Source organism: Urtica dioica, chromosome 4, assembly GCF_054948205.1.
Source record: "Urtica dioica subsp. dioica isolate 48M chromosome 4, U.dioica_male_clone48M_v1_H2, whole genome shotgun sequence".
NCBI classification, from domain to species: domain Eukaryota; kingdom Viridiplantae; phylum Streptophyta; class Magnoliopsida; order Rosales; family Urticaceae; genus Urtica; species Urtica dioica.
The window spans coordinates 9,855,349-9,908,968 of NC_142759.1; the positions used below are offsets into that span (position 1 = coordinate 9,855,349).

Consider the following 53,620-nt stretch of genomic DNA (forward strand, 5'->3'; position numbering starts at 1 on the left):
ACTATTCGGCTATAACATGTTTGGACACATGACTAATTAACTTGATCTAAACATGCAACGCCAGTCTTGTTTTAAATTATTTCAAGTCCATATTTTGTTTTTGAACCAATTCATTTCATTTGCATGTTCGAATTTGCAAAAAAAAAAAAAAAAGGCGAAATGAAATTTTATTGTTTGACGTTTTTTTTGTTACTTTTACATTGGAAGAATCAAAAGTTCACCGAATTGAAAATCCCAACGGAAGACGAAAAAGGAAAAAGATAGGAGGGGCTATATGAAGTTGCGTAGTTGTATTGTAATCCTATTTATCACCTGGCATTGCATCTATAGAATTATGAAGTGTGTAGAGAAGGACAATTGATAAAATAAAGCATCTATAATGATGAAACAACTTTATAGTATACGGAAATTTAGCAAAAAAGTCAAAATATAGAAATAGAAGTATCCTTGGCAATACGTAATGATGAGATTCTGAAATATTCAACTATAGTCAAGGCAGGCCTTGTTTCCCACAAAAATAAAATCCCCACCTTCTCCGAAATAAATAAAATATTTACATAAAACAACTCAAAAATAATAATGCTAATGAACAGAGAATTTAAAAGAAACCATTTTTATTTATAAAAATAAAAAATAAAGAAGCCATTTTACGAAGATTAAAAAAAAAAAAAAAAAAACTACCCAACTCCCAAGTTGACAAAAAACCAAAAAACATCTGTATTATTAATTTACCAACACTCCACAAAGTTTAAGAAGATAATTAAATAATATACGAGTACAGTTAAAATATTCCTAGCTTTGTTGGTCAATGGTTCTGAATATCCGATGGACCTCTCCAGCAATTTCATCTGCTGAGCCTAACTGACAGTCATCCTCTATCTGCCCAAAAAAATAATACACATATATACATATATATATAATCAGAAAAAGTTTATTTTTTCATGAAAACACGAAATTCAATGTTTACTTTGACTTTACCTTGAGATTGAAAGAGTAGAGAATGGTGTGATCGGAAGAAGAAGTGACATTAAGGTGCAAAACCGACAGCCTGAGCTCTTCCAAAGCAACAATGGCTTCCAAAAGCTGTCCTGGCCTTTTGCTGCACCGAACCTTCAAATTCACGTGGGTCTGAATCACCGTCGCTTCTATCTCCGACTTGTTCTCCGCTCTCGCTTCTCCACCACCGTCTCTAATGGAAGATCTCGAAGAAGAAGACGAGGACGAGGAAGTGGAAGAAGAAGAAGAATGGCTGAGCACCGAATTTGAACTGATTTCTTCTCTCGGCTTTCTCATCCTCTTTTGGGCCTCAAGGGATTGAAGAAGTTGCTCTAACTCCTTCACGAAATCTATCGCGCCTCCGACGATCGACGCTTGGTCGCCCTAAAATAATAAAAACAATATTATAACTATCTTTAGAAAGAAAGAAAAAAAAAATAGTTAAAAGACTCGATTACCCTTTGAATGTATGAGCTTGGCATGAGTGACCTGAGAACGTTGAGATGGTCGTTCATTTGGCGTCTCCGGTTTCTCTCGACGGCGATGTGGGTCATCCTTTGACTCTCAACCTCTTCTTTGTTCTTCACCGCCCTAGCTCTCTTCCTCTTTCTTCTCTCCTTGGTCAAAGTCAAACCCTGCGTTGCCTTTCCCATCACGTCCTGGCCGGTCAACTGATCAAGACCAGCTGCCTGGTCTTGTTGAGGAGCCGCCACGGCTTCAGACTTCGCCGGAGAACCGTCGTCCACGTAGCTCTGACCGGAATCCATGATGATTTCATGGTGATGATGAGAGAGGTCGAAATTGGTGTCGGATTCCCATAACGGGCTTTTCTTCGCGTGTTGTAGCTTCAACAGTGTTTGGAAGCTGGGCTCTCTCGAGCCCCAGCAGAAAGATGGGTTCGTTGTTGTTTGACTCTGGTCAACGCTTTGAAGCATCTGAAGGAATGGCATTTTGTCTTCTATTTCGTCCTCAAACTCAAACCTGCCTAGCCACTCTACTTGGTGGTCAAAATGCTCACCAAATAGCTGCTCATGAGAGTTGTTTAATAATTATTAGAAGGGAAAAGAAAAAGGGAAGTTAAAGCAGGGAATTTTTAAAGTGGGTCTCTAGTCTCTACAAAGGCTTTGGTTTCTTTTGTGGAAAAGGAAAATGTATAATAAATGAGAGAGTTGTGACCTGAACTGAGAGTTCAGTTTTGAAACAGAAAGCAAACATGAAAACGGAATGAGAAAGGAATTTTGAAAGAGAGAAGCAGAGATATTTCAGGTTTTTGGTTTTTCAAGTATAAAGGAAAGAAGAAATAAATACAGAAACACTAACACACACATTGCATTGAATGCTAAAGCACTATAGAGATTAGAGAAGTAGATAAAAAAAAAAATAATAATAATAAAAACCTTTCTTGAGTTGATGCTACGGTAAGCAGCTAGGGATAGGAAGCCACACTTTTTATATAAAGAAATAAACTTCAAATAAACAAATTTGAAAATTGAGAAGAAGAAGAAAAAGTAACATAAACATACATTTGAGTGATTTATGGGTCCTTGAAGTCTCTCCATTACTGCCGAGAGAGTGGAGAATTAATTGCTGCTGTTGTTGCTGTTGTTGAAGCGTGCCTGAATTAAATCCAATTCCTAAATAAAATAAAACAAAAAATATATATATAAATATATGTCTCACTCTCTCTTATACCAACAACAACATTCCATAGTGATGCTAACAGAAGAATAGTAATAAATGTAAGACCCAAGAAGCTGAGCTGAGAGACCCCATGTTCTTGTACACCAACAACCAACAATATATATAGAAAATATTTATATATGTATACACAAGTATAAATTCCTCTGCGTGCTCTCTGTTGGCAAGTTTTATGATATACAGCCCTTTAAATAGGAATATAATAATTGCTGGTGTATTCTCTTGCCTTAAACGAAGGGCTCATAACAACACCGTGAAGTGATATAGAGAGAGAGAGAGAGCGAGAAAGAGGAGAGATAAACAAGCAGTGCAGCTCTATCTATGATCACAAATATTAGTACAATATAATAACCATGTAGTATTTTTATTTCAGCAAAATAATATTTTGCTTTTTAAAAACTGAGTACTACTACTGGGATTTGTCTCTTCGGTTAGATGAAGGTTGACATACTTTTTAACAAGATATTGGTTTACTTTGTTAACTCTCATTGAGATTTGAGAGTTGGTGAGAGAGAGAGAGAGAGAGAGAGTTGTCTGGTTTACAAGGTCCCAAGCATTATTGACAATGGCAGTTTTGTCCGGCTGTGAGTACAGAGAGGCTCGTGGCTTGTGGGCCCTTTCTCTCTCATCTCTCGTCTGTGTATTTGGATTTTGGACTGCGAAAAAGAGAAAGAAAATGAAAAGAGAAGGAAATGTCAATTAAGAGCTTTGGAAAGTCCTATGGATTTGTGTCATATTACTGTATGGTGGTGTGATTGAAAAAATATGGATATTTTTCTTTTCCGTTTCCCACATACTATTTTCTAGAAACCATCTCCCAAATAAATATATTTAATTAAATAAAATATTAATTTATTTTGCATGTAACGCAACTCTTCTACTGAATTTCACTGCGCACATGGGTTGTGGCAGAAATTGATGTTTTTAACAGTGTGGTTATAAGAGCCTTGTACTTTGCAAAGTTCTAATTTTATACTACTACGACCAAAATTGTATATATTAAGCACATAAAGTGTTAAAAGAAAGTATTATTTAAGCACATATAATAAGCGATATTAAAAGCTAAAACATTCTTGATTTCCAAAAATCACGGTGATAATCTGTATATATTATTTAGAGAACTCCTACGGTGGGACCGCCGTCCGCGTCTGACCCTCGGAGTGTGGCTCTCAACGTGTCGCCGTTGTGCACGTCCGCGTCCGAGTTACCGCTCTCCGACCGTAGTGCGACCGCCGTCGGTGTGCGCCGCCGGGCTCTTGCTCTCCGATCGTTGTGCGACTGACGAAGGTTCGCAGATCTGGGTTGGTTGGATCTGAGAGGTGATAGTAGATTTGGATTTTTGTGGTTGGTTTACTGTTTCGGTGGCTGGTTTTTTGTTTTCCTTTTAGTTACAGGGTTCTTGGTTGTTGGAGTATGGATCCTTATTATGCTTGTTCTGTTTTGGTTTGTTTTGGACTCGGATTAGCCGTAGTCTCATCTCCCGTAGTGGATTTCCTGTTAGGTTTTTATCTATGCAGGTTGAAGAGCCACCATATTCGTGGTTATCGGACCGAGTTTGGTTGGATTTTTCCATCGCCAATTTTTGGGTTTTTTAACGAGCCTCTTGTGTGCTCTATTGGTGCTTGTAATTCTTCCCGTTGTCGGAAGTTAGCACATCTCGTACTTTTACCGGAATTTAGTGTTAGATTCACCTCGACTTAGGTCCTGGTAATCCATGTACTAAGGTGTTTTCTCCTGTATTGATGGGTTTTTTACCCAATTTTAATGGAAAATCCGTTCTATTAAAAAAAAAAAAAAAGAGACAGAGAGAAGGAAAGAGAAAAATAATAGAAACGTACTTTTTTCTTAAATCGGTGTATTTTCATAAACATTATTTAAAATAACAAGGCTAGCTAAAATTTGGTTTTAACAATGAGTTAATTAAAAGATATTTATTATATAACTTACTTAAACTTCATACATTAAAATTATTGGTGAATTATTTAAATATTAAAATAATATACATGCATCATATTATAAACTACGTAAGCATGAATTGAGTTATTTGTTTAATATTTGAATAATTACGCTATAATTTTAATAGATGATAATCGTTTGTCTAGTAATAATATATATTTTTTAATTAATGATCCTAAATTTACAAGCCAAAGGTGTTTACCATCACCAAATAATCGTTGTGTTTTAGACTACATTTAGTCCAGGTTTGGGTGAGCAAGCTTGAGGAATTAAAAGATGAGGGATATGGACAAAAACAATGCAAGCTGAGTTTGGAAATATATGGTTGTTTGAGATCAAAAGACCTTCCAAATGGCTTACTTCAATGGCGCAAGGCACATCGTGGAAAAAGGCTTCAATTAAATACCTGGTGTTGATTTTCCCAAAATGTATAGTCCAGTCATCAAATCGGTTTGGAAAGTCCATTTCATGTGAGTTATTTAATCCTCTATTCATTTCTACTTGATTTTCATTTACGACCGAATGGTCGAATTATATTATTATAGACTGTGTACATATTACTTATTAATTCTCTTATAATGGACATTCTTATTAACAAAATGGCCAAATTATATTCTTACTAATCCTCTTCTAATGTACTTTTATTATCTCATGATTTTCTAAACCTATATTGATCTATCTATATTCCAATACATTTACGGAAACCCCAACTACCAAATTAATTTAGTGAAATGCAGATTATGTTATTATTCATAAAAGAGAATGATGCAATGTTCTAAGTATACAAATAGGCATAACTTTTAATGATGCAATGTTGGAGTTTAATGTCGTGCACCAAACCAAAATCTTAAAAATTTGTAAGAAAATTTAACCATTACCACCATTTTTTACTTATAACAACTTGGTATCCACATAAAACTCTCAACATAAGTACTCTACTGAATCTAGTATTGCACCACCGCTTCAATTTTTGAAATAGTCTTTTGCATCGGACAAGACCGTTTGAGCAAATTAGAAGACATCAATGGAACAAATCAGCTAGAGACACCAATTAGAATTCAGATTATTTGTGTAAACCTGAAAAAAAAATCACAACCATGACTAACAATAGAAGAAAATCCATTTTATCCAGCAGTAAAAGAATGTTCTTTAATAAGGGCAAGTTACAAAAATCAAGACCACATACAGTGAAATTCACAAGGGAGAGTAAGAAAAAACCGAAAGAAGGACATTCTTCACTAAACAAGTACCACACTTTAGAGCCTGTACAAGTCCACACTTCATACGCTACTTGAAACTGATCAGCTTGTTTACTTACCTACAATTAAAATTAGCTCAAGTACAAAAAAAAAAAAAAAAAAAAAAACTAATAACACAAGATCAACATTGATGCACAATTAGAATCAATATTGCAGTGATATCATATTGGGGTATATGGTACAACAGGAGTGAAAAAGACTATAAACACATATCTCTTACATCTCACACGAATTCACATTCGATGCCTTTGAAATGCATCTTAGTCACAGTATGGACACGTCGACAGTTGGTCAACGACATGACCTCAACAGCACGAAGACCATTTAGAGCAAGATCGCACATCTTGAAAGTAGTTAATGTTGGGGTAGAAACCCAAGTCCCACCTCGAAAGAGTAGGCAAGAATTGCCATGGATATAAGAGTCACACCAGTTCCATTAGTATGAGACTTTTTGTGAAGGTACTCAAAGACAAAATTGTGCGGACTTGAGCCCAAAACGGACAATATCATACTAATGTGGAGTTATGATGGGGTGTCAGCCCAACACGGTGGAGAACGGGGTGCAGTGATTTTCTTCAGGCTAGGTGTGTTCTCAAATAACACCATTCCTTAAGCTTCTTCATCTTCCTCGAATAAATTTTTTAGAAGGCGTGAAGCCTGAAGAGTTACCGTTTTTTCATTGGGCCGTGGTGCTAGGACAACGACACCCTTTTTTTTTTCTTTTTTTTTTTCTTCAGGGTTGCATTAAACCAACCCCGATTTTAAAGCTACCTGAACACTCATCCCACTAATCAGATACCTCTTCGCTTCAATATTTACGCGGGCACTTCGGTAGCAAGTCTTTTTAAAAGGATAATCGTTTCTGTAAACTGTGACATACTGGACTTTCACTGTAAGTTTATAGCCAGTTTGTTGTCTTAACCTTTTCTATTGGCCTAAGGCCTAAGTTAGTACTGAAATGTCATGCTCATGCCTATTCTTTTGCACGAGAGAAGCAGAATCCAGAGCAATATTTTTGACTCTTGATACACCATTCATGAGCCTGGTCTCTTCAAGTTTAGAAGCGCCATTATACCATTCTGTTTGGTAATACATTTTTTTTAGGGCTGCATTAAACCAACTTCCGATTTTTAAAGCTAAGACAACCTTGTACGTTAAAAAATTACAATGGTGTAAATAATATTAAGAAACCATAGTTTTTTTTTTTTAAGTTAAAATGTATTTTGTTATTATATTTATACATTTCTGATTTAAATTAATTTTACAAAATATAATTAATGTGAGATTTTGTGATAAGTTTATAATGTATAATTATTTTTAATTAATTTAAATATAATTATAAAAGGCTTTTTTTTTTTTTGCCATTGCCCAAAGCTCCCAAATTCGTCGAGCCGTCTCTAGCTCTAGCTACATCTGCATCATACTGTACTGTAGGCTACCTTGGGATAAAGTGACAGGCTGGACAAGTTTTTTAAAACGTTGGTAAGTTAGGAGGTTAATGTAATTGTTAGATATATATATATATATATATATATATATATATATATATATATATATATATATATTATAAAATTTGTTCGAGACATTCAATTGTACAAATATCATACATCTATTAACTAAAAGGATAAAAAAGGGATACTTAAAATAGTTAATGTATACAAACATCATACATATTCACGTTCACGTTTGTTATATACCTTTAGTTAAAATTTAATATAAAATAGTATTTTTCTCTTTAATTCCCAAACACTTTACTTCTCAAACTTATCCCCAGTGATGTCCTCGAAATCCTTTATGAAAAACGAAGTAAGCATATGCATTACAAATGTATGAAAGATTTTCTAATTAATTTGATCGTTTCTCCAACTTTAAGCTAGACCGTTGAAATAAATCTTTTTTATTTTTTGTTTACTAGGTATATATATTTAGGAACAGAAACTTTCGTTTCAAAACAAACCAACAAATGTTTACATCAGGATGACCATTCCACGCAAGATAGGTTCAAAATAATTCTCACCCAAAGAAGAACTAAAAGCCCGCTCGCTACGCCACCGCATTAGCATAATTACGTGGGATCAATTTGAGAGATCATGCACTACGTACTCGCTTAGTACGTAGTGCTAGTGCCGATATATATATATATATATATATATATATATATATATATATATATATATATATCTATCCTCGACAAGGACTCCGATCGACTTTGTTCGTCCCAGCTTCGTTGTTGACCGCGTCGGGCTCTTGAAATAAATCAGTAACTGATCGATATGATCGAATTTTTTAGACAAGCATTTGATTGATGGATCGTAATACAAGTCCAAACAACAAGGCTGGTTAGAGAAATAGAGTTATGATTCTTAGAAAAAATGGGAAAAAGAGAATGGAATTAAAGTCTTTGTGGGGGTCCAACAGCTGTGGGACTGGGCATGATTGCATTGATTATGTCGGAAATTTTGGTTTTGTCTGGACTGAGAGTACATGATGGGCCTGAATCTTTAGATACAGAAAGTATGCTAGTTTCCAAATTCAATTTCCTCCATTCAAATTGTAACTATTTAAACATTAGCCAAAAGCAAACCATAGGAGTGTATATAATATATAACATCATATTGAAGTTAATATATATAACTACAACACCATATTGAAGTTAATATATATATATATATATATATATATATATATATACGTGTGTGTGGTTTACTAGCCAACTTCTTATATGGATTGTGTCACATGAAACCATTTCCAATAATAACCTATCGCAAGTGCAAGGGCATTAGAAAAATTAGTTGAGAGTAAGACAGGGCTAAGAAGTAAGAATTGAGTGACGAGAAAGTCTCAATGTAAAATTATTGAAGTGAGAAAGTCTCACATTGATTGTGTGTATAAATGAACATGTGTTTATACTTTATATATCAGTTGAACCTCTTTTCATTTCATTTAGTATCAATTGATTTTAAGATGAAATAATATTAAAAATATGACCAGGCTTTTATAATTTATTATAAGCCTAGATCATTCATTGTCCCATTAATTAAGGCGATAAGTTTTATTCGCTTTCCTTAGTTTTCAGGTAAGCTGCTATAGCTGACTTCCTCTCTTTCAGTATTTGTCATCTCAAATCACTATAATACTTCCAAATTCCAATAATATATACAATGAAATATGAATGTAGCAAAAAGGGTTTGTGAATTCGTGTGATATATTAATTGCAGCTTGACGTTAATGTACAGATGTCCTAGAGTAATTACATTATATTATGCTCGTTCAAGAAAGAAGACAAATACCATTATTATTGTTCTCTCTCTCTCTTTTTTTTTGGAGGGCTAGGTAGATAGAGAACTAGAGAGCATATAGATCTTATCCTAATTTTAGGTCAATTCGTATGGCATCCCTTTAGCCAAATTTTCCATATAGCTGTCGATAACATCCACAAGTCTCTTCATAGGGCATATCTTCTTGAGTAAGGTCTTTTGGACGCTAATAAGAAAACTCTCATCAAGTTTAGTGAACAAATTATATTTACGACTCTAGGCGATACTTTATTTTCTTCAAATTCTGTCGTGAATTGATTCAATTGACCAAACATACAACTAGACTCTTTTCTTCTAAATAAAACAGAGTTTTTTCTTGGATATTTATTTAGAATTTTTTGGATATTTAATCTATAATGTCCCTAAAAGGTCAGCAGGGAAGTCATTTGGATTGATAAGATAGATGGAAAAACCTCATACGTATACAATCCTTTTGGTTGGTAACAGTACTTTCTTATTAGAACCTCAACTTTGAATTAAAGTAATTATATTAAAAAAAAATACGACTCGTATATAATTATGGCGTCTATCGATGATATTATGATATCAAACAGTTCTAACATTTGATTAATTTCTTGGTTTACCTACGTGATTTTGTCCTCTGTGTGTGTACGTGTGACTCGTGAGAGAGAGAGAGAGGGAGAGCAAAGAGAGAGTACGTACTAAATTCTGAAATTTAAAGATCAAAGAACTAAACACGTTAACATGATGTTACATGGAAGATGTTAGAGAATATTTACGAGACAACACATACACATGCGCGCGAATATATGAAACTAATGACCATCTTTACGGAGATTAAAGACGATACGAAAACCCTATACTTATGTTACAAGTGTCAAGTTTCAGGTTTACTTCCTGTATTTCAAGATATTTTGAAACTACATCGGGTTATTATTTCATAAGCTGTTTCATTCAACTCACCAACTCCAGGAATGTTAAATATAAACGTAATGTAATATTCATAGAGAAGACAATATGTCAAATTTGGAGTGATGACAAAACAAGCCCCACATGACAATTATTTTTGACCTGGCTAGTTTTGCCAAAATAGCTATTTGAATTTTGAAGTTAATTAATTATTAAATTAACAAAAATTTAAGTTTTTAGTATAATAGCTAAAATTATAGTCTATTTTTTTTACGCTAATTATGAATTCTTGTATATAAGTAATTTATCGTTGTCAAAAATTTATTGACGGAATATAAGTAATTTATGGTTGACCTCTAACTCCTTTTTTTTTTTTTTTTTTTTTTTTTTTTTTTTTTTTTTTTTTTTTTCTGTAAGTCCATTAATGACGCCTGAAATAAGCGCACGCTTGTGTACGTAGTAATATTTTTTTTCTTCATACAATTAGTTTCTTAACCTATCTTGACTTTCCAATTTGAAACCTTAATAAATCATTTGTTGAAGATAGATACAAAAGCCTAGGGATGTCATTATTTGCACCAAAAATACATGGCTGTGATGGATTCTAGAAAGTGTCACGGCTTGAATAGTTGCAGTGGTAATACTGTCTATATGCATGGCGTTAAGCGTTGAGAATGTACGGAAAAACGCCAAATATGAGACCAGACTGGTCTCAGACGGCCAAAACACTTCCCTTGTCGCTTGGCAACTACTCGACCACTTTATAATTATATCTGAAACCTTTCAAGTCCTATAGACTTTGCTGCAATGTCAATCATGGCTTTCAAGTCCTACCGCTAAATCGAAAGTACCATGTATGAACTATATATGAATATTCAATCTTTGATTTTTTGGGATCGATTCCCAATGAAAAATAGTCAAGCCTAAAAGCAGTACAAAACCACGCTGTAGCGTTAAAAATAGTAATTATTAAAAGGCTAAACTAAACTACTGAAGCAATGCGAAGGGTAATATTGTTGTTGTTGTTGTTGGTTTTTTTTTTATTATGTCTGTTGGGTACCACAAGTTTCAACTGTAGCAAAGACAAATCGGCAAAGAAAATCGATCTCAGCCATGCACTTTCGATTTGATGATCAAATGATTTTATCTTTTTGAAGATTAGATAGATTCTCTGGATGTCACGTAACGATATGGAACCCACATATACACGTGCTTTTTTACTGCTTACAGTTGGGAGGGAATATGAATTTAGCCCCACACTGATTTTGAGAGATGGGGAAGAATGCCTCAAACAAATTTTCATTTTTTGCTCCTCACTTCTGAGAAGAAATTCGCTATAAATATCTACATGCTAAAAAAACATAAAATGATTTTTAAACCTTATTTCCCTAGCTAATCATGGATATCAGGTCAATTAATATAGGGAAACTTGATAAACCAAGCATTTTGTGAAACCACATTTAAAAATAAAGCCATGTTTTGGTACTCTTAGGAAAACCAAGCATTTTTGCTTATGAAAAGTCAAAAATGCCCTCACCTTCCTTCTTCTTTCCTCCTGCAGTAACAATTAAATGAGTTCAAGAAAATTGAAACAAAAACACAGAGCAAAACCCACGGGACCAAACCCACGAACGGCGAGAAAGGACGAAGCACGAACCGACGAAGCCCGAACCAGAGCGCCGACGCAAACCAGTCCTACTCGTCGCCGCCATTTCGCTCCTTCCTCTTCTTGTACAAAGCAGAGAAGAAATCGCCGACCCCTCGTCACCATCCCGACCACCATCATCCTCCACCGAGCAGAGCAGAGCGCCACCGCCGCGAGCTCGCCGTGGCCGCCGTGACACATCCTCCACCGCGCGCTTCAGGCCGAGGAAAAGAGACGTCGCCGGGAGTCGCGAGGACGCCGGAGCAAGAGCGACCACCGAGGAAGGAGTGAGTGGTTGCCGGAGAATCTAATTCCACGAAAATAAGGTGAGGAAGTCTCTTTCTCGGATGGATTTTCGAGCTAGGGTTTATAGCTCATAATTTGGGGATTTTGATTCCGGGATGATTTCTAAGCAATTGATTGTGTTTAGTTGATCTTTGGACCCGATTATTGATGTTGAGGACTTGAAATTGGTGATTGGTTTCGGATTTCTTGGTTGTGGTTTGAATTTGGCCGAATTTGTGAAAAAGAAAAACTGTTTGAACTGCCTCTGTAAATCGACGTGGACAGACCGATATGATCTGAGTTCTTATTTTTTGATATTTTTCATGGATAGTAGACTGTATGAGCTTTCTAAAATGACCAAGAACATGTAAATCCATTGAGTATTGAATGAGTTATGAATTTTCAAAGTTTGTGTTTCGCAGCAGTAAAACGGGATTTCCAGAATCGTAACAGTGAATTACGGGCTGTTTTTTATATAGCTATTCTTGTCGTATATATGCTTGTAATATCTCGTTAGAAAGCTACATGAGTCTACTTTCATTTGCCGCTAGAATCAATCGATTTCAAGTTTTGTAGCTCGAGTTATGATGGCTTAAGCGCTAGTGGGTCAGGCTGTCGGAAATTCTTTTGACTTGTTTATGTTTGTCGAGCGTTCGATTCTTGTGAGACCGACGCCGCAAAATCCGAGGAGGAAGAAGGAGTGAGGGTTCGATTCTTGTCGTATATAGTCAAGACTTTCAGGTGGATTTTATGTATATTTCAGACTTTTCAGTTATTTTATGTCGTGTATTTCAGACATTTCAGAAATTTTATGTAATGGATTTCATACTTTCCAGTTATTTATGTTTTGGATTTCATACATTTAAGTTATTTTATGTCTTTGATTTCAGACATTTCAGTTATTTTATGTCTTTGATTTCAAAACTTCCAGTTATTTATGTGTTGGATTTCAGACATTTAAGGTATTTTATGTAATGGATTTCAGACATTTCAGGTATTTTATGTAATGTATTTCAGACTTTTCAGTTATTTTATGTTGTGGATTTCAGACATTTCAGAAATTTTATGTAATGGATTCCATACTTTCCAATTATTTATGTGTTGGATTTCAGACTTTTCACTTATTTATAAATGAAAAGTCTGAAATCCAACACATAAATAATTGGAAAGTATGAAATCCATTACATAAAATTTCTGAAATGTCTGAAATCCACAACATAAAATAACTGAAGAGTCTGAAATACATTACATAAAATACCTGAAATGTCTGAAATCCATTACATAAAATACCTTAAATGTCTGAAATCCAACACATAAATAACTGGAAGTTTTGAAATCAAAGACATAAAATAACTGAAATGTCTGAAATCAAAGACATAAAATAACTTAAATGTATGAAATCCAACACATAAATAACTGGAAAGTATGAAATCCATTACATAAAATTTCTGAAATGTCTGAAATCCACGACATAAAATAACTGAAAAGTCTGAAATATACATAAAATCCACCTGAAAGTCTTGACTATATACGACAAGAATCGAACCCTCACTCCTTCTTCCTCCTCGGATTTTGCGGCGTCGGTCTCACAAGAATCGAACGCTCGACAAACATAAACAAGTCAAAAGAATTCCCGACAGCCTGACCCACTAGCGCTTAAGCCATCATAACTCGAGCTACAAAACTTGAAATCGATTGATTCTAGCGGCAAATGAAAGTAGACGCATGTAGCTTTCTAACGAGATATTACAAGCATATATACGACAAGAATAGCTATCTCAAAAACAGCCCGTAATTCACTGTTACAATTCTGGAAATCTCGTTTTACTGCTGCGAAACACAAACTTTGGAAATTCATAACTCATTCAATACTCAATGGATTTACATGTTCTTGGTCATTTTAGAAAGCTCATACAGTCTACTATCCATGAAAAATATCAAAAAATAAGAACTCAGATCATATCGGTCTGTCCACGTCGATTTACAGAGGCAGTTCAAACAGTTTTTCTTTTTCACAAATTCGGCCAAATTCAAACCACAACCAAGAAATCCGAAACCAATCACCAATTTCAAGTCCTCAACATCAATAATCGGGTCTAAAGATCAACTAAACACAATCAATTGCTTAGAAGTCATCCCGGAATCAAAATCCCCAAATTATGAGCTATAAACCCTAGCTCGAAAATCCATCCGAGAAAGAGACTTCCTCACCTTATTTTCGTGGAATTAGATTCTCCGGAAACCACTCACTCCTTCCTCGGTGGTCGCTCTTGCTCCGGCGTCCTCGCGACTCCCGGCGACGTCTCTTTTCCTCGGCCTGAAGCGCGCGGTGGAGGATGGGTCACGGCGGCCACGGCGAGCTCGCGGCGGTGGCGCTCTGCTCTGCTCGGTGGAGGATGATGGTGGTCGGGATGGTGACGAGGGGTCGGCGATTTCTTCTCTGCTTTGTACAAGAAGAGGAAGGAGCGAAATGGCGGCGACGGGGAGGACTGGTTTGCGTCGGCGCTCTGGTTCGGGCTTCGTCGGTTCGTGCTTCGTCCTTTCTCGCCGTTCGTGGGTTTAGTCCCGTGGGTTTTGCTCTGTGTTTTTGTTTCAATTTTCTTGAACTCATTTAATTGTTACTGCAGGAAGAAAGAAGAAGGAAGGTGAGGGCATTTTTGACTTTTCATAAGTAAAAATGTTTGGTTTTCCTAAGAGTATCAAAACATGGCTTTATTTTCAAATGTGGTTTCACAAAATGCTTGGTTTATCAAGTTTCCCTTAATATACGTGTCTTTTGCCAAAGATTAGGTTGGTGATTTTTTCTTTGGACTTGTTTATCCTACACTTTAGGAATATTGTTCATTGATACCTATATTCGAACATTGAGTGATAAACTAATTATTTCTATTTTTTTTTTCTTAAACTTAAAGTAAGATTACTGGCTCATTGTTTTTTTCTTTATTTTTTATTTTATTTTTTTTTTATATCTAACCATTTTAAGATTTTTTTTTTCCAATCAAATAAGATTACTCGTCGTCTTGCCACTCGTCGACTCGTCTATGTAGGATTCAACACATAAATCCGACTTAAAATATATATATATATATATATATATATATATATATATATAAAAAAAAACAGAATTTGCAAAGAACGAAATTAGCACACACAAATTTATAGTGGTTTAATTTCATGAAAGCTACGTACATTTTGTCGCTGCAGATTCTCACTAAAACTCAAATCGAGAGAAAATATGTTTACAACTCTCTTGCACTTTACAAAGAACAACGATCCGCAAATCATCGTCGAAAGTTCTTCAGTCGTCCCCTCGGCGGCGATTAGACTCCACACCTCTAACCACTCATTCGTCCACTTGTCATCTCGTCTCCTAGCCAAGACCCAAGACCGGATGGCCCTACTCGTCCACTCGCCTCCTGGGCCAAGACCAAGACCAGAAGGCCCAACTCGTCTTCTCGTTGACTTGTCCATTCCTCGTCTCACCTCTAGGCCAAGACATAAGACCGGAAGGCCCTAATTGTCCACTCGTCATGTCAAGGCTTAAGCAAGCCCAAGGACTCGATTTCGGATAGGACCCACTATTTCACCTCATGCACAAACCTCAAGATTTTGTAAATATCATCTCAATAGTCATCTTTGAGGTAACTCTAACTCTCTTTCAACTAAGGAAAAACTACGCTCATTTCTCTACTCACTTGATTTTCTTTACTCAAACACACTTGAGACTAAAAATGAGAATTGAGTTAAGTCCCCTCACCTCACATTACGTCGCCACTAATGTTGAGCTTCGGGAGAAAACCCTCCGCGTCCCGATAGTTCACTTTTCTCTCTTTTTCTAGTAAGCAACGACGAAGAGCTCACTTCCGGCGAGAAGTTATCGCGAGGAGCCACCGCATCTACTCTCAAGTGTTTCTCGAGAATCATTGACTACTCTCAAGTCTTTCCCTAGAATCATTGATTGAGAAGCATTTCCAGCTCACGACCCCAAATCACTCTTTCTTTCTCGACTTTAAGATTCCTTCCCTTGATTGTGATTCATAGGGTATCCCGAGAATCTCGGTTATTCGGTTTATATCCCAAAGAGCCCCTCGAAGTCCATGAAAACAACTCAAGGCAATCGAAACGGAACATGTGTCAATGTCAGCTCCCACCGCATGTCCTGCAAGCGTTATCCGAGAAATAGCATTGACATTAATGATTCATATAAACTAATAAATAAATATGAAGTTTTAAATAAAATTATATTTTTCTATCTAATTTTTCGACCTTCAAAATTTATAAATTAGTACCCTTTGATTTTTATTTATTATTTATTTTTACATATTGGCCTCACCTAATTTATATGGTTATTATGTCTGCATTTTCACTAGGGTGGTACTCCGTTTAAACCTTTAGCTTATAAATAAAAGGATAAAATCATACATAAAATGAATTTTATACACACAAATTGAAATTCATGAAGACAATTTTTTTTTTTTTTTTTGGATTTTGGGCTAGGATGTGCCCTTCAGTTTTTTAATTTTGGACCACCCTAAGCCCGCCAAAAGTTCAGGCCCACCAAGCCCAGCACGAAAATGCATGTGTGGCGAGCTAAATTGAAATCATCAATCAAAACGAAAAAAAAAAAAAAAAAATCGGCGTTTGCAAGTAGTGTACATATATATATATATACATATATATATACACACACACACACATATATATATATATATATATATATATATATATATATGATTGTGTGTGTGTGTGTGTGTGTGTGTGTGTTCTACTATGTAGAAAGAAACTCAAACGGAGTTAAGATTTTATAATACGGAGCAGGAAAGCCATACTGTTAAGCAGCTTTATATTGTTTGTTTAATTAAAAAAGGAAGAAGCATATTACCGCGTATGAATTCATTATCTTTAATAAGCTGATTTTTTTATTTTTTCTAATTTATTGATGGAGCTGAACTTTATCCATGAATCGGATTCCTTATACCACTAGACTCATTTTGGAATCACTAATAGGTTGGCGGACAGTTATAAGAATTAAGATGCGATGCCCATTTATTTTTCAAGTCTTTTTCAACGTACATCTAATGTTTTTTTTTTAAGGCGTGCCAAACCAAATTTTTATATCGTAGATATAATCTATACAAATTGCATTTACCGTAGTATTCAAACATAAGATATATATGATACAAATCACTGTAATAAGGGTTTGTAAATTTAGCGGTCATTGTTAATACTTCGAAAAGCTACTTGGTAAGGAACTTAATCTTTTGTGTTGATTTATCCGTAGCACATACTTCTATAGTGATGATTTATCCTAAAATTGTTTCCATCGCAAGAACAAAAAATATTAATAGTTACATAATCGCCTAAAGATACATCGCTACATTTATATATTGAAACTATTAAGAAAAACAGTAATACAATGTCCGGGAAGATTATTCATACAAATAATAATTATAATATAAAAAAAGTATTATAGGTGTCGCATAATATAAGCTTTATCAAATTTCTTGAAATCCACTCGTAGAGAAAACATGTATCGGCGAGACTTCCATCCATTCGCCACGTCGATTTCGCTTAAATATTTTTATTTTTTTACACAAAAAAGAAAAAGAAAAAAATGGTGTATGCATGGGAATAAGGCCAAGCGTCTTAGCTTGGCAGTCTCAAATAATGGAACTCGAACTGCAATGCGATGATGTTATTAAGAAGAATACGATAAAACAATACAAATTACCGAAGCGTAAATTAATACACTGACTGACTGACTGACACACATATGATATGATGTAATATAATATTAATATATAATATCAGATATCAACTTTACAAGGAGGAGATCGGAGGAGAGGGAGTTGTCCGACGACGCCCCGCCGGAGTCCCACCACGACGTCGCAGGTGACGTAGAAGCCGTAGTGGGCCGTCCGTACAGGCCCGGCCTTCCAGCGGAGGCGGCCCTGAAGCACGACGCGCATCCCCACGACGCCGTACGTCCCGGCGTCGGCCGCGAGCCCGACCGCCGCGGCGGCGGAGACCTGGACGGCCTCTCCGCCGCCCAGCACCGGCGACATGGCCACGGCGCCGCGGCGCGTCAGCACGAGCGGCGGGAGCGGCGCGGGACGCGTGAGGGGCTCGTCGCGGTAGGCCACGTGGGCGGAGAGGCGGTCGAGGAACGCGGTGGCGCGGCGGTTGGGGTTCCTTGCGACCACCGTGAACTGCAGCGCCGCCGTGACTTCTGGAGGCTGGGAGTCGGGAACGGCGGTGGCGGCGAGGGCGTAGGCGGCGGCGGCGACAACGTTGAAGTGCGGCTTCTCGGGTCGGTAAACGAGCCATAGGACCAGCGCGGTGGCCCCCGCCAGGAGGAGGAAGATCGAGAGGGCCGCAAAGATGGCCCGCCGCGCCGGGTGCCGGCCCGGGCCCACCCGCCGCGGCTTCTCGTGGTGGTCCTGACCTTCTGGCCCTCCTCCTTCTTGCTCTTGATGATGATCCTCAGCTGCCATATTTGTGTGTACAGTGAGAGAGAGAGAGAGAGAGAGATTGTGTTGTATTGAAAGAAATAAAGAGGGAAAGAGGAAGGATAATGGAATGGGATGCCAATTAATTAACTAGTGTTGTTGTGTTCTTCTTCTTTCTTCTTTATTACACTACTTTTTTTCTTTCAAGTCACTTGAAGCTTTGTTCTTTTCTTTTAGGAAAAATTATGATATTGTGAAAGGCGTGGAATTTGATTTATTCTGTGGTAATCTCGCTCTCCTCCTCGTCATCTTTTTTTCACTCTATTATTGTGTGATTAACTTCATACAATGGCATGACTGTTTAGGATTCACCACAGTTAGCACATTTTAAATTAGTTAAAAAAAAAGCTTGTTGTCTTGTAGAAATAGCCGACAAAAACCGAGTGACGTCAGACGGATAACTCTCTGCTTGTTATTGCGACAAAACTCTCGTACCTGGCACGAGATCGCAGTAAACTATTATTAGGCTTTGTTTTGTCGCCTTGTGTCACGTATCATCCTATATTACTAATAATATCTCACGTGTCATGTAAACAATATTTCCACGTCTAAATATAAGCACATGTAACATTTTGCATGCCTTTCCCGGTGTCTGACGTTTCAAGACATTGAGCATAAATGCTCCAAAGTCAAACAAGCAAGGAAAAAAATTAGATGAGCACAGAAAGAGAAAAAAAAAATCCCAAATGAAACCAAAACTCACTAACTGATCCAAGCAAGGACAACAAATCAAACTAATATAAACAAACCTTAAACGTGTACAAACAAACAAGTACTAATAAGCTGGTTTATCTGAGGTCTGAGAGCTAGCTAAGCGTATTCTAAATTCTAAGATATGTATTACCCACACACAAATATTTGCTTCCAAATACATACGGAGCAAGCTTAACTTTTCAAGCCAATAAACACTCACACTTGAGACACTGCACCAAGTCATATCACTAAAACCTACTCTTTTGTTACATACTACAAGAACGTCCTACACGTCAAAAATCTCAGACACTCATTGTTATGTGTTATGATTGTTTTTTTCTCTTACAGAAGTGATTACTTTTGTGGAACACTAGTGATTGGAGGGTCAGTTCGCGCTCTGACGCACGAACTGTCCTTTCACTCTTGGCCTCTGTTCGGCGAGCTTTTTTCGACTCTGATATCTCACCTGTGCAAATAAATAATGAACCAACGAAATGAGAATTTTTATATATTATAAATTCAGAAAAAGTATTCTCAAATAAGCAACCGATTGGTGCATTTGCTCTAGCCGTGTTCATAGTTTAGTTCAAAAGTTCACGGTTGAGCATTAATATTAACGGAAATGGAAAATGTATTTTTTTAGTACCTTTTTATGAAAACAACGATCTTTTCGCTTCATCCGGAACTTAGCCAAAGCAGCTTCTCTCTGAGTTATCCAAACAGAATCCATACCTCTGAACTTCTCAGGACCAAACTGTCCATTATTGAGGTCTCTCCTCAGGCTCTGAGCTGGAGCCAAGTTGGCCTTGCCATTTTCTTCGGGTGTTCTGATTGAAGTTGTACATTCTTCGCTCCTTCTATTGCGGGCGTAACCGACGTTGCTTTGATCAGCAGAAAGAGGGTCCAGTTTCGAGTCCTCGATGAGCTCTGAAGCATCGTGGTCTTTCCCGGCTTGTTCAGTGGACTTATAATAACTAGTTTCCTCTGACAGGTGATTCTCTCGGCCTTCACACTGGATTGACGTATCATTAGTGTCAAACAGTTCTTTCTCACTCCGGCTTTCTGAAACGGGACTCCACACGGGGGATAGATTTGACCGGACGTAATACAAAGACGGCAAAAACTGGCCATTTGGTCCAGTAGAAAGCTTCTCAAAGCGATGACCTGTTACTGGAATTGGTTCAAGCCGCTGTGGGCTTCGTGGCGATTCTTGGCTATCCCAGTATCGAGCAAAGCCCATAGGCTGTTCATGTTGCTGCTGAGAATCGTTGATTATATTTCCAAAGGATTGATTCAATGGTGTCGTTTCTTCAGATTCCTTCACAGCCTCCTTTGGTTTAGTGGGGCCATTAGGATGTGTGGTGAAAAGGGGCTGCAATGTAGGACTGTTGTTGTACCTGCAGATAGAAATTAGGAAAAAGGATCAACGAATTTCGCCTGAAATATTTTCATTGTAGTGAACAAATTATAGTAACTTTCACTTGTATCAAGTATCAGCGTGATTTCTTCGAAAGAAACAAAATGACAACTGATCTAAATACGATAAAGAACTAACCATGAAAATGCAGAGGCATTAGAATGAGTCATTTTAGGCTCTTCAATTGTAACTTGGCTATGTGAGCCTCGTGAAAGATTTCCTCCCAAAGAAAGTTCCATACTAAGAAGATGCTCAGACTTATCTGTGCCATCATTGACAGTAGAGTGACTATTATTGCATCTCACGAGCTTGCCAATGAAACCGTTCACACCAACTTCTCGTGGTTGCGTAAACATTTCATCATCACGACTGCTCTTAATCTCGTTGATAAGGTTAGCCAGGACACTTTCGTCTAGCTTCGCTCTTTTAGCAATAATGTGGTCTTCTTCCAATCTCAACACAATCGACTTATAAGCCCCATTGCAAGATACAACCTCTGGCTTGTAAAGGTTTGACTTCTCTGTGATGAAAAGTATAATCAGATGTTATAAGATCGAAAAGGGAAATTTTTTTTTATCAAATAAGTTCAGAGAGAGAGAGAGAGAGAGAGAGAGAGAGAGATATGGTATACCTCTAGTCTCGCACACATCTATGTCCAAACCTTCGTCCAGTTTTTCACCATCTTCTTTCTTCACGTTGGATTCTTTAAATTGATCACGGCTCCGCTTTAAAAGTTTCTCACTCTCAGCCTCCAAGTTTGGTGTTGTACAAGAGCTCTGCAAAAAGTGGAAGCAAAACATGCACTCTAATGTAAAACTTCATGATTTACTCAAAACAAAGCAGTCTCACTTTGATTTCAAAATGAGCTTGGCTAGTAGTATATCGTCTTGTAGACGGATCAGAATTATAGCTTTCATAGAGGAGCTTCTATTCATACCATTTTTCACTTTAAGTTACAAACACTTGGATTATAATCTAAGAAGTCAATATGCATTTACCAACTAAGGGAAACCAGAACATTCTTGGCACCTACTCCGAGCATGAGATTTAGCACAACAGTTTGTATTCAAGCAATTATAGCCGGAAAAACAAGACATTGTTTAGTGATTCACTCACTTGGGCGTCACTTCCTTTCTCACTCCGGTCCTTAGTGGTCGGAGAAGAAATCAAAGAGTCGCTCGAACGATCTCTGGGCAGCAAATGTTTCCCAGAAGCGGGATCCACTATCTGCTTTTTCTGCTGAGCCAAGTTATGAGGAACTTGTCTCTGAAACAACCGAAAAAACAAAAATCCCCAGTTAAATCATAACACGCCATGCACAGAGCACTAATATATATATATATATCCAACGATGCAATCAGAGGCTTAAAAAACGAGACAAACGGGTGTACCAAGTTCCTTCTCCAGACATGCCGCCAAAGGTTACTCAGCTCATTTCTCCTGAGAGGCTTAATCAGATAGTCAGCCGCGCCTTTCAACATACATTTGAAGACCATGCTAACTGAATCCTGTGTGGACATCACTGCGATTGAAAATAAAAAACAAAGTATTCTGTTAAGCTTCGTGTGTTTGACTAATTTCAACGAAAAAAAAAGTGCAGATGTCTCGGATTAACATACTTATGACAGGAATCTCTTTACAAACGTCGTGTTCCGTGACTAAAGAGAGAAGTGCAAATCCAGATATTAAGGGCAAATCCATTTCGGTCAATATGAGGTCTATGCTCTGAGCGCTCTCCTTCAGAGTCTCCCATGCTGTTAGCCCATCAGACACCGCAGAAACTAGCGGCCCAAACAACCAAGAGTTAGTTTTTTTTTTTTTTTTTTTCTTTTCAGATTTGGATTTGTCATCTCCAGATAGTGTTAAAAGACATCACAATTCCATCAAAACTGCTTAAGCTAACAAACGATGTCAAGTAGAAAATGAGAGCCTGAGCAATTAAAATATTTTCAGTCCAATCTTCCTATATATACTATGAGCTAATCGTGTAAAAAGATACCGAATTTATATTTAATTCCATAACAGATCAGACTTATAATAGAGCGTATAAACCAGTTAATACTTGATACTCGTAGATTTGGAATGAGAGAGAGAGAGAGATTATTGTCATAGTCTGACGAAGAAGAAAAAGTAAAGACAAGCAAAATTCCAAAAGCAAACAAACAAATTAAAAAGAAGAAGAAGACATTGGGAAAGAAAGATGATTGATTACCAGTGTAACCACATTTGCGAAGAAGAGCAGTGACAACCTGGCGCGTGGAATCATCAGCTTCAACCAGAAGGACTCTCAGAACCATCCTTGGAATTTCATTTTCCCACTTGGAAACGACATACCCTTCTTCTTTTTCTAGGTCTTGATCTTCATTTCTCTCGATCATTCTATGTTCAGACCTTTCTCCTTCTTCTACCATTTCAGACAAGACTACAAACAACAATCAGAACGAGATTCCTCAGAATTTCAAATACCCTAACTAATCAAATAATTTTTTTATCAAAGAGAAATCCGTACCTTATTCTAAATATTCAAATCAAGAAAAATATATGATCGCTGCTTGCTTCTAATGAGAGAGTTGTAGAGCTTAAAGATAATGCCTTGACTAAGCACGGAAACAAATAAACAGTAATCCCTCATTATTAATATTATTACTGTCATATTATAAGAAAAAATCTCTAAATCATAGCCGCGAAATTAGAGAGAGAAGAATAAAAAGATAGCTTGGCGCTCGGATGGATCAAAAGGTGGAACGTGATTGGCCCCGAATTGGTGCGTCCACGTGGCGCGTTATCAGCCACCGTCTATGATATTTCTTGGGGCCTTTGCGTGGCTGTGATTCCCCTCCGTCGCGCTCGCGGGACCCACAAGGAAACTTTAAATTTAATTGCTGGTGTGGAAGATTTTGAAAGAAGACGGGGGTTCTACTTCTAATATTTTATTTTGTTGAAAACTTGTGGTTGCCACGTCATCTCGCCCATCACACATCAGTTTATGATGGTCGGGAGTGAGACACGTGGACAGCCATCCCATAGAATCTTCTTTCGTTTCTCCTTCTTTTTGTTAAGAAAGAACTTTCTTTCCTTTTTTTTTTTTTTTTTTTTTTTTGAAAAACAACTTTCTTTCCTTTCGTTTGGTTTAGTTTCAGTGGGCGCCGAATTTTCATTTTGGTCCTCTTTTTTCCCTTGAATTTGATTAAATTTTGGGAAGGTACTATATTAATTTTATAGTTATACCTTAAAATTTAAAAAATTAGAGGATATATATTTTTCGGACCAAAATACTCTTAATCCTGAAACATAACTTTTTATAGTAAGCTCCAACTCCACGCAAAGCTTGTTTTATTTTTGTTTTTTTTTTATTTGCTAATTATGACAATGAGCTGAAAAAAAATCGTATTTTCTCAGCATAATTTAACAAATTAGCTTATATTTATAAAAAAAAAAAATTATGAAAAACAACTCGAAACATTTTCACAAAATCTCTCATCTGAAATTTGTAGTACTTGATAATTTTTTTGTGAGATACTTTGATTGGTGAGAAACAACGAAATTAACTAAAAAAAATAATATGATAAAGAATACATGTGTTAGTTATTAGTTGTTGGTTTAAATGATATTCCTGTCCAAAATACTAAAGATAGTTGTATGAACCTAATTTTTTAAAATCTTTACACACACACACACACACACACACACACACACACATATATATATATATATATATATATATATATATATATATATATATATATATATATATATATATATCATGAATCATGTTTTTTGAACGCCTTTATTACGCTTGTATATATACATCTACGATGAGATGTATTTAGAACTTTTCAAATATATTATTCTCATGATTCGGCACCATGGGACCTTCAAAATTCGCATATTGATCTAGTCAAATATGCATCGAGTGTAATGATAAATATATGATCAGAATTTTGTATGTGTAAATTAATATATATATATATATATATATATATATATATATAAATATATATAGCCGTGTTGCCCTTAGGCAACCCATTATTATGATGGGATTAAAAAATTAAGAACATTAATATTTTTCTCTATATCAAAAGAGTATCGATTATATCAGCGCAACTAATAATAATTATTTTCAATATCAAAATATCCATTTTTTCACGATTGTCACATTTTAACGCGGCGGCGTTAATTTTCTTTACTCTTAATTTCTAGGGAAAATAAAATATATATACTCTGTGTCGAAGTGAAATGTTGAGTTTAACTTTTGATTTTTAAAAATGTCGAGTTCATATCATCTGATTAACTAAAATGACGAAATTATATCTTGAAATGAATAACAATATCACAAATCTCTTTTTTATTTATATTAACTCTTATATAAGAAAAATTGAATTAAATCCAAACCAGTATCCTAATTTCCAAATTTTCAATTTTGAAATAAAAATAACCTTAAATTGAAATTAAATAATAAAACTCATATCTTCTAAGTGATGACTTCATTCCGTGTTCGAATTGCAACTATGAATTCTGGATTCTCTGTTCGAATATGTGATTTTGATTACTATCAACTGTCGATTTTTACCCCTTTACATATTTCTGTGTTCTTCATATTAAGAGACTGTTGTTTATTTTTTAATTTTTAAATAAATTATATATATGACATGAATAAATAAAGATAATTGAGGTTTACATATTGTTGTTGTATAAAAATAGATTCAACAATTGTCTCGACGATTGTATAACCTGTAACAAATTGAATACAAAGATCGGACTTTTCTGATACTAGACGAATCTCAATACAAGAAGTTCTACAATACGAATATGGTTTTTTGTATATAGAATGCAGTCTGTTCTTCTCCTTTGTCCTTCTTCCTCCTTTTATATCTTTTTCCTTAGGGTAGGTTGATCAGACCCACGTCCTGTCAGTTATTGTGTAACCGTGTAAAATAACTTTCCTTCAGTTATTTTGCGGTTTCTTTTGTGCCTACGTGGCCAAGTAAGCATTATTTTGACGTCTATTATTGTGCCGAGAAGCTTTTATTAGACTTAATCGGCATTGAAGCTTAACTTATGCTTCATTGCGTTTCTCATGTTAAAATACCTTTGGTCGATATTTTATTTAGTCTGTTCGGTGTTATTAATATTCCGATTATAACACATATAAATATCATAGACAACGTCAATGAAAAGTAAATAAAAATTTAATAAAAAGAAGATTTGTGATACTGTTGTCTATTTCATGGTATACTTTCGTCATTTTAGTTAAACAAAATGTATGAACTCAACATTTTTTAAAACAAAAGTTTGAAGTCAACATTTCACTAAAACACAAGGTATACATGTGTCATTTTCCTTAATTTTATGTACAAATTATCGTGTGTTTCTTATAAATAAATCCTATTGTAATTCATTTTTACCCTTGTAGTAAATCTCAGTGTTATAAGTACATAGATTTATCCATCAAAGCCACCCACTAACAATAACACTCCAAAAGGAAAATATACTAAAACGTGAGAGACAGAAACAAACAAATTATTAAACAAAGATAGCCAAAAGATATTACATAACTGAAATTAAAGAGAGTGCAATATTACTACAGTATCTACAGCAACTCTCTTAGTCATTTATCAAATGATATGTTGCTCTTAATTTATCTTCTTTCGATGTTTAACGGAGCGGTAAATAGGGTTATAATGCCATTACAGTAAATTTGGACTTATGGTAGGAAAAAAGGTTGGAAATCCCATCATTCTGGTTTTAAAAATCGAGTGGAAGGATTCCTTCCACGAGAGGATGCGTGAATGGAAGGATTTCCTTCCGTTGGACACGTGATAGAGCACGGATAAAAGTAAAAGTCCTTCTTTCCATGTGTTCCACTGATTATTTGACTTTTGATTTTAATATTTTTTATTTTAAAAAAACACTAGATCGTTGGATTTGTGACCTTTGTAAACCCAACGACCATAAATAAACCTGTATAAATGTAACTTTGGAGGCTGAATGATTTTTTTATTTAATTTTTAATCATTTTTTTCATTCTCCAATAAATATCTCCATATTTATTGTCATTTATTCACAGCTCACAATACAATCTTCTCATATCTCATAAAATCTTTTCATAAATTTATTTTTATTATAAAGTTTTTATATATAATTTTTTTATGTAGTCATCAAATATATTTTTAATATATAGTTTTAATTTTTTTAAAATGTATTCTTCTCATCGAAGCTCTTCTCGTCAAAATATATGAAATATATTTGTATTTGTAACTTTGGAATATATGAATAAAGGTAGTCTTTCTTCTACGAAAGCCATTTTCAATAAATTATTCTTCATTTTTTTACTTTTACATTTTAGTCATTCTTTGAAAAAAAAACTACATTTTAATCTTTTAGAAAATATTTATTTTAATTATTTTTTTAAAATGTATGGAAGTAGAAATTTCCACCAATGGAATAAAATTTTCCCTTCCATTCCATAGTGAGTGAAATTACGATCAACACTGAAAATAGTAATTATTTCTGGTCAAACTTGGATTTTTTGTCCAATAAAAGTGGATTTCCACTTCTTTCCACACGGTCAAATTTACATTACAACCGGAAATAGTGTCAATATTGAAAATTATGGGGTTCACATGATTGAGCAACGGACTACAAACAAAAAATATAAATAAAGAAAAAGGCATCTCATGTCATGTTTATCTTCATTCATAGCTTTTTTTTTTTTTTGGGGGGGGGGTGTATAGCCTATTTGTTCATACTTGCTTGCTTAAACAATATTTTAAGTCACAAAATAAGACATGATGACGATGATGTCGCTTATAAATTAACTTTTACATGAAATTAACGTGTAGATATGTAACTCAAGACAAAAATTATTACAAAATAAATCAGTTTTAAATACATGTATGTACAATATCTCACAAATTATCCTATTTTATTGAAGTAACGAAAAAAAAAACCCTTCAGACTTAAAGCGACATATTTTGTCATTTACGTTTGAGTCATCATTTTCCCTTTAGTGATAAGTAAAAAAAACAAATAAAAATGGATGTTGAAACTCGAAATTCGAATTTATTGATTAAAATACTTACAAATATATCTCATGTATTCTTTTATTATTATTACTGTTATTATCCCTCAATTTTTAGTCCTCAACTTTCCTCAAAAAAAAAAAAAAAAAAAAAAAAAATAGTCCTCAACCACAATCTCCCCCCCTCTTAAATATGTCTCCACTCTCCATTCGCTTAAAGAAAAAGCATTCGTCAATATTTAAAGCTCTCCACTATCAAGGTACGTTTACTAAAGTACCGTACCACATTCATCAATATTCTTAATTTATAAACCGTAAGTACTCAACTAACAGTTAAGTATTATAAAATATATTATAAAAAGTTTGTATAATATAAACGGTAACGTGCAATTCTGCAGGGGCTGAAGGTCGCGACGGCACTCTGTACCCGGAAGATTATTGTTCAATCCGACTGCCAGAGTATAATAAAACAACTCTAACGGCCTGAGCCACCAGCCACGGAAATCGGTCTTATACTCGAAGAAATCAAATGCCTTGGTGACAGCTTCGAAGAGATAAAGTTTTCGTATGTTAATCGTGAATGTAATAGAGCAGCACACAAGTTTGCTAGATATTCCCTTTGTTTTGATACTGATGTAATATGGGACGAAAGAGCCCCTCCTTGGTTGTATGATGACATTTTGGCTGATATGCCTTAATAATAATTATGCCTGTTACTTTAAAAAAAAAAAAAAAAACGGTAACCTGCTGTAAATATTCTCAATCTAATAGAATATGACCTTTTTCTCACTACCATGATCAATACATAAAATTAAAAAAAATAACCAACTTAAATATTTAACATTGCTAAATAATCAACATTTGGTAAATCTTAACTAAATAGCCGTAAATAATGACGTGACCTAATATATGGAGGTGACTATCTATCTAAGATTTACGTATGTAAATACATAAAAATAGCTATTTACGTAAGATTTACCAAACGTTAGTTATTAATAAGAGTATTCTTAAGGGCTATTTTGTTAACTAGTCAAATCAACCTATTAATATTAAGAGAATAGCCAAAGTTTCATTTAATTAAGGGAATAGCCAAACTAATCTAAACTATCTAAATTACCCTTTCACACAACTCTCTCTCTCTCTCTCTCTCTCTCTAGCTGTACACACAGACACGCTCGGGATCTCTCTAGCCGCAACGAACTCTCCGGCCGAATCCCAGACGAAGTGTCCGCATGCGAGAGGCTCGTGGGTCTCGACCTCAGCCACAACAGATTCACCGGAGAAATCCCCGAGAGCCTCGCGGAGATGCCAGTTCTCGGCCAGCTGGACTTGTCTGACAACGAGCTATCTGGAGAAATCCCGAGAGGCCTCGGCCGCATCGAGTCCGGCTCTTGATTCCGCCGCCGGATCTGCAAATCTCCGCCGGATCGGCGATGGAGGAGGTGGCGGTGGAGCTCGCGCGTGCGAGGGACGCGAAGGAGCGGATGGCCGGCATCGAGAGGCTCCGCCAAATGCTCGTGTCCCGGCACAGAAATCCGCTGAGTTCGCCGGAGGTCTCGGTGGTCGTCGGTTGCTGCCTGGATCTCCTCCGGGACGGTAGCGTCGTTGTTAGGGATTTTCTGGCCATGGTTGACTTGGTCTGCGTTGAAATTTCCAGGAACGAACCCTAGAACCCCCAAATTCGCGGTAAGTTAATTGAATTAACCTACTGGAGTGAGTTAGGTTAATTAATTAACTGATTCGTGAAAGATTTGAAATTCACAAAAAATTTACAAAAATCATAACTTAAGTCAATTGATATTCAAAGCATTCAATTAATTAACCTAATTCCGAATTCAATCATTTAGTAAATTAACTTTACTCACAAAAAAATCAGAACGTAAACTAATATTCAACCAATAAGTTAATTAATTAACCTAACTCACTCCAGTAGGTTAATTAAATTAACCTATTCGCGAATTTACCAAGGGCGTTATGGTCTGAGCCGAAAATATGGGCTATTTGCTTAATAAAATGAAACTTGGGCTATTCTCCCAATAAGAATGACAAACTTGACTAGTTACAACAAATTTCACTATTCTTAATCTAATAGAATATGACCTTTTTCTCACCACCATTATTAATAAGAGTTTTACCCTTAAAAAAACAAAATAATCAAAGTCTTACATCTAAACCAATAGACTAAAAATAATAGTAAATAAATAGTCTTTAAAAAATGTTGCTGAAAGAGTTTTTGTAGCAGTACAAATTATTAATTATCATATTCTTTTAGCATTAAAGACATTATTTAATAGTTCAAATCTAATATATTTAACATAAATATAATAGAATAGAGAAAGATGGGGTATATATTATATGTTTTTCTATTCTATTTATATATCAGCTCAATAATAAATATATTGTTCGTTTTATATATCCTTAAACTCATTGCTATTATTCTTATAATTGTTTCAAAGTATTTTAAAACAATATTACTTATTTTCAATAAACCCGCAGCAACGGCGGATCAGATAACTCGTAGTAACTAATTGTCACTCTGATGCTGCAAAAGAAAAAACTGAATTAGAATAGGGATTGGGTTGTGTTGTGTCATTGATAATAAGAGCGAATGAATTACCATCAAGAGAGTTCTATAACAGTAATGATAATAATAATAATAATAAACCATCGAGTCTTTATACCACTTACAGTTACAAGTTACAACAACAAACTATGACAAGTTGACAAAACCAAAAACTGATACTTTAAAAGAAAACCATGGCTCAATACGATAATTTGAAATGTTTGATAATTTGAAATGTCTAAGAAGTAGTCTTAGGGATCCAAGATCTGTCAAGACAAATTGGCCATTAACATTGTACATCATAAATCTCAAGCGAATATTTTTATTGAATTTTTTTTTATTGAATTAGTTTAAAGTGGCCTGCCTCCCTAATTCTCGTAACATAAATAATTTTTTTTTATATATAAAAGGCAAAGACTACTAAAAAAAATATATTGATAAATGTCAAATGCTTAGATTACAAAAATAGCGTAAAGAAAATTTAAAACTTCTATAGAAAGAAAATAAAAAGTGGATCACAAACAATAAAATATATATATATATATATATATATATATATATATATATTTGTATTACGTCGTCTATGTAAGAAATCAACCATTATCAAATCATTAAGAAATAATAAACATTGGGATTATGTTACGGGATAAAGTAGTCAGACACCGAGCAGGATAGTCGGACTCCCGAGCAGAGATAAGAATCCAGCACCGAGCTCAGGTTAAGTGAACCCAAGGGCCATCCATTGAAAAGGAACGAACCGTTCATAAGTTAAGAACGAAACCCACCGATCAGGACTTCGGAGAGAAGAGAAGAACGTGGGTCAAAGACTAGTCAAAACCAACAGAAAACATGTTTCAAACTCTAAAACGCACACCTTGACGGTTCAGGAACCATACGAAGAGTATTAACCGTCCACCTCAGCGAGAGGCGAAAGACAGTTACCCAAAACCGTCCAGAACGTGGGATTGATCACCCCACGTTCCTCAGAATAACCGTCAAAGACACGACCACGAAGCCACACCAGACGAGTATAAATAAAGGCCGCGGCACAGAACGAGACAGGAACTTTTTTACACACTTTCTTTCACTTGAAACCTCTAGAAAACACCGCTCTCACTACTACAAAATTGATTTTCTGATGCGCAAGACTATCAGATGCGACTAGTCGCACCTAAAAGTCGCATCTAAATGACTTTCAGGTGCGACTAGTCGCATCTGATAGTCTTTCAGAAGCCGAAAAAATTCGCTCAAATTGTCTTTTGATTTTGACAATCCGATGCGACTAGTCGCACCTGAAAATATGTTGAAACTTTCAGGTGCGACTATGTCGCATCAGATAGTTTGAAATTTTTGAGCGGGCCTCATCTCCCCCTCTTTTATTTCATTAGTCTGACGTGGCGAATGAAATTTTTATTTTTTATTTTTATAATCAGGTGCGACTAGTCGCACCTGATGACTCATCAGATGCGACTAGTCGCATCTGATAGTATTATCAGGTGCGATGCTGTCGCACCTGATTATTAGGGTTTTGTTTAAAAACCCAGGTCGCGATCCTTTCTTCTCCAGCCGCTCAAACTCTGTAAAAAAAAAAAACGCTCTCTCTCCCTGCGAACTTCTCTTCTTCTCCGGTTGTAAACTCATTAGCCCACATCCATCTCCTCCGTCCCTCTCTTCTCCGACTAATCCTTCGCCTAAGAACACTTCGCCGACCACCACCGGACCACCACACCGAGCTCTGCCGAGTCCCAGCCACACCGAGCTGCGCCGCCGAGTCTCAAGTTCCGCTGCCTCCGAGTCCCAGCCACACCGAGCTCCGCCGCTGTCGCTGCTCCATCTCCTCCGTCCCTCTCTTCTCGGCCTCTTCCTTCGCCGACCACCACGCCACGTACCCGTACCCGGCCACCGGACCTCCGCCTCATCCGGCCACCGGACCTCGCCAGTCACCACTGCCTCTCTCTCTCACTCGGTATTTCTCTCTCTCACTCCCTCTCTGCCTCGCTCCCTCTCTGCCTCGCTCTCTCACAGCTCGGTTTAAACTCACAGCCGTACGTCGTCTCGTGCCTCCGGACCTCGCCGTGCGCTCAGCCCCGGCCCCGCTGCCTCCGAGTCACCACCGACTCTCTCTCTCACTCGGTATTTCTCTCTCTCACTCCCTCTCTGCCTCGCTCCCTCTCTGCCTCGCTCTCTCTAACTCGGTTTACACTCACAGCCGTCGTCTCGTGCCTCCGGACCTCACCGTGCGCTCAGCCCCGACCCCGCTGCCTCCGAGTCCCAGCCACACCGAGCCTCTGTCCCCGAGTCCCAGCCTCCGAGCCGCTGTCCCCGAGTCCCCGGCCGGCCGTCCTAGGTTAGTGTATATATATATTAGTGTATATATTAGTTAGTTAGGTTAGTGTATATATATAATATGTTAGGTTAGTGTATATATATAATATGTTAGGTTAGTTAATTAATTTGAATTATGTAAGTTAATAATAATGTGTAACTTAATTAGTATTAATTTGATAATTAATTTAACATGTTTAGTAATTTGATAATTAATTTTGATAATTTATTGTAAATTAGTTAGTATTAATATGATATATGGTTAAAATAAGTTTGATTTTGATAATTAAGTTTAATAATGTGATTAGTTTATATTAGGTTAAAATTAAGTTTTAGTTGTTTTTTGACATGTTTTGAAATATAGTTTGTGACATTTTTAAATTTTTTGCTTTTAATTAATTTAGATTAATTGTAAGTAAATTATTACCTAGAAATTGTAATTAGTTTAATAATTACATTTATGTTGCTTAGTTTATAATAGTTAATTAATTTGTGATAAGTTTACGTAGTTGATTTAACATGTAATTAAATTGTAATTTAAATAAGAAAAATAGTTTTGTGACATGCTTTGATAGTTTGTGACATGTTTGATAGTTTGTGATATTTTGTTTATTTCGATTTTTCATTTATAAATGTTGTGATCGAACCACGGAGGTTCGGTTTAGGGCTGAGCTAATTTATAGGATAGTTCTGGATGGTTTGTGTATGTTTTTAAATAATTTTGCAGGTTTTTGGTTTGTCAGTATAATAGGGGAAACTCTGCCGAAATTTCGGTAGAGTTTCGAATTAATTAGTTTAAAACCTCCCAACTTATTCAATCCGAGCTCAAAATAACATAGAATTCATAATCTCTCTTTCATTTTGATCTCCGTCGTCCTTTATCAATAACTCTTCCAAACTTTCATTTCTCGCTCTCATTCAGCGAAATGTCCAATCCAAGTAGAGATTGGATCACGGAGAATAATCGGGTGACATTGCAGTACAAAACCGGTGTTAACGAGTTTATTCGCGCTGCAAGAAGATTCCCGAACGAAATTGGCAAATATCGGTGTCCTTGCAAACCTTGCAACAACGTGAGATGGCACGACATCGGGGTTGTCAGGAATCATTTGCTGAACAAGGGGTTTACCCCAGGCTACACAAAATGGTATCATCACGGCGAGCTCGAGCGTGTCGTACTTCATCATGAAGAAGATTCCATCGGAGGAACAGATCAGAGAGGAATAGGAGGATTGCACGGTGCTGTGGAGGATATCAGGGATCACGAGGATTTCGACGATGCTACGGAGCCGACCCAGAGCGAGGTGCGTGCAGAGGAGCAAGTGGAAGACCTCTTCGCCGAGTTGGAAGCAGAATTGTACCCTGGATGCAAAGAGTTTTCTTCTTTGTCGTTCTTGGTTTCGTTGATGCACCTCAAAGTCACGAACCATTGGACGAACAAGTCTTTTACAGAACTCTTGCAGCTCTTGAAGAAGTCTCATCCAGCTGGTAATCGAATTCCGGAGAAGCATTACGAGGCAAAGGCGAAGCTGAAGCGTTTTGGCATGGGATACGAGATGATCGATGCGTGTATTAACGATTGTGTCCTATTTCGAAAAGATCTCGCGGAAGTCGACGTGTGCCCAGTATGCAACGAGAGCAGATGGAAGCCAACTGGGAAAATGATACCGCAAAAGATTTTGCGATATTTTCCCCTGAAAGATCGATTGAAGCGGTTGTACGCGTCTCGACACACGTCGCTTTTGATGCAGTGGCACGAAAGAGATCGCGTCAGGGAAGTTGGTGTTCTACGACATCCTGCGGATGGTACGACGTGGAAAAACCTGGACGAGAGATACCCATGCTTTGCTGCAGAGCCTCGAAACGTGCGGCTTGGACTAGCTGCGGATGGATTCAATCCGTTCGGAGAAATGAGTTTATCGTACAGCATGTGGCCTGTGGTACTAACTGCGTACAACTTGCCGCCTTGGTTATGCATGAAGAAAGAGTACTTGATGCTGACGCTTTTGATCCCGGGGCCTCACTCACCAGGAAAGGACATGGACGTGTTTTTGCAGCCAATTGTCGAAGAGTTGAAAGAACTGTGGGAGACCGGATTCCGCGTTCGAGATGACGCCAACGATGAAGTGTTTCGATTGCGTGCCGCGCTACTTTGGACGATTAACGATTTTCCAGCTCGATCCTATTTATCGGGATGGAGTGACCAAGGGTATCTCGCTTGCCCGACGTGCAACCTTGACACGCCGTCTTTGAAAGTCAGAAACAGGATCGTCTACTACGACCATCGTCGATTCTTGCGTATGCGTCACCGATTGAGAAAAAGCACCGATCACTACAAGGATCGCCACGAGAAACGCAGTAAACCCGAGAAGTTGACTCCGCAAGACATACTCGCTCAGTTGGCTAGTGTCTCTTGCACGACAACTGGCAAACATGCTGGCTCTGTGGGCAGAAAACGAAAGCGAGCCGAGTGCGAACTAAATTGGGCCAAGAAAAACATCTTTTACGAGTTGCCGTACTGGTCAGATTTGGAGTTGAAGCATAACATGGACTTCATGCACAAAGAGAAGAACGTGTGCGAGAATCTTCTCGGAACCTTGCTCAGCTTAGAAAAGAAGAACTACGACACAGATAAGGCGAGGTTTGATTTGATGGACTTGGGCATCAAGACCGCTCTCCACTTGAAAAAACAAGGGGATTCGTGGTACAAACCGCGAGCATCTTACACCTTAACCCTTGTTCAGAGGCAGCGATTTACCGAGTTCCTCCAATCTGTCAAATTTCCAGATGGGGTTGCTGGGAATTTGAAGAAAAATGTGACTGCTGATGGAAAACTCACAGGTTTGAAGTCGCATGATTGCCACGTGATCTTGCAGAGGTTGTTGGCTGTTGGTATTCGTCCTTTTGTGCCAAAAGAAATACATCAGACGATCTCCGAGCTTTGCAACTTTTTCAAGCTGATAAGTTCGAGAACCTTGAGAGTAGAAGATCTTGAAAATGCTCAAGAGTCAATCATCGAGATCTTGTGTAAGCTTGAGATGATATTTCCACCAGCTTTTTTCACGATCATGATTCACGTGGCGATTCATCTACCAGATGAAGCGTTGTATGGCGGCCCGGTGCATATGCGGTGGATGTACCCATTTGAGAGATACCTTGGGACATTAAAACATTTTGTCAAAAATAGAGCTAGACCAGAAGGCTCTATTGCGGAAGCTTATGTTGTAGAAGAAGCTCTGACGTTCGTTGCAAGGTATCTTGAAGATAAAAAAAGTGTAGATGAAGTTCAAGTGCAAGAGCTCTCTGTTTTTCGATCCGAGATGTGTGTGCCTTATGGGATGATGAAACCGATAGTATTAGACGATGAACAGAAAGAGAACGCGGAGTGGTACATCTATACCAACTGTCCTGAAGTGGATCCATATTTGACGTAAGTTATCGTTGGGAATGTGTTTCAATTCATTCTTTTTTATATATTGCTATTGAAGTAATGTTTTTAATAACAGCGAGCATTTGGATCTCTTGAGCGAATCCGGAGTTCGCGATATTGAAGCGGAGCATAGAAAGAGGTTCAAAATTTGGTTTGAGAAGAAGGTAATAACACAATATCAATGCAATTTTTTGATAAACGCACAAGTGCTAATCAATGCTTTCTTTCGTAATCAGATTTTTGATATGAAAGCTAGTGGTTCTGACGTGTCTGACGAGCTCTATTCGCTTTCTATCGGTTCCCTTCAAGTCACCTATCAATATCCGAGCTGCTTTGTAAATGGCGTGAAGTTCATCACTCGTCGTCGCGATAATCAACGAGTCACTCAAAATAGCGGTGTATGTGTACTTGTGGATGATTTCACTTACTATGGTCGAATGGAAGACGTCATCGTCGTGAACTATAGGCATAACTGTAGTGTTGTATTGTTCAAATGCATTTGGTACGGTGACAAGTATCATGCAAACCGACTAGTGCACACCGATAAGACTACTGGAGAAACGAGTGCTTATACTGCGAAACAGTGGTTTAAAGAGGAGCCGTACGTACTCGCGACTCAAGTGAAACAAGTTTTTTACATCGAAGATCTTATTAAAGGCGGCGACTGGGAAATCGTCCAGGAATGCAATCATCGAGGGATTTGGGACATTCCTGAAGTTGACCCCTCCAACTCAGCCTCGATCCCATTGACTATAGAGTTGTCAAACATCGAGCGTTTGAATCATCGACACGAAATCGATGAAGCTGAGTTAGTGACTGTCGTTGACGATGATGAAGAAGACGATGATGAAAATGAGAGACATGTCGTTTTTGAGGGAGAAGATGTTGATGTCGATATAGAAGATGATATTAACATTATAGGCATAGATGATGATGAATGATTAATATCTTTTTTGTATGTTTTTTTACTATATAATGTAACCACGGTTTTCCTCCGCTATATGTGAGGTTTGTTAATAATAAAATCCGTGGTGCCGTCCACGTTTTTTTTAAACAGAAAACTAATATTTATTTACTAATATTGTTCACATCTTACAGGATGTCAGATGCAGGTGGAGCAGGTGGAGATGAGTCTCCGCTACACCGTTCAGGAGCAGGTGGAGATGAGTCTCCGCTAGAGACACCGGGTTCCCAAGGTCCTAAGAAAACAAGGGGACCAACAACCGGGTCTACTTCGGCAAAAGCAGCGCATGGGGTACCCGGTGCGAAAGTTGTAAGGTACGACCCAATCAACCAAACTTTCTACCAGGACGTAAGAAAAACAATAAAAAAGGTAGGAGTATTCAACAACCGCGTCGGCGCTTTGGTGAAAGTCCATATCCCGGTCACACTTCGTGATTGGAACGAAGTGACGCCCCAGATGTTGGGCAATATTCTGAGCGCACTTCATTCCGAGTACACTTTCGTGTACAAGGATGATGAGACCGATGAGCTGCTTCCGGCGGATTGCTATCGTCATCAGATTGATCAGACTATCATTCGCGATGCAAAGCGTATGAGGCGCAACCAAAAGTCTAGATTATCAGGGACTTTCTTAGGAAAATGTTGTGGGCAAATGAATGTCGCCAAGAAAGAAATCCCAAAAGGATATCAAAAAGACGATTGGGAGAAGGTGATAGAGGAGTTCGCAACTGACGATTGGAATGTAATGTATAATTCTAAAAATTATGTTATCTTCTATGAAATCGAATTATAATGCAATTTAATATGTGCAGAAAAAGTCTACTCGCAACAGAGACAATTCCAAGAACAAGAAAACGAAGTCCACACAAGGGTCGATTTCTTTTTTGGCTCATCGACATTTGAACGTAAGTTTATTCTAATTTTGTAATTTTTTTTTGCAATAAATACATTACTCATATTTTCATAAGAACTGCAGAGTAGGGAAGATGGGACTTTGGCCTCGGCGTTAAACACGTGGGAGAAAAAACATCAAGACGATCAAGGCAATTGGACGACAGCTTGGGCGCAACAAGCATTTGTAAGTTACTTGTGTTAATTACTTAATAATCAAGTTTCGATAATCTTAATAATTTTTTTAACATATGTTTGAAGGCGCGAATTATGACTCAAGTCGAGGATATGCAGCGACAAGCAGCGGAGTCAGGCCAAATGTTTGACATAGACCAGGCGGAGCAGTTTGCGATGGATACTGTTCTCGGGCAACGTCGAGATTGGTATGTCGGGATAGGTCCCTCGATCCCGAGATCCTCGTATCTCTTGGCTCAGGCTCAGGACGACAGCTCGTCCTCAGGTTCTTCATCGACGCGCGTTCCAGATCCAGTGATTAGCGAGCTACAAGCAGCGTTGGCCGCACAACAAGCTCAGATGGAGGCGTTTCAGCGACAGTTCTTTGCCTACACACAGCAGCATCCGTCTCCCATGCAGACATCCCCCGCGATGATGCACCCTGCCACGACGCCGCCATCAGCTTCAATGCCGAATGTTCAGACGCCGGCATCCGCTTCAATGCCGAATGTTCAGACGCCGCCATCCGCTTCCATGCCAAATGCTGATCAGACGCCAGGTTCGGTAGAATTTCAGCGACATCGTTCGAGCGGCAGCGCATCAGGCCGCCAAGGCGCACGAGCAAGATCTGGCGGAAGAGGAGGCCGTGCATTCCAGAATTGGCAGACTTCGAATGAAAAAGGGAAACAAAAAGAATAAATTGTAATTTTTTTAATTTATTGAATGTAAATTATCAAATTTTATGAATTTAATATTATTATTTATATACTTATTCTAATTAATATTATTCAAATTATTTATTTAATATAACAAAAAAAATTATTTAATTAATTTTTTAAATTATAATTTTTATATATTTAAATGGCTGATTCTAATAGAATCAGCATTTTAAAAAAAATAACTACATACAATCGGATGCGACTAGTCGCATCTGATACTTTCGCGGGAAGAGTATCGGATGCGACTAGTCGCATCGGATTGTACTAACACCCGCCAAATATTTCGCGGGGAATTACTATCAGATGCGACTAGTCGCATCTGATACTCTTCCCGCGAAAGTATCAGATGAGACTAGTCGCATCTGATACTATAATTCACGCTTTAATTTCTTATTCTGAGGAATATTTAGGTGCGACGTTTGGTGCGACTTGTCGCACCTAAAATGTCGCACCTGATAGTGATGACTTTCAGGTGCGACTAGTCGTACCTAATATCATCAGGTGCGCATTTTCAGATGCGACTTTGTCGCATCTAAAGTCGCACCTGATGATACTTTCAGGTGCGACATTTATGCTTTCAGGTGCGACTTTTGTCGCACCTGATGCTATCAATTGTACTAGTGTCTCTTGTACTAGATTCGTCTGTATAAAGAGAAAGTCTTGCCTAAATCACCTCTGTACTCGGAACCCTTGTACTCGGAGTCTGTGTATTTTCGTTAGATATTGTTGTACTAATTTTACAGGTCAACAGTTGGCGCTAGAAGGAGGGGCACCAGCTGAAGAATATGGCTAGTTCGTCCGCACCCGTGAACGCTGTCTCTAACCAAGAAACGGAGATAGAGTACCATAACCGCACCCTGCCTCTCACCTCGGAAGAAATAGCTGAACTCCTTCCGGAACCCAGCCTCGAAGAACAATTCAGACAGATGCAAGAGCGTCTCTCGGTCTTAGAGGCAAATAACAGGGAATTGAAGAGAAGGCTGCAGGCGAAAAGGGTCACACTGCGAAGCGCGATAGTGATCCCAGATGAAGAGCCCTCACACCGATCAGGGAAAGAACCCATCGGGCAAGATCCGCAGGTTAAGAAACCTCGGAAACATGCTAGAGATCGGTATGAGAGGATGAAAGATGATTCTGAGTCCGAGAAGGAGCAGTACAGTCAGGAAAAGATTCCTGATCGGTACCAGCCCATCACGGACAAAGGACATTCAAGCACTTTCAGGCACGACTTAGAAAGCTCGGAGACCGAAGACAGTGCAAGCACCAACAAAACAAATCTTAGAAGATTGGAACGTCGGATCGAAGAGGTAGCCCTAGGTCAGAAGGAGTCTGTTCCGAAAGTCGGAGAAGCTATCTCCCCTTTCACGGCCCGCGTGTTAGAACACCCGTTGCCTGATCGTTTCAGGATGCCAAGCATCCCAGTATACGATGGAAAGACCGACCCGGGAGACCATATAGACACCTTTTCCTCTTGGATGCTGCTGCAAGGAGCCGGACCAGAAGTTATGTGCAGAGCTTTCTCTATCACTCTAACTGGCTCAGCCAAAAGATGGTACAGAAAATTAAAGCCAAACTCCATAGGATCCTGGAAACAGCTATCTAGAAAATTCATGGAACAGTTTGTCGGCTCCAGCTCAGGGAAAACTCCCAAAGAAAGGCTGCTGGCGGTGAGACAAGCCCATGACGAGTCTCTAAAAGATTTTATTAATCGCTATTCGGAGCAAGCTCTTCAAGTTGACGATCTGAACGAAGACTTTAAGCTCTTCTGGATCTCCTCCGGCGTCCGAACAGAATCAGAATTCTGGTGGTCACTTCAGAAGACTAGTCCAAGGGATTACAACGATTTTCTGAAGAGAGCTCAGAAATATATCAACGCGGAGGAAGCAAGGCTGGCGGCAAGAAAAGAAAAGCCGCCAAAGAGCTACCGAGAAGAGCACAAGGAAACGACATTCTGAGGACAACCGCCCACCGAAGAAGAGCCGGTCGGGAGCAGGACCTCTGAAACCTTTCTCCAGTAAGTTCGATAAATATCATAAGCTCAATGCCCCGATAGAGGAGATATTTAGTCTTACACAGGACAAGGAAGATTTCCCTAAGCCAAGGCCGATCAAGAAAGATATCTCAAGGAGAGATAAAACAAAATATTGCGCTTTCCACGCGGACATCGGTCACCGCACTGCCGACTGTTTCAACCTCAAAGAAGCCATAGAAGCTCTAATCCGAAGAGGAGCGTTGAAGAAATTCAAGGCCGAGCAAGGGGAACAAGAGGAACAGAAAGGTGAGGCGTATGCCGAAATCTCACTCATAGTCGGAGGACCACATGTGGGAGGAACTTCAAGGAGCGCTCAAAAGAGCTATGTAAGGGAAGCCTATGCAGGACCCCGGCAGATCTTGTTTACAGCCGAGCAGAGGCCTAACAAGATAGCCAAACCTAGCTCGGAGCCTATCACCTTTACAGCAGAAGATGCTCGGTGGGTGATGTATCCTCACAACGATCCGTTGGTCATTTCGGCTCTTATCGGCAACAGGCATGTACACCGAATTTTGGTGGACACTGGAAGTGCTGTTGACGTGCTCTATGAAGACACGTTCAATAAGATGGGTCTTAAGCAAGACGCGTTGGCTCCCTCCCCTGAAAATCTCTATGGCTTCACAGGAGACTCAATCCAGCCTAAGGGATTAGTCTCACTCCCAATAACTGTGGGAGAGAGCCCGAGGAGTAAAACCACCAACACAGCGTGGATAGTGGTCCCCGGAAAATCTTCGTTCAATGCGATCATTGGCAGGCCGACCTTGTAGTCCCTCGGGGCCATCGCGTCGGTGGAATATTTGAAGATGAAGTTCCCTACCGAGCACGGGGTAGGTGAAGTAGTCGGAACTCAGGCTATCGCAAGGAGCTGCTATGCGAATTATCTCAAAGAGAGTCAGGACAAAGATGTCCACATGGTTATGATGATCGACTCAGATTTCGACCCACGCCTTCCGAGCCGAGAAGAAATTGGCCCAGGAGACGAAATCGAGGAAGTCGCCCCAGATCCAAAGCAACCTGAGAAGAAGCTCAAGATTGGAAAATATATTGAATCAGGTACCAAAAGTAACTTAATTACTCTCCTATCTAATAGCTTAGATATATTTGCCTGGTCACAGTCCGACATGACGGAGATAGATCCTCAAATAGCATGTCATAGGTTAAATATAGATCCTAAAGAAAAACCTATCAGACAAAAGAGAAGAGCTTTAAACTCCGAAAGGTATACAACACTAAAAGAAGAAGTAGACAAACTGATTTCTAACGGATCGATAAAAGAAACTAAATATCCTAAATGGGTAGCCAACCCCGTCCTGGTCAAGAAACCTAACGGAAAATGGAGAACTTGTGTGGATTTTACAGATCTAAACAAGGCTTGCCCTAAGGATAGTTTTCCTATGCCGAGAATAGATCAGTTAGTAGACGCCACGGCAGGCCATGAAATCCTAAGTTTTATGGATGCCTACTCTGGCTACAATCAAATCCCTATGTATGGTCCCGACCAGGACCACACGGCATTCATAACTGATCGGGGGCTATACTGTTACACGGTAATGCCTTTCGGGTTAAAAAATGGTGGAGCAATATATCAAAGATTAGTAAATCGAATGTTCGCTGAATTACTCGGGATTACGATGGAAGCATACATCGATGACTTGTTAGTTAAAAGCCGAAAAATAGTTGAACATACGAATGATCTTAGAAGATCATTCGAACTTTTAAGGCAATATCGCATGAAACTAAACCCTCTAAAATGTACGTTTGGTGTCTCTGCAGGCAAATTCTTAGGTTTCATCGTTCATGAACGAGGCATTGAAGTGAATCCAGAGAAGATCACAGCCCTATGGAACATGAGACCACCACGAAACATCAAAGAAGTGCAAAAACTGACAGGATGCATAGCTGCATTAAGTCGCTTTATCTCTCGGTCTACCGACCGAAGTATTCATTTCTTCAATATACTCAGAGGCTCCAAGGAATTTGAATGGACCAAGCAGTGCGACGAGAGCTTCGAATCTCTAAAGGAACACTTGGCATGGCCTCCGACTTTAAGAAAAGTGCAGGAAGGAGAGCCCCTGGAGATTTACCTGGCCGTCTCGGAGCACGCAGTAAGTTCAGCGCTGATCAAGAATGAGGGAAAACACCAGGTCCCGGTTTATTATACTTCGCGGTGCCTTAACGAGGCGGAAGAAAGATACCCGGAACTCGAAAAGCTAGCTTTCGCCCTCATCACTGCTTCTCGGAAGCTAAAACACTACTTCCTCGCACATCCGATTACAGTCCTCACCAATTTCCCACTGCGCCAGGTGCTGCAAAAGCCTGACGTGTCCGGAAGGCTAATGAAATGGTCAATTGAGTTGACACAATATGACATACACTTCAGCCCCCGACCAGCAATTGAAGGGCAGGCAGTCGCTGACTTCATTGCAGAGTTCACATACAGGCCAGTTGAATTCCCAATTTGGGACATGTATGTAGACGGAGCAGTCAACGAAAAGGGGTCCGGGGTCGGAATTGCGTTATCCAGTCCAGAATGAGACAAGGTAAAATTTGCTTTAAAATTCGATTTTAATACTTCAAACAATGAAGCTGAGTACGAAGCTATGATACATGGGCTGCAAATAGCAAAAGATTTAGAAATAAAAAAGCTCAAAGTATATTCGGATTCTCAGTTAATTGTTAATCAAATGAAATGTGAATTTCAGGCAAAAGGCGAAAAGATGTCGCTATATGCCGAGAAAGCTAGAAACTTAGCAAGCAAGTTTCAACTTTGCGAAATCACCCAAGTCCCCAGAGCCATGAACGAAGAGGCCGACGCACTAGCGAAACACGCCACTCAGGGATCCGACTCGGAGTCAATCCCAGTAATCAAAATTGGGCAGCCTAGCATTGAGCAAGCCCCCCATGTGCTTCAGATCGATCGACGAAAGTCTTGGCAAACTCCGATCAGGGAATACTTGCAGCACAGAGCTCTACCCAAAGAGAAAAATGAGGCTAGAAGCTTGAAGTTCAGAGCTGCTCGATATTTCCTCGAAGGTCAGAATCTCTACAAAAGAGGATTTTCTCAAGCTCTACTCAAATGTCTAAATGAAGACGAAGCCGAGTACACTCTCAGAGAAATCCATGAAGGGATATGCGGAAGTCACATCGGATGCGAAGCATTGGCACAAAAGATCATCCGACAAGGACTCTACTGGCCGACATTAAAGGCCGATGCTCGGCGCATGACACAAAGATGCGTTAAGTGTCAAAAGTTTTCAAACATCCCGAGGCTTCCACCCAATCCACTAATCTCCCTCTCATGCCCGATCCCATTTGCAGAATGGGGAATAGACCTAATCGGAGCTTTGCCAACAGGCCGAGGCGGATGCAGGTATGCGATTGTGGCCATCGACTATTTTTCAAAATGGGTTGAAGCCGAACCCTTAAATAAAATAACGGCCCATGCGATTGAGAAATTCGTATGGAAAAATATCATTACTCGGTTTGGAATACCAGTCAAAATTGTATCCGACCACGGAACTCAGTTCGACTGTGATTCCTTCAAAGGTTTTTGTGAAAAATATGGCATTAACAAAGTTTTTTCTACTCCAGTCAGACCACAGTCCAACGGATTGGTGGAGGCCGTCAACAAAACAATAAAACACGGCCTAAAAACGAAGTTAGACGAGCAGAAGTCAGAGTGGGTGGATATGCTCCAAGAAGTCCTCTGGTCATACAGAACCACCGAGCACTCCGCAACTGGCGAAACGCCTTTCTCCCTCGCATACGGTTCCGACGCGGCCATACCGACCGACGTCTTGATACCAACGGTGAGGAGAGAAAATTACTCAACAAAGGTAAACAACGACATGCTAAAAATTAGCCTAGACCTGTTAGAAGAAAAAAGAGAAAAAGCCAGATTAAGAAATCTAGCTAACCAACAAAAGGTTGCTCGGTATTTCAACAGAAAATTCCGACCAAGATCATTCAAAGTCGGCGACAAAGTCCTCAGAAGAGTTTTCCTCCACACCAAAATCCACCAGGAAGGAGCCTTCAACGCAAACTGGGAAGGACCCTACATCATCCGAGAAGACTTCGGAAACGGGGCCTACCGACTACAACAGTTGAGCGGCGATATGGAGAAAAACCCCTGGAACGCTGAGCACCTTCGCCGGTTTTACGTTTAAGTTTTTTACTTGTTAAACTTTCAAAAAGCGGCTTGGTCGCGTGTATCGCGTTTACAATTTCAAAAAGCGGCTTGGTCGCATGTATTACGTTTACAATTTCAAAAAGCGGCTTAGTCGCATGTATTATGTTTACAATTTCAAAAACGACTTGGTCGCACGTACTCTTGATTTCAAGCAATTATTTATCTTTCGTTTCTCTACTCGGAACTAAATCACATTGTTTTTATAATTTCAACAAAGTAAACTGGGCGGCTGGTTAACTAGCAAACAGTTGTTTAGAAAACTTAAAATTTAAAATATACCTAGTTATACTTTACTTTGCCAAAATTCAGAGATTCTTTTTACTTTTTTGCCGAAGTCAGAAACACAGATAAATTAACATGAAATATAGATCCGACCAAGGATCAATTGTTCAAAACCCGAGCGGGTTAACAAAAATTACATAATAAAGATCCAACCACAGATCAATTGTTCAAAACCCAAGCGGGTTAGCTGAAAATAAAATACAAATATTCATCCAATAAAAATCTACTCCTGATCGGCTCCTCCATCCGCATCATCACTAGCTCTTGATTCCGAGTCCTCATCGAGATCCGTAGTATCCAAAGTAGGATTCTTCGGGCCGAGGATCCGAACGGCCTCGTTCATCCCAGCGGCATAAAGTTCATCGCGCATGTTGCGATAATCCTCGGAAGCCTTGTACTCTTCCACCGCCGCCAAACGAGCAGCCTCGAGATCTGCTTGGAATTTCCGCGTGAGCGCCGTGAGCTCCGATCGGGTCTTCACTGTCTCGTCCCTGGCCACATCCCTCTCCTTGAGAAAACGATCGTTCCGTTGTCTCAAAGACGTGAGCTCGGAGCCCAGTGATCCGACAAGGCCGACCACACCAACGAAAACCTGTAGTAAACAAAAGGTCAGTTACAAAATTGGTTAAGGAAAGGAAAGAGACACCGACTAGTTGAGTAAAAACGTACCGAAACTGCGGAGTCGGTGACCTGGTTAAGCCTCTCTAAAGGCTCAGATCCGAGAACCGCTTGGGCCTTCTCGGCAGGAAGATGCTCGCGAAGGAAGGTAACAATCGGATTCAAGTGGTCGGATGCAGAAGAGGGTTCGGCCGGGCTCGAAAGTTCCGAAGCCTTTGAAGCAGACGCGGTCGCCCGCTTACTAGCAGCCGAAGCCTTGGAAGCCTTAGTACGTTTCGGGTTAGGAGGAACCTGCTCGGGAGCGGGTCTCTTCTTTGCCATCCGTGCAATTTCTGTTAAGAAACAAAAAGAGTAAGAACGAGAAAAATTTGAACATAGGCGACTTGATAAAAGGCGAGTAAAATGCTCACTCGAGTAGGGATAATAATAGAATTCCTCGAGCAAGTCTGGGTCCGACAGCACAAACGTCGACCGATCAGCCTCCGAAATATCAAAGATCTCTGAATGAAGTGGCCGCTCGTCTTCGGGATACTGTGGAAGGGAACCTGGAACCAAATATGTACATATGAGAAAACCAGAACAAAAACCTGACCTGGTTTATCAAATAAGAATTCTGAACCAGAGTCACACCCAGTTCCGAGAACGAAGCTTTTATGGGGCACCTCTCATAAGAGGCGTTCCCTTCAACCCAAAAGAAATGGTCCTTCTAATTTTTCTGGCTGGACGGAAGGCGGGTGACCACCTTAGACTGATCATCGTTGACCCGAGCATAATAGTAACCATGCTGCCCTGGAGCCGACTTAAACGAGTACAACTGCGAAAAATCTTGCAAAGTAACAGGGCGATCATAGACTTTCGCCCATAGCACAGCCATCCCAACAAAAATCTTATACACGTTGGGGACGAGCTGAGTAGGGGAACAACCCAGGTCAGAGACAAACTGGGAAATTAGAGGATGCATCGGCAACCCTCCGATCACGTTCAAAATAGCCCTATTGAACGCTACCTTCCCGACAGGAGGCTGATCGGCCCTTTCATGTTCCAAAGGCGCCGAGATGATAATCCCATCGGCTATCTCAAATTCCTCCATCAGATCTCGTATATATTTCTCGGTAACCCGAGAAGTCCAAACCTTGGCCGAAAACTGGCCCTCTTTCCGTTCAAAGACCAAGGCCTCATCCTCTTCCTCTGGAAGATCAACCCCAAAGGTCCTTCCACTTGGACCCGGAATACCTTGAGAACAGCCCTCTCCTCGGTCTTGCGAAAGAGAAAGGCTCGTCGTATCACGAGATTCCGACCCGCTCTCCCTCGAAGAAGCGGACGAAGACGATATCTCCACAACCATGGTATCCCTACACGACAGGGAAGACGAGTCAAAAACCTTTTTCTCGTTATCAACCCCCTCGGACTCAGGACTGGGATACACGCATGATTCATCATATGCCATTACAGGGCGGTCCCATCCGATCTCTGGGACATGATACCAAACGCGACTCCTGAGGAAAGGAAACTTGGACCCATCCAACAAAGTAACGCTATCGGGATCAGGCTCCGATCGCCGAACGACGCGAGGGTCAAAGCTTAGATCAGGACGCGCAAGTCCTCCCATAGCGCTAATGAAGTTGAGAAACTAAGATCCCTAAAGTCCGAAGGGTCCGAATACGAGAAATAAAGAAAATACCGATCGCCGAATAACGATCTCAAAACAAAAGGAACATATCAGATCAATGATAAAAAGATCTTACCCGCGAGATTGAAGATCGGAAGATCCGAGCAAAAAGCGAGAGAGCTAAGAGCACAATCTGAATAAGCAGATCAAGCCGAGAACGCTCCGAGACTAAAATTTAGAAGAAAAAGCAAAATGAAGTCAAAAGTACTTTTTTACACACTTTCTTTCACTTGAAACCTCTAGAAAACACTGCTCTCTTGTACTGGATTCGTCTGTATAAAGAGAAAGTCTTGCCTAAATCACCTCTGTACTCGGAACCCTTGTACTCGGAGTCTGTGTATTTTCGTGAGATATTGTTGTACTAATTTTACAGGTCAGGCCTTATATAAAGACCTCACGAACGGCGATGATTAAGCTTGTCCAAGAAGCCAAACACATCTGACCGTCAAAGCAAAAGACGCTACGGTTCGGTAATGCCAAAAATCAAACGACGTCGTACGATGTCCTGCAAAAAGAAAAAAGAATGAGAATTCTACTCGGATCCTCCCGAGGCAAGTAAGCAAAGATGAACACGGTCATGAATTAAACCGAAATAGTTCCTTACCATTTTTGCTAATAATACTAAGAAACTGGAGGGCAGCTGTTACGAGATAAAGTAGTCAGACACCGAGCAGGATAGTCGGACTCCCGAGCAGAGATAAGAATCCAGCACCGAGCTCAGGTTAAGTGAACCCAAGGGCCATCCATTGAAAAGGAACGAACCGTTCATAAGTTAAGAACGAAACCCACCGATCAGGACTTCGGAGAGAAGAGAAGAACGTGGGTCAAAGACTAGTCAAAACCAACAGAAAACATGTTTCAAACTCTAAAACGCACACCTTGACGGTTCAGGAACCATACGAAGAGTATTAACCGTCCACCTCAGCGAGAGGCGAAAGGAAGTTACCCAAAACCGTCTAGAACGTGGGATTGATCACCCCACGTTCCTCAGAATAACGGTCAAAGACACGACCACGAAGCCGCACCAGACGAGTATAAATAAAGGCCGCGGCACAGAACGAGACAGGAACTTTTTTACACACTTTCTTTCACTTGAAACCTCTAGAAAACACTGCTCTCTTGTACTGGATTCGTCTGTATAAAGAGAAAGTCTTGCCTAAATCACCTCTGTACTCGGAACCCTTGTACTCGGAGTCTGTGTATTTTCGTGAGATATTGTTGTACTAATTTTACAGGTCAACAGATTATATATTAAAAGGCATATCAGCCGCGAGAGTCTCCCACAGATTAGAAGGAGCTTGATCAGACCACAAAACAGGACTGGAAAAAAGAGTAGCAAATTTTGCAAGTCGGTGGGCTGGCAAATTACAAAGCCTAGGCATGAAAACCACAAAGAAAGAAGAACAAAAGGCTGCTGACTTATTGTTTCCTAATTTTCATTTATACAAGACAAGCACAAGCACGTGAACAAAAAAATAGGGAAAATGACACATATATATACCATGTTTTTAAGTGTAATGTCGAGTTTAATCTTTGATTTTACAAATTGGCGAGTTTGTACCCTCAGTTTTATTAAAATAACGAAGATATACCCTAAAATAGATAACTGTGCCATAAATTTTTTTTTTTTAATTGATTTTTCATTAATATTGACTATGATATTTATATGTAAACCCTATTTTGTCTTTATTTATATTTTTAACATTGCCTCACGTTTAAACTACATCCATGAAAGATTTCATGTGTAGACCTTCTAGGAGTGTAATCACTGGTTTGTACCTGACTTCCAGTGATAAATAATGATAAAACGAGGTTAACATATAAATTTCAGAGTCAACAATAATGAAAAAAATCAATAAAAAGAATATAAATGACACAATTATATATTTTAGGATATAATTTTATTATTTTATTTTAAGAATGTATAAACTCGACAAACATAAATCTGAAAGTTAAACTCGATATTTCAATTAAACACGGTGTACATAATCATTTTCCAAAAAAAAAATATTCATTTTTCTAATTTTCATTTATACGACAAGCACATGACATGTCGTTCTATAGATGCGTAACCAAAATCACGTCGTTTTTATGAAAAACGATATATATACATGTATTATGACCCACTAATTACTTTGTTATGATATATAGTAATCATTTTTCTTCTTAACTGTAATTAGAGACTTGAGATATAATAATCTCACCGGTGAAATTTCAAGACTGAGTGAAGCTCTATGATATATGTGAGTGTAAAATTTATTACCTAAAAAAAACACTTAAATATGGCCTTTAAAATTTAAGTTGTGTTCTAACTCCTCCCTTGTTATAGTAATTTAAGAGGCAACAACTTGACGGGTACTCTACTTTTTTTACTTACGGTAGAACCGTATGTGGAACTTGGAAGTGGCACTTTAATTTTGTTTTAATTATTACATTTTGTGTGGTGATTATATTGACATAGTTTAACAGTTTTTATTTGATCTTAATTTATTCCTTCAACTTCTTGTACAGCGACTACACGATTTTTAACGTCGCAGAGAACGTCAACGACTAGACGATTTTTAAACATTATCGAGCATCAACGACTAGCAACGATGACAGTAAGTTTTAATTTCCTTGTTTTCCATATATATTATTTATATATCTTGTTAAAGAACTTCTAGTCACACCACATCATGGACGTAGCCAGCTAGACCGGTCCTTTTTCTTCAAGCCCAAAAGAGACCTGAGCCCTAGCCCGACCCAAAACCTTTTATTAGAGGGTCGGGCCGGGCCTAAGGAATAGGAACTTAGGCCCAACCAAAGACCAAACACTCGACCCTCGGGACCGAGGGTCGGGCTTGGGCCCGGACTTGAAAATGGCCTAAGTTATGCCTCAAAAAGTTCAAGCTAAATGTTCATTTATATACAAGACTAAACGAGACCAAACGGTGTCATACAAGTATGACTAACAAATGGGTTACACAACTTGAAAAGAATAAGTCGTTTAACTTAACTTAACTAACTCACACCTGATATAAACTAACATAAAGCCTAATTCTCAATATATCATGTTTTATTACAATCAAGTTTTTGCTTTATTTTTTCTCTATCTCTCTTTTCATTTCATGTACTATCTGTTTCAGCAATTTATCATGACTCAATCTTGAAGGCGAAATTTCACCTGCAATTGGGAATCTGAAGAGCTTGAAGTACATGTTAGTGTCTCAATAAATGCATTACTTGGTTTGTTTCACATAAATAAATTGGTAGTGATGAAGGTTGATCTGAATGACATTGCAGATCCTTAGGAATAACTGGTTGACTGGACCTATTCCTTCCACTCTGTTTCATATGCCCAACTTGCGCACTTTGTAAGCTTATCTTCCAAGTTATATATGTATATATACATATACATGTATTATTACTCACTAATTAATTTGTTATGATATATAGTAATCATTTTTTTTTCCTTAACTGCAATTAGAGACTTGAGATATAATAATCTCACTGGTGAAATTTCAAGACCGAGTGAAGCTCTATGATATATGCGAGTGTAAAATTTATTACCTAAAAAAAAACACTTAAATATGAACTTTAAAAATTTAAGTTGTGTTCTAACTCCTCCCTTGTTATAGTAATTTGAGAGGCAACAACTTGACGGGTACTCTACCTCCGGATATGTGACGATTGAACCGTATGTGGAATTTGGAAGTGGCACTTTAATTTTTTTTTAATTATTACATTTTGTGTGGTAATTTTATTGACATAGTTTTTATTTAATCTTAATTTATTCCTTCAACTTCTTGTACAGCGACTAGACGATTATTAACGGCGCAGAGAACGTGAACGACTAGACGGTTTTTAAACATGATCGAGCATCAACGACTAGCGACGATGACGGTAAGTGTTAATTTCCTTGTTTTCCATATATATTATTTATATATATTGTTAAAGAACTTCTAGTCACACCACATCATTGAGGTAGCCAGCTAGACCGGTCCTTTTTCTTCAAGCCCAAAAGAGGCCCGAGCCCGACCCAAAACCTTTTATTAGATAGCCGGGCCGGGCCTAAGGAATAGGACCTTAGGCCCAACCAAAGACCAAACACTCGACCCTCGGGGCCGAGGGTCGGGCTTGGGTCCGGACTTGAAAATGGCCTAAGTTATGCCTCAAAAAGTTCAAACTAAATGTTCATTTATATACAAGACTAAACGAGACCAAACGGTGTCGTACAAGTATGACTAACAAATGGATTACACAACTTGAAAAAAATAAGTCGTTTAACTTAACTAACTCACACCTGATATAAACTAACATAAAACCTAATTCTCAATATACTACTAGGCCCGTAAGTAGACATGAATATGTCGACTAGGAGTGGGAACTGAATGGCTGCGAACAATGCAACCGGAATACCGGCGAGTAAAGCCGATAGAAGGACGATCCACAAAGCCTGCTTATGCATGAGAGAAAGGCCGGCACAAAAGGCCGTCAACATGGCGGCTATAGAGAAGAAAAGAGTCGAAAGGCCAATTATGAGCTTCTTTGGCAAAGAGGTGAGAAAATCCTCCTCCGCATAACGCGAAGTTAGGATCCCCAAAAACATGAGCACCGAAGTGGTAGAAGCGGACAATGCCACGACATTTGATATCATGAAGACGCTGAACAACAACCTCTCAATGAACATGGGATATCCTTTTGTCTGTTCGTTTCCTCCGGGGAATGTGAAAGCCGCAGCAAACGTGACAGTGATGATGAGAGCACCCACAACCGTGCAAGAGCTCGACGTGTCCTTCATCCATTTCTCTCCAGCTATCACCAAATCTTTGTGGCTTTCCGTGAATATATCGTGCGGTGTTAGGTACTCTTTTTTCTTCTTTGTCGAGCCAGGATGGGCTGCCGTGGTTGCAATAGTTGCTGCTGGGGATGCAATTGTTTCCACTTCCTATAAAACATACACAAATAATAGATCTCAAATCTAATCATTTGAAAATATAAAACCTAATCAAATTAATACAGTTTCAACTATTCAGATCTTAAAAAAGACTTCATTATACTTATAAAGTCATGAATTACTCTTCTCATTGCCAATTAATTTTAAAATGGGACCTCATGGAATGTAAACTGGTACCATATCCAAAAAAAGCGCACCGGTCTAAAAATAATGGAATCTGATCAAAATGAGAAAGCCAAAACATTCACCATCTTGGTGGTACGTGTTAAGGATCCCACGACATAAAGATAAAACAAGATTTACAATGTCATGAGTTACTTTTCTCATTGCCAATAAGTTTCATATGCCCAACTTGCGCACTTTGTAAGCTTATCTTCCAAGTTATATATGTATATAATATATATATACATGTATTATGACTCACTAATTAATTTGTTATGATATATAGTAATCATTTTTTTCCTTAACTGTAATTAGAGACTTGAGATATAATAATCTCACTGGTGAAATTTCAAGATTGAGTGAAGCTCTATGATATATGCGAGTGTAAAATTTATTACCTCCCAAAGAAAACACTTAAATATGGCCTTTAAAATTTAAGTTGTGTTCTAACTCCTCCCTTGTTATAGTAATTTAAGAGGCAACAACTTGGCGGGTACTCTACCTCCGAATATGTGCCGGTTGAACCGTATGTGGAACTTGGAAGTGACACTTTAATTTTTTTTAATTATGACATTTTGTGTGGTAATTTTATTGACATAGTTTTTATTTAATCTTAATTTATTCCTTCAACTTCTTGTACAACGACTAGACGATTATTAATGGCGCAGAGAACGTGAACGACTAGACGGTTTTTAAACATCATCGAGCATCAACGACTAGCGACGATGACGGTAAGTGTTAATTTCCTTGTTTTCCATATATATTATTTATATATCTTGTTAAAAAACTTCTAGTCACACCACATCATTGAGGTAGCCAACTAGACCGGTCATTTTTCTTCAAGCCCAAAAGAGGCCCGAGCCCGACCCAAAACCTTTTATTAGATGGCCGGACCAGGCCTAAGGAATAAGACCTTAGGCCCAACCAAAGACCAAACACTCGACCCTCGGGGCCGAGGGTCGGACTTGGGTCCGGACTTGAAAATGGCTTAAGTTATGCCC

General features: G+C 38.6%; 5 protein-coding genes across 7 annotated transcripts; 1 reads left to right on the plus strand and 4 right to left on the minus strand.

The window, feature by feature from the left end:
• Positions 1–693: 693 nt before the first annotated feature.
• LOC149400240 (transcription factor bHLH57-like) lies at positions 694–3,180 on the minus strand. Of its 3 annotated transcripts, none has more exons than XM_089613303.1 (5): positions 2,921–3,180; positions 2,520–2,612; positions 1,455–2,021; positions 979–1,380; positions 694–879 (listed from the first exon to the last, which is right to left on the minus strand). In XM_089613303.1, the coding sequence occupies exons 2-5, from the start codon at positions 2,553–2,555 to the stop codon at positions 793–795; spliced, it is 1,092 nt and encodes a 363-aa protein (XP_089469429.1). In that variant the 5' UTR covers positions 2,556–2,612; positions 2,921–3,180; the 3' UTR covers positions 694–792. The 3 variants fall into 3 exon arrangements, with proteins under 3 accessions (XP_089469429.1, XP_089469427.1, XP_089469428.1); XM_089613301.1 differs by having other exon boundaries at positions 2,520–2,630; XM_089613302.1 differs by having other exon boundaries at positions 2,520–2,630; positions 2,743–3,180.
• Positions 3,181–17,612: 14,432 nt separating this feature from the next.
• LOC149400241 (Late embryogenesis abundant (LEA) hydroxyproline-rich glycoprotein family) lies at positions 17,613–18,964 on the minus strand. Its single transcript, XM_089612987.1, has one exon. It carries the CDS (start codon positions 18,518–18,520, stop codon positions 17,834–17,836), a length of 687 nt encoding a protein of 228 aa, XP_089469113.1. The 5' UTR covers positions 18,521–18,964; the 3' UTR covers positions 17,613–17,833.
• Positions 18,965–19,255: 291 nt separating this feature from the next.
• On the minus strand, positions 19,256–23,527 carry LOC149400242 (two-component response regulator-like APRR9). The gene is made up of 9 exons (XM_089612326.1): positions 23,155–23,527; positions 22,858–23,067; positions 22,265–22,426; positions 22,037–22,167; positions 21,762–21,911; positions 21,277–21,421; positions 20,784–21,165; positions 19,875–20,625; positions 19,256–19,694 (listed from the first exon to the last, which is right to left on the minus strand). The coding sequence occupies exons 2-9, from the start codon at positions 23,054–23,056 to the stop codon at positions 19,614–19,616; spliced, it is 2,001 nt and encodes a 666-aa protein (XP_089468452.1). The 5' UTR covers positions 23,057–23,067; positions 23,155–23,527; the 3' UTR covers positions 19,256–19,613.
• A 5,572-nt stretch (positions 23,528–29,099) lies between these two features.
• Positions 29,100–38,711, plus strand: LOC149400243 (uncharacterized). Its single transcript, XM_089610402.1, has 4 exons — positions 29,100–29,303; positions 37,760–37,852; positions 37,924–38,025; positions 38,100–38,711. Exons 1-4 carry the CDS (start codon positions 29,100–29,102, stop codon positions 38,709–38,711), a joined length of 1,011 nt encoding a protein of 336 aa, XP_089466528.1.
• Positions 38,712–51,797: 13,086 nt separating this feature from the next.
• Positions 51,798–52,588, minus strand: LOC149400244 (ankyrin repeat-containing protein NPR4-like). Its single transcript, XM_089610403.1, has 2 exons — positions 52,580–52,588; positions 51,798–52,448 (listed from the first exon to the last, which is right to left on the minus strand). The coding sequence occupies exons 1-2, from the start codon at positions 52,586–52,588 to the stop codon at positions 51,798–51,800; spliced, it is 660 nt and encodes a 219-aa protein (XP_089466529.1).
• Positions 52,589–53,620: the final 1,032 nt, after the last annotated feature.

Bases quoted from the DNA above. Each gene is read 5' to 3' on its own strand.
- LOC149400242 (XM_089612326.1), bottom strand. From the start codon at position 23,056: ATGGTAGAAGAAGGAGAAAGGTCTGAACATAGAATGATCGAGAGAAAT. The intron at 21,912-22,036 runs GTACACCCGTTT...CGGTTGTTTCAG, and splicing joins ATGTCTGGAGAAGGAACTTG to AGACAAGTTCCTCATAACTT. The intron at 19,695-19,874 runs GTACTAAAAAAA...TTATTTGCACAG, and splicing joins ATCGTTGTTTTCATAAAAAG to GTGAGATATCAGAGTCGAAA.
- LOC149400240 (XM_089613303.1), bottom strand. From the start codon at position 2,555: ATGGAGAGACTTCAAGGACCCATAAATCACTCAAAT. The intron at 2,022-2,519 runs GTATGTTTATGT...TCTCATGAGCAG, and splicing joins GACCCATAAATCACTCAAAT to CTATTTGGTGAGCATTTTGA. The intron at 880-978 runs GTAAAGTCAAAG...TTTTTTGGGCAG, and splicing joins TCTACTCTTTCAATCTCAAG to ATAGAGGATGACTGTCAGTT.
- LOC149400243 (XM_089610402.1), top strand. From the start codon at position 29,100: ATGGAGGAGGTGGCGGTGGAGCTCGCGCGTGCGAGGGACGCGAAGGAG. The intron at 29,304-37,759 runs GTCTGCGTTGAA...TAATATGTGCAG, and splicing joins TTCTGGCCATGGTTGACTTG to AAAAAGTCTACTCGCAACAG. The intron at 37,853-37,923 runs GTAAGTTTATTC...TAAGAACTGCAG, and splicing joins TGGCTCATCGACATTTGAAC to AGTAGGGAAGATGGGACTTT.
- LOC149400241 (XM_089612987.1), bottom strand. From the start codon at position 18,520: ATGGCAGCTGAGGATCATCATCAAGAGCAAGAAGGAGGAGGGCCAGAA.